General features: G+C 38.6%; 4 protein-coding genes across 4 annotated transcripts in view; 1 reads left to right on the top strand and 3 right to left on the bottom strand.

Annotated features, from left to right (window-relative positions):
* Nucleotides 1–31,147: 31,147 nt before the first annotated feature.
* LOC148804034 (uncharacterized) lies at nucleotides 31,148–39,963 on the bottom strand. Its single transcript, XM_088899086.1, has 7 exons — nucleotides 39,643–39,963; nucleotides 37,099–38,490; nucleotides 36,832–37,032; nucleotides 36,446–36,572; nucleotides 34,554–35,767; nucleotides 31,603–31,785; nucleotides 31,148–31,486 (listed from the first exon to the last, which is right to left on the bottom strand). Exons 1-7 carry the CDS (start codon nucleotides 39,961–39,963, stop codon nucleotides 31,148–31,150), a joined length of 3,777 nt encoding a protein of 1,258 aa, XP_088755212.1.
* Nucleotides 39,964–42,929: 2,966 nt separating this feature from the next.
* Nucleotides 42,930–43,502, bottom strand: LOC148804033 (uncharacterized). Its single transcript, XM_088899083.1, has one exon. It carries the CDS (start codon nucleotides 43,500–43,502, stop codon nucleotides 42,930–42,932), a length of 573 nt encoding a protein of 190 aa, XP_088755209.1.
* Nucleotides 43,503–44,185: 683 nt separating this feature from the next.
* LOC104602777 (uncharacterized) lies at nucleotides 44,186–53,907 on the bottom strand. Its single transcript, XM_088894872.1, has 6 exons — nucleotides 53,778–53,907; nucleotides 53,587–53,682; nucleotides 46,797–47,552; nucleotides 45,860–46,042; nucleotides 45,004–45,129; nucleotides 44,186–44,667 (listed from the first exon to the last, which is right to left on the bottom strand). The coding sequence occupies exons 2-6, from the start codon at nucleotides 53,629–53,631 to the stop codon at nucleotides 44,554–44,556; spliced, it is 1,224 nt and encodes a 407-aa protein (XP_088750998.1). The 5' UTR covers nucleotides 53,632–53,682; nucleotides 53,778–53,907; the 3' UTR covers nucleotides 44,186–44,553.
* Nucleotides 53,908–71,424: 17,517 nt separating this feature from the next.
* LOC148804032 (uncharacterized) overlaps nucleotides 71,425–72,089 on the top strand; it is a 2,769-nt gene continuing 2,104 nt past the window's right edge. Inside the window, exon 1 of the mRNA XM_088899078.1 lies at nucleotides 71,425–72,089. This exon is cut by the window's right edge and continues 57 nt beyond it. Coding sequence (XP_088755204.1) covers nucleotides 71,425–72,089 — 665 coding nt within the window.

Genomic DNA, 72,089 nt, shown 5'->3' with positions numbered 1-72,089 from the left:
AAATAACAAGTGCAACAACCGAGCTAAACAGCTCGGGAAGGGTTTGATCATCATGGGGCACAACTGCCCAACAGGAAGAAACTGGTGAAAGACCGGGTTTACGGCACCCGGAAGCCACAGAAGCCCAGAGAAACGCCACCTCAAGGATCCACCTCCTCATCCTCCGGAGAGTCGGGCTCCTCTTCGTCCACTTGGTTTGCTGTCTCAGGGGACAGACCCTTCATGATAATGCCGTCGAGGTTAAGTTTGGAGAACTTCTTCCGAACCAGCCACCGGCAAAGCTTGAACCCTGAGCGGTACGAACCCGAGCCATAATTCGCCTGGGAGTCTTTAAAATCCCAGACTGCTTTCTCTCGCTCAGCCTCAACCATTTGGTCAAAGTTTCGGGTCCAATTCAGAAGAGTAGACTCCAGTTCCCGCACCTGTTGCCTGAGGAGCTCCCTCTCTCCCGCCATCCTCGATGATTCCTCCCTATAGCGTGCGCTCTCTTCAGTAAGCCGAGCGATTTGAGCCTCCTGGTCATGAACGAGCAACTCCTGAGACTCGCTCCCCTTGCGGGTGTGATGGAGCTCGCCCCGGATCTGGTCGTGCTCGACCTAGAGCTTCTGGTTGGCTGCACGCTGGTCGAGGGCGTCGACGTGATGGATGCGCATCTGGAGAGCCATGTCATGGATGGTAGAGTTTACCTATCAACGAAAACAAAAGATCAGAAGACCGTGGAAAAGGGTAGAACAAGAAAGAAAAAAGGGAAAAAAAGGCCACTTACCACCATGCAGTGAGCAGAGGCGAATGCGGAGAGATCCCCCGGCTCCATATTTCCCCACTGAGCAATTTCATCATTGGTGATTGCCTTCCGACTCCTCCAATGAGCTACCAGATAATCATTTACCCCCTCCCAACTCCCCATTGGGAATCAAGGGTAAGGTCGGGGCTGAAGGGGGTTAAAGGGCACCTCCCTCGGCTGAGAGAGCTCGCTTCCCCCATGGTTGATCCCACTAGTCCCCTCAGGAGGGGGCGTCGGGACCTCGGGTGGAGAAGGCAGGACTGGCTCGGCAGACCCGAACTCAGTGCTTCCCGAAGGAGGAGTCCGGTCGGGGTGCGTCCTCTTCACCTGGCGCCTCTGGCTGCCCGAGAGTAGGCGGCGCGAATTGGCACCAGACATGATAGCTGCCAAAAGACCACAAGATATCAGTCCAACAGGAAACAAAATGCATGTGTACACAAGTCACAAGACACTACGCGACCTAAAAGGCCGACCTACCCGGGCTCAAGCCTGCCTGCACGAGCTTCTCCTCGGCCAAATAGTCCGAGCAGAGGAAGCCTACCGACACCCAAGACAGCATCATTTTTCGAATCTCGGGGTTCAGCTCCGCCCCCGGGTCCTGGATAGCACACCTCCAAGAGGTGGGAAAGGGCCACCCCTCGGGGTTACGAACCACAAAGTAGTCCCACTTCCAGGCGGGAATCTTATTCGGTAGCTCGTATAAGAGCTTGTAGCCGTGACGGGGGGAGAGGTAATAAAAGCGCCTCTCCGGAGGAACCCCAGGAGCAACATTCTTTATACAAAGGATAGAGGCGAAAACATCAAGGTCCAAGGGGAGGCAATCCTCGTGACATAGGGATATAGTCCCAACCATGTTTTGAACAGCGTTAGGGTGAAGCTGGTCAATGGTGACGTTGAAGTGGTTCAGCACCTCCACTATCAAGGGGTGCAGGGGAAGACGCAGGCCAGCCTCAAGCTGTTCCTGGAAAATCACTATGTCATTGGGACCATGCTCCCAAGGAAAGTTGCCAGTAGGGAGGCTGTAAACCAGGTCCCCGGGAAGAAGAAAGTAGCAGATTAGAGACCTGAGTCTCTCCGCTGTCATTAAAGAAGGGCCAAAGGTATCGGGCTCCCTCCCTCTAGAAGTGGACGCCATGTCGCCAGAGGCCTCCCAAGCCTCCGGGATATGCTCCCAGGCTCCCCCCGAGCTCGAGGGAGCATCACCATCTTGGCTATCATCCCTGTGGTAGGTATGGCGTGAGTATCCAGACATGGCTGACGGCGATTGGGACTCACCAAAGTAGACGGAACGAAGCGGATTGACAAATTTGAGTAGACTAAGCGAAGTACGCGACCTCAGAATCCAAAGCAAGATAGCGCGGACGAAGGTAGGGCCGAAGGGGGGGGGGGCTCCCCATTTATAGCCCTCGCCCTCTCAAACCGATGGCCTGGATCAAAGCAAATCCAACGGTCCACAGGCGCCCTGACCGCACTTCTTATAAAAACCGAAGGCGATTGGTGGCACGTCTTCCGCGATTAAGGTAGTCGCAGCAGCACGACATTCAGAATTAAAGGCCACCTCAGCATGTTTTCGGAACCTGAAAAGTCAGAGAAGTCAGAAGATCTCTTGATTCCCGCAAATACATTTATTGAAGACAGTCAATCAAGTTTTGAATTTCGGTCAAATAAGTCCATCGCGCTTCATAAACTCCCCGCGCTAAGACGGCACTCTTAGCCAGAGGAGTGGGGGGCAATTGATGAAGGATGATTTGACCCAACCTATGAAATGGCGACACGTGGACGCCGACTCATCGTAAGCGACCGCTCAGCATCGTGTTCCGATACGGTTAAGTGATTGGCCCATAAAGCAGCCCGCTACATGGTAGCGAGGTAAAGGAGGGGCTCGCCACAATGCGAGCTCCGAGTTCCCCGAGCTACCCCAAGGGATACTCCGAGGACCAATTCTACTAAGGGTACTTCTGAAGTATTCAAAGTTCGTTACAGAGTAGCTCACGAACGGGTCGCACAAGCTTCCCTCAGGAAGCTTCTAGTTAATAAGCTGTACCTGTCAGACTGGGCCACGTCCCTAACTGACGGTGCAGTCCCTATCCTTTCGACAGTCTACGCCCACGTCTCTCAGTAGGCGGAGGCGTGCCTGTCACTCGCCCGAGTAAGGAGTACGTCCCAACGGCCACCTGCGCAGCCCTGGCAAGTAACGGGTGTGGCAGGGACCCAGTGGCGGTTATGCCAGATCTCGCAAGAGCACTCCTATAAGAGCCCCCCAGGGCAGAAGAGAAAGTCTCTCTTGAGACCTCTAATCTCGGGAATATAGTGATAAAGCGCGACCTCCATTCTTAGCTTTTGTTTCTCTCTTTACTCCCCATACACTGTACTAACTTAAGCATCGGAGTATTCCCATCGGGCTAATCCCCGGGAATCCTTCCTTTCATCTTCTTAGGTGCCGGTCGTTGCCAGCGAGGAGCTAGTCAGCCGCTAGCTAGGAGTGCCCGGATCGCGCCACATCAATCATCTATTGTAGCTACTTCTAGATTCCCTTTAAATAACTTCATTTCTTAGTATATCCTTTCTAATTTGTTCATTCATCTATCTCACCATTTGCATTTATGCCACACTTGACTTTTTGGGCATGTTGTTTCTTAACCATCAAATGCTCGACGCCTCCATATAATATGGCTAGCTGCTCTACGCCTCCATACAAAATGGCTAGCTTTACAATCGTTTTTTTGCCCACCTGTTCTAATTCTATGGGCAACATCTTTCGAAATCTCTCTATTATTATGAATTATCGAACCAAGGTGCAAGAAAAGGTAACGAGTTATCTCTTGGTTTTTGATGTGGGGTGACCCAATCCAGTCCATTAGAGGTTGGGAGGCCCAACCCACGAGCGCCAAATTAGGGAATGGGATCCACTACAGCAGGGGTTACCCCGCTCCCTTCTACGGAGCCAACCACAACGCTATTACATGGCCTTTCCAGAACTGCTAACGACCCCCGTACGACTCCCATCTCAGGCATTCATCTCCACCTACCTCTAGGTAGCTCAAGTATAAATAGGAGTGCCCCCCTCCAGGTAAGGGGGTTACAAGCTATGAATCCTACAACTGTTATCATAATTGCTCTAGCCTAGAACTAACCACCAGGATCCTCTCCTGGTGCTCTCTCTTCGTACCCTGTACTAACTTGACCATCGAAGACTCTGCCTCGGGCTCTCACCCGGGGTCCTCTGACGAGCTCCTGTCATCCAAAAGAGAACGGCCATCTACCTTCGGCTTCTACTGTATTCAGAGACCACCCTGCTTCGGCCTAAACACCTCGGCCTCAGTAGCATCCTCTCCGAGCCCTCAAAGCCTTCGACCTACCTTTGGAGTTCAGGGACGAAATTACCTTGTTGTCCTCAGCCATTCTGAGAAGCAACAATTGGTGCCATCGGTGGGAATGAAAGAAAATTAACTAGTCCCCGAGCTCCAACAGTTCAACATGGTATGAAGAACGAGAAATACTCAAAATCTCGTAACCAATGAACAGTTCTAGGCCGTGCTCGACCGCTTGGAATATTTAACACAACGAGTTGAGCAGAACCTTCCCCAGGCAAGAAGTCTCCCCCAAGGTGACTGCCTCGTCGGGGAGTCAACACAATCGGGCCGGCATGGGTCCACCACCTAGTCGGGCCCCTTCCTCGGTCACGCACAATGGGCCAATCCCTTAGAATTTGGCAGCAGTCGCCTGGCCAACCCATGCTCCAGTACTTTCATGCCTTCCCGCCGAAGGGAGGACAATTCCAGACCCCTCAGCTGGAGAGGGGGGAACTCTAGACCTCCTAGCAGAAGGTAGGAAGAACCAGGACAATCGAAGGATAGCCACCAACCCTTCGAACAGCATTACCGATGCTAGAGGGCCGACCCGAGGGACGAAGGTGGGCGCCGAGATCACCCCAATGCCCACTCCAAAGCCGAGGGCTGACGCCGAGCCTCTTCCCCTCACGTCACAGACCTATGAAACGTCCTAAATGACCACCGTGCTAGGCACGCGACCTCAACTCTGAGCACTCTGCATTTGCACCGAACACCATCGCATCTGAAAAGATCGGGACAACGCCCAGGTCAGGCCCGACCCCATGTATGCCGAACTCCGAGCTGAGCATGGTGCAGTCAAGGCCGAACTCAAGCAAGTAAAGGAGGGTCGGATCGACACCTCAGCCGGACAAAGCTCTTGCCAAGGGAGAATGGATGCCTTCTCCCCGGATATCATCGCCGAGCCTCTTCCCCCGAACTTCAAGGCCCCTGCCTTGGAGATGTACGATGGGAACTTTGACCCAGGCGACCACCTGGAGAGCTTCAGGGCACTCATGATCCCACATGGGTACTCCGACGCCTTGACGTGCTGAACTTTCCAGGCAACCTTCAAGGGAGCTGCCCGACGATGGTTTTCAAGCCTCCCACCTCGATCCATCAATTCGTGGGGGCACGACAAGCCTCCCGCCCGGCGATGGTTTTCAAGCCTCTCACAGGAAGGGTCATAGCCTTGGCGGATGCGTTCGGCTCCCCTAGAGGCTACCCTAGCCTAGAGTACATCCACCTCATGCTGAGGGGGCATGAAGACGGAAGGGCTTAAGGGGGAAAGGGGAGAAGGGGTTCGAGTAGAGCTCCCTTCTAATACATTTGGAAGTTCATAGCACTCGGGTCCGAAATCCGAGAAAGACATTGTTGATTACCTAGAAAGGAGGTGGAAGGAAAAAGGAACAAAGACGGAGTGTCAAGAACTGGAAGATCTGGGAGCTAAGTTCACTCAAACAATGAAGACGCTTGGAGGCAAAATGACAAGAATTTTGTCATCGAAGCCACTATTTAAAGAAGGGTGAACGGCCCAAATCTCTCGAGATCCAACGGCTGATAAGCCACAGCCTCCACGATCAAATCATAGCGCATTGCGTGATGGTCATCCTCGGAAGACGAAACGGCATGCTGGCAATGACTCAGATTATTGCAAATCCAACGGACAAGGAGCACCTCCGCACCTGCGGTCCAGCCACGCCGCTCCCCCGAGCGCTCACCCTCAAAAGATGGAACGACACTCAAGGCGGACCAGCGAAGTCCACCCAAAGCAACTCGCCGGTTTGAAAGACCCACTCTCACGGATGCGCACATCGGTTTGACCAAAAAGTCATCTCGCACACGAATCCTTGGGCCCCTTCGATCCCCTCAACTTCACGGGTGTTCGGCCTAAACAACCTTCAGTTCCCTCTAGTCCTCGGCCCATACGATGATGCCCAAACATTCTGCGTCGAACACGTCCTCCGGATCACCCTATCGAAGCAGCAGTGCCACAGATCACTCGCAGCCTCGATCCGACTCGTGAAGACGAACCAGGCAGAGACGCAGAAAAGGATGCCACTGCAGGGAACACCTCGGCTGCTGGGCCCACTGGCGCTCACCATTACTATTCCCTTTGGTCGAAGCTGAATTCTTCTCCTCGGCCTCGGGAGTTGGGGGCAAGTGATGTGGGGTGACCCAATCTAGCCCATTCGAGGCTGGGAGGCTCAGTCCACGAGTGCCAAATTAGGGAACGAGATCCGTTACAGTAGGGGTTACCCCGCTCCCTTCGTATGGAGCCAACCACAACGCTATCACATGGCCCTACTAGAACCACTTATGACCCCTGTACGACTCCCATCTCAGGCGTTCATCTCCACCTACCTCCAGGCAACTCAAGTATAAATAGGGGTGCCCCCTTCAGGTAAGGGGGTTACAAGATGAAAATCCTACAACTATTGTTGTAATTGCTCTAGCCTAGAACTAACCACCAGGATCCTCTCCTGGTGCTCTCTCTTCGTACCCTGTACTAAATTGACCGTTGGAGACTCTGTCTCGGGCTCTCACCCAGGGTCCTGTGACGAGCTCCTGTCTTCCAGCAGAGATCGACCATCTACCTTCGGCTTCTACCATACTCGAAGACCATCCCGCTTCGGCCTATACACCTCAGCCTCAATAGCATCCTCTCCGAGCCCTCAAAGCGAATTACCTTGTTGTCCTCGGCCATTCCGAAAAGCAATAGTTTTCAATCCTAAATGTACTTTAACTTTGACATCTATTATTATTAAATTAGCATAATCATATATTCTATTTTAAGTCTTTTTTATTTTAAAATGACATTTTTTCATAAGATCAATTTTACATTTGATCCCTAGCAAACGATAATGGTAGGACCCTGTAATTAAAGTTTAAAAATAAAGGGAAAGCACATGCCTAGTTTTGAAATCCATAGTTTTCCTCTTAGAAATTGAAGAAATTAAAATTCTTAGTTGTTAGTCCAAACATGTATGTAGTCATAATTAAATCATAATATGTTGTATATAATGTTAAAAATATGGTTGATTTTGACATAGTAAAGGGAACCAAACCCATCTAATCTGAACGATGTCTACATATAAAAAATTGAGATGCATGCATGCATGCATGATAATTTCATCTTTATCCATCTTTCTCGGTGCATGGTGGGACCTATCAAAAGGCAGGTGCTGTGATGGGTCCAACAACTGAAGCTTTTGTTAAGCTTTAATTAATTAATTATTCATGGTGATGAATAAACTAAAGAATAATGTTAATCTATGGAGAGTACTGAATGAATTCTAATCCTAGCTAGCTAACCACAAGAGTAGAGAAGAGATATGTGTTGATATATACATATGATTACCAAAACATACTCTTCAGTCTTCACCCCAAACCCATGTGAAAGCATGTACATATTAAGTTGCTTAACATGGAATGGACTTATGGACACACGTAGAGCAAAGCATGAAGTAGAAAGGGCCAATTTAAGACTGTCGCTAAGCGTAGTCTTGATTCCTGGATGGTAAGAAGAAGATCCATGCCAATTTCAACCTTATTTGCTTTACGTGTCCATATATAATAAATATATGAAACATGCAGAAGAAGGGATAGATGTGCATGTGTTCCAACACATTGAGACCATAATTGAGGTTGAGGACCACAAGAGTAATATTTGCACAGTTAATGGGCTCAGACCAAAACAACAAGTTGAAGTTGTCACCGTAGAAAGCTCATGGCTCATGCTGCTTAATCTTCCTATCCTTCTCGATCTGCAGCCTTTGGCTGCGCATGCAGAAGCTTTCTTCCGATGGTCGGTAGCGCCAACTCCTACTTGCTTACACATGCTTTATATATATCCGTCCTAAACGACTAAACAAGAAATGCCAAAAGCACTTATTGTCGCAGCCAAACATGAATTATGAGAAGTGGACGGATGATGCAATGAAAACTCTTCTCGAGAGGGAATATTTTAGGCCTTCAACACCATGCTTGGGTGATGAATGGACTGGGTGGTCCGAGAGCTCCAGACGACCCGACCCAACCTGGCGGTGTTACTTTTTTCTCTTTGTTTTCTGTGAAAAGAATCAAGAATATAATAAATGCAATTTGGTGGAAGAGTTGTGACAAGAGAGAATAGGACTGCTGCATGTGGACGACAAACATATATATGCAGCCAACCCAATCTAGCTAGGGGGTCTACAATCTACATATACATGTTGGGTTTCAATTTTGAATTTTGAAAATTGCTTTAGTAAAATAATGGCCAAATTTGTTTTACTATTTTGGTTGGCTTACTGTGGTAGTTGAAGCAACCACCAAGCTAGCTAGTTTATACCTAAGCTCTGTGACTATGAACGGGGTTTTGATTTGTTTTTTTTTTTTTTTTTTCTTTTTCTTTTGGTTCTTATGGATTGTAGTTTCCGTTATTTATGGCTTATTTGGTGCTCATTCCAGTAATGCTGGCATTGGTAGCCTTTTTTTTTTTTTTTTGGTATGGCAATTAAGAACCCAGATTTACTATTCGGTACTTTCTCTACCCATATTCTATCCACCTTGAATTGAATTGCAGCCACACATCTGACAATTCAAGACTGCGATTCACGGTAAATCCTGATTTATTTGATTTTGTCTTATTTGTTTGTGAGACGTAAAATATTGTAATTGTTTTATTTGAAAAAGGAAGGGAGGTAGGGCTGTAAAGGGAGGATTATTTGTTTGGGAGTGAGGAAGGAAGGATATGTGGTTTCCATTTTACATGAGAGAGAGAACTGAGGTGGGATGAAGAAGGTTGCAAATTTTGCATTACTTTTTGGCATGCAAAATTTGCACTACCAATGAGTGCATAACTGCATGACACAAAAAACACAGAATTTGTATTAGATGCGAATACGAATCATAATTACAAACAAGAATCAGTTGTTTTTAGCTCAGAGATTAACACAAATTTTATTAGGATAATCTATGCTTAATTAATGACTAGAATCAGATTAATTAACACAAATATTATTAAGGGGAAGCATGCATCAAGCAGTGCAGTTCAGGTCAGGCGATGACAAGAGAATTTGTGTTATTTCTTAAGTAATTGCATTTGTCCAGATAAGTAATTTATCAAAAAGCGAACAAGGCCTAAAACCTGAATTAGAATAAAGTAAAATCCAAAACAAAATTGAATTAAAATTTGCAATTTTCTCATTTGCACTCTCATACATCTGTACTAGTACATATAAAATTATATTACAACCAAATGCAGCTTCGTGAAAAATATGCATGAACCCAAACAAGTGTTCCTCATCAATATGCACATTGGCCTTTTCGCAAAAATCTCATTAAAGTTTCAGAAAAGTTCATAGAAAATGCCACTACCAATGGTTCAAAATGTATGATCTGATCACGCTGATTTTTGGCATTGGCATTGTCAAGGAATAAATCCACTTTAATGGAGATTGGAACAAAAGTCAGTGGGCAAACTGAGAGGATGACAACACATTGCTGGATTATCAAACCCTTGGATCCGAGTCTGATCCAAATCAGATATGTTAAATTTGGATCAGATTTGGATTTAATCTACATCCATTTTATTATATTTAAAATGACAAAAAGTAAAAAAAAAATTAAATATTTTCAACGTATGCATGTATAAAAATGTCTATATATATAAATATAAAATATTAAATTTATCAATTATAAATTTTATATATGCATAATTATAATATATAAATAAATATCTATTCAAATTTGGATTTTAATAAAATTGAATAGGACTAAATATCTATTCAATCTGATTAATAATTTATTAATTGAACGTAAGTTTTAACATCCAAATCGGGAATAATAAACTTTTAAAGTCTGTTGACAATTGTAAGGTAGAGGTGTGGTGCATTTTAAAACACTAGTAATTAACATGGCTAAATACTCATTCATTTTAAATGATGCGGGATCTCCTGCCCACATCTACTTACAATATATTACCCCGTGAATTGGGAACATCTCCCCCTGTATAATACTATGCAGGAGGATGAGATATTCTCCACATGTGACTGTGATGTTATGTGGGCAAACATGGACAGAGTTCTCGTGGGACTCTTTTAAAACATCATGCTGCCAGCTAAAACGAAGGTGTATGTTTCTGCCACGTCACATTCTGAAACCAAATGGAATGAGCTTTCTTTTCTATCTACATTACCGAACGCCCTCTAAAATATCCACTTAACTCTGATGATAGAAAAAAAGGATGTTAAGAAATTACAAAGAAATGCAAAATAAAGAAGAAAACAGAAAATTTAGTAGAGCTCAACAATCCACAGATGAGTCCCTACAAATTTGTCCTTTGGCAATTGGCATCCTAAAGACTGGGTTCAGTATCTCCCCCCTTATAACTTGTGTATGAGTGGAAGGGGTTTATTAAGACCCCATTTCCTTTCGTTACAGTCTGACAGATCATTATGGTTAACCTTTTCGCAATACTTTCTTTAACAAAATGATCCTTTGCGTTGACTGCAGGAGTTTCATTTAAGAGCTCACGCCGTGTGGAGCCCCATTTCTACTGTTGAGATCTTACCCATTCGCTCCAGAATTCAGCAACAATTAATGTCACTCACTCTCTTCCTATGAAACTGAAAGCCCCTCGTTTTGAACCACAGATCGATCAAAACAAAAATCTTTTGAAAGAGGTAAAATCTAAAATGGGCCCATGAATTGAAATTCAAAGACTTTGAAGCACCCAGTTGTGGAAACTCTTACCACAACTCTACTCATTGTTTATATATATCCATAATTCAAAACTCTTACCAGATTGTCCAATCCATCACCAGAGGTCTATAAAAAAGGCCGAAATGTCACTAGTAGTAGGAATATTGTGTAGTGTAGGTAGATTGATTGGCGTTGGGGTGCTGTAAATTCTACCCAGAGATCCGTCAGCCCAACCCATATTTCAAATTTTGAATTCTCCCACCAATCTAGCCTTGATTTGGAATTTTGGACCGCTATTGGCCATATTCATACTTCATACCCTGGTCAACTTTTTAAAATATAACAATCCAAAGGGAAAAAAAACAAAGAATGCAGGACAGTGGAGTTCATTTAGGGGACCTGTTTGGAAATCTTAAATTTAGGCTGTGTAGACTGTGAAACGAATTATAACAAAAAGGAAAGAAAAGGCAAATGGAGCATTATGAGTTATCACTTTCTTGGGATATGGGTCTATGATTTTGGACTCCACAGTTTCTAATTATTTATCAGTACTAGTTATTGGGTAGTGGCACTGCCTTGCTGTGCATAAGTTTGATTTACACTATTTTAAGTTAAGCTTCTGTTGCTCCAAAGTGTATGAAGGCCAAACAGCTCCTATAAAAACTGATTCACGGGTAGGGTTTGATTATGATACCAGAAAAATTTACATCCAATCAATCGGAATCATAAAAGAAGGTGACCAATCAAACGGTATTCATCACAATTTATGGAGAGACTTTGATTGGTCAAAGCTCTTCTGATATCATAGATTTTTTCTAATAAATAATCTTTTTTATGGGTCCACTTTAGATCAAAATGACTCCTTCCCTAGGCAGAGATTACAAACCCAGCCCATGCTTTTGGAAAAGATTAGACATCACACGAGTGACCTTAGGGGTGCTCATGATCCGGTCCAGTCTGGTTTGAAGAAAATCTCAAACTAAACCTGCAAATTATGGTTTAAGAAATTCTCACTACACCAAACCATTTTAGTATAGAAATCAGATCAGATTAGACAGTTTTTTACAGTATATATGGTTTGATTTTTAATATGATTTGGGAGTCTAAGAGAGTTAGAGAAAAAGTTAATCAAGTCTTTCATTTATTTATTTATTTATTTTTATTTTGACTTTGGATTATCGATGTTCAATTGTTTTGTTCGATCAGGTGTTTGATGGTTAATCAGGTTTCAAATCTTATTAGATTTACTTAATCTTATAAAGTAAACAGTCATGCCTTCCCGTGAATTTTAATAAATACCATTGGTTACTACTTTTATGGTACCTGTTGGTTGGTTAAGAGTTTTTCCGATATCATACCTTTCTGGTATCATAATAAACTCCTACATTAATAATTCAGTTTATAGTTAGGTTTAATTTCTGAAATTTAATAAACCAGATTGAACAAAAAAAGAAGCTGATTTGATAAGCTCTTAAATCAGACTGAACCGCTAATTTCAATTTGATTTATTCGATTTGGCAGTCTGGAGCATATAAAGACCACCCCTAAGTGAAGTTGTTCTAATATTCACCTTGAAGAAAAAGATAGGAAAAAGAAAGGAAAGATAGGAAAACCTTTTTTTATTTTCCTTCAAACCAAACACAGCCTGAAAGACTGAAGAGGCAAGAGCCTAGGGTGTTCAAGACTCAACCGCCGGCTTGACTTTTCTCCCGTGAAAGTTCGATCCTTGGTTAGAAGGGAGTAGTGTCATGAGACAGTGATACGATTTTCAGCAAAACATGATTTGACCAAACAAATACCAAAAAGAAAGAGCTCTCCATATTTACTATTTAGAAGTTGGAAACCAATAAAAAGAAAACGACAGAAGATGAGATTCATGAGAATGGCAAAAATATTTTTAGGATTTTAATTATTAATTAGGGTTTGGACACAAATTGTTGAACTATGTGATCGAAGATTTGACATATCACATGTGGAATCAAATAAAACATATAAAAATGTGCAATCTTTAATATCTTCTTTCCAATATTTGCTTGCTAATCCTTGTATTGGGAATATTTTTATGATTATATGTTTTATTTTATGGGGAGATATTTCTAATGCAAAGCTGTTCGAACTGAGTGGAAATATTTCTAATGCAAAGCTGTTCGAACTGTGTGAGTATGGATTTACATCGAGTGAAACCGAATTCATGTCAACCATGGCCATTCCGTAAACAAATGACTCATATATATGAGATGGAAATATGTTTATCAATCAATTATTCAATAGAGACTGCACTACAAAGCCTTTTCTATTTTTTGCCATGTGGAGGGAGTTCGGATCTGCTCCCCACACCATCCTCACAACACATCGCAGCTGTGCATTGGGAACATCTTCCCATGAATGATAACATCATGTATGGGAGATGTTCTCTATGCACACTTGTGATGCGCTGTTGAGGTTGGTGTGAGGCGTACTCTTAGGAGCAAATCCAATCTCATGTTGAGGGTGTTGGGATTTACATGTGAGTGGATCTTGTTCTATATTGAAAAGGGATAAAAGAGTCAAAGAACTTATATATGAGATTTGCCAACATTTAATTGAAGGAAGGGGAAATCCATCACATGGATGGTCGAACCATGTTAGATGGTTGGGCAAAATTTCAATAAATTTTCTTTTACCCTTTCGGGAATTGTATTCCTAGTTTTAGAAAAACTGCATTTTTCAAGGATTGTTCTTGCACTGAACCGGACTAGATCTAAAACCAAAAGGAAGGGAGAAGTATACTTGATACGGAATCCACAAGTGTAGCTCACAAAGTGGTAGTTCACGCCCAAAGAGAATACCAAAACTAGCTTCCACTGAAGATAGCGCAACTTGAATTGAAGCCAGTTCAGCAACACAGTCTTTCAGCAAAAACTGTTATCCAACAGTTTGGATCGAGTAAGGGAGGTGAGCATGAATTGAATCTAATATTTTCTTGCAAAAATAAAAAATCAGAATTGATCTTTATCAGTTCAAGAACTGGAGGTTGAACTAGGGTTTTGGACGGCAAGAGTAGATGTGATCACTGGAGCAGTTCTTCCTCCTCCTTTTATAAGCCTTAAGAATTAGCACTCCTAATCAAATTAGGAGGTTCCTAATCCAAATCTTTATTTAGATTAGTATTCTTTAAGTGGATAAGACTTATCCTCTTATCCTAATTGCTGATCCAAACCCATATCCATACCCATATTCGCCCATGTCACATAATTGCTTAAGTTGTCATGTAACCACTTGATTAATCAAATTAATCATGGGCTTTAAGTTCATTAAACAAATGTCTCACGTCCCTAGGTAGTTACTGGCCCATTTGGTTCTCTTTGTATAGCATGTGACCCCAACAATAACCCTAAATAAGCCTATATGGGTTCGGCTCGGCCTCTATGAAAAGGCCTGGCCGAATTCACTGTCAAGTACAATGAACCTCTGAGTCCATCAATATGGGCACTTAATGAGCCCAACATTTACATTAAATGATCCATGAGTCTAGCCATCCTATGAAGGTCCAAGGACAATGGACTTAAGTAGGATATAGCCCATCAGGTAAACAACCCTAAATGGTTTCTTATACTTAACCTCTTAGCCCATAATGATCAAACACTACCCGACAGGAAAGAACCTCTCCCTTGGCTGCAAGGTGCGGTGTTGCACTCTTTGCTCGGATGAGTCACAGGAATTAAAATCTTTTGCAAATATTTTTCTTTAAAACATAATATATATATATTATCATATAAATATATTTTGCAAAACAAATATCAAACAAGTTTGAAATCGATTGCTGACATTTTTGGTTTCCATCATAGAGAGTGTAGTCCCGATCATTCACTTTGTCCGACAAAGGGGCTGATCCTGTCACTATGATCACCCACTCAAGTGAGTTCTCAGACTGCCCCAACATACCCAAGTTTTGACCCTCAAAGGATCTCAATGATTGGCACATCAAAGGCAACCCAATCCGACACCTAGTGTAGTACCATAATTGAGTGTAGGGGTTAGGTGTAACTTTTCAGTTTTGCCCACCAGTCTCCAAGGTGTAGGGCATAACTAGAAATTGGTTTGGGTTCAGTGCTTCAAACAAACACACACTGCATATGCTTTGGGTCTAACCCTTGCAGTTGAGACAAATTGCCCCAAACTTCTTGACAGCACATCAGTGTTAATCTTGGTAGGATAAACTTCCCCAAGTCTGTCCAACGACTGAGAACATTATAAGCTAACACGAGTCTCATAAGTGTCCAGTTTAAGGGTAACTACACAGAAACACACCAATTATATTACGAATCAATTATGTATATTTATTCATTTACAATAAATGGATATATACATCAATCTGATTGGAGCTAAGGACGTACACTATCTAACACTAATACTTTAAGATGTTGTTGCACAAGAGACACAAAGTATTTATATATAAAATCGGCCCACAACCTAATACTTTAAGCTTATAATTAGAGATGGTGTTTAATTCTCATGTATAAGTTTTATGTGCATGTACTAGTTCTGGAAACTCTCCTTATTTCTCCCAAGAGATTGGTGATGCATAGGCTGTCCATCATAACTTTGATTTAATTTTTAAAATTAAATAAAGAACTCAAAATTAGATAGAGTGGATAAATAATGATCTTAATAAAATAAGTTATTATTTACAAATAAAAGCTGATTTAATCTCTTAAATTAAATGCAAAACCTCTATATATCAAACAAATCAAATAAAAAAGATCTAACATGAATTAATAATGGGTATCAAACAAAATACGTCAGTATAGTGGCTTAATGGGGCTTCCATATGACTTTAAAACTATTTTTCCACGTGGAAAATTCATGGATAGTTTAGGGAAAGCTCGTAGAAACAGCATATATTGAATATATTAGTAAACTCCCAAACTTTCAAAATACATTCAATTCTTATCACTTCAGGGAATAGTGACAATACATCTATATTGACAAATTTCTCTGAAAATGTTAAAAAAATTTAAGCAAAAAATCCCAAAATTTTAATGTCTCTCCCCCCAAAAAGTAAATTTCTTTATCTTTTATACTGTAAAAAGTTTTAAATAAAATTTGTCCTCCTTGAAAAGAATAATATATTTTTTTAGAAGAGATATAACTCTCTCTGTTTCATGCAAACAAGGGTTCTGATGCAAGAAACCACAAGGCTTGAATGCTCTCAGGTACAGCTCCAACCCTCTCTCTCTCTCTCTCCAGGCCAACTATGTACTCCAAGCCAGTCACCACCATTAGTAAAGTCTTCCGAAGGCGTGGGCTTGGTGCAACTGCCTGGGCTTTACCTTCTCAAAGGCAATCGCTTTGTCTTTTGCTACACACACGTACACGTTAATTATGTGCAACATCCTACTGAGATGTTTTCGTTTTTTTCCAGGTGCAGACCACCGTGACGTTTAAGCTACACTCTTCTTTGCTAACGAGACATCCATCCATGTACGACCAATTAATAGACCACACTCACAGAAAACGGCCAATTAGGAAATTGACCATCAACTTCACCATTTACTTGACCAGGATAAGGATCCAGCTGCCTCGTGGAGGAGGATGGACTGCATTGTGTTGTCATCTATAAATGTTCCTGATTTTGACACGTGTCGGGCATGGGACCCACATAGAACATCGGTGCCACTTGGCAATTGTGGCGAGGTTTCTTAAAGCCAGCAAATCAATTGACCAATAATTGATAGGTCTAAATAAAATAATTTTGTTTGCTTTGTCTTTTTGATGCGTCATTTTAATTTCGGTTCGGAGGATGAATGTCACATTGTTTTGTGGTTCTAGTTGTTTCCAGGGGAGTCAAATGTAGTGGTGTTTCTCTTTTTCTTCTGCTTTTTTTTTTTTTTTTTTTTTTTTTTCGGGGGGGTGGGGGGAGTTAAAACAAGAAAATGAAGGAATAGGGTTTATGGAAAAATGGCCTGAGAAGGTTTGGGATTATTATATATTTTTTAAAGAAAAATAAATATAAATATATATTTTTTATTTTGGGAGTTGGAGCCTTGGGTGAGCATTATTCGGTTAAAACCAAAAAATTGAACTGAAAATTTTGATTTTTAAATATTTTGGTTTTGGTTTCGATGTTTAGAATTAAAAATTCAGTTAACTGAAAAACCGAATTAACCGAACTTTGCTATATAGCATGAAATATATAATATACTTATATATATTAATATATAATATAATAAAATTTGATTTCATAATATATATTTATATATTATATGTTATGATATATATAATATATAATATAGTATATATTTTTGAAATTCGGTTTTAACCGAAAACCTAACTGAAAATATCGGTTTCTGTTATTTCGATTTTCCTTTAATTTGTTTTTCATTTTTCTAGTTCGATTTTTAAAATTTCAATTTATTCGATTTGATTTTTAACCTAATAAACCCTAATTAATTAGAGGAACCTTAAAAAGTTATCCTTTACGATTTTAGTTCAAATTTTGGGAGAAGGGTCAAGAACTCTCCACTAATTAACCATGATCTTAACAAAAAGTTTGGGGGCCAAGGAGTAAGGACCCCCCCACTTGGCTCCGCCCCTCGTCAAATGCATACCAACACCAACAGAAAGTACTTCGCTATGTGAAATTCAAGAGCCTTGTGTCTTTGAAATGGGGCCCACAGGCAAAGTTTCCCAATCTACAGCCTACAAGTCTCAAGGCCCAGTTGGGAGGACTAGCTGAAGCTCTCTATGAAAAGAAGCTTTATTGGAAAAAAAAAGCCAGTTTTCTGGCTGAACGACAGTGTATTTGGGCTCTCTGGAATTTTTACTAAACGTAACATACTAACATAGCTGGCTATTCGTCTAGAGCCCACCTTACAAAGTCAGAAGCTGCTGCATAAAATCTCTCCCAAACAGGCACTCAAACGTTCTCATCAGTTATTGATTTGATCACGATAAGGAAAAAAGTAAACTAATAGCTCATTAAGGCACGCAAAGGATAACAAGTTTGGTGCTTTTGGCTGCAGTGACCAGTGAAGAGACTGAGAAGTGATGTTATTTGGGAGAAAGGTTGATTAAGATGCAAAAGTCCATAAGAAAACAGCAATATCATGACTCTTAATCTGTGGGAAATGTTAAAATATTTCAGTTTTGGTGTTCTTAACGAATGCACATTGGGCAAGCTTTTCAAGTCTAAATCGCTTTTGACTTTGACTAATCGACTGGTTAGATGGAGAGAGAGAATTCTATTTTTTTTCCCTTGAGGTAGGTAAGTGTGCAAATGATGTCGATTTGGTAAGAGTTGTTTTTGAAAATATTATAATCCAAAATTCGACTTTTGTCCTCTTGCGATTTAAAAGCATACAACCTATATTAACGATTTGTTAGAGGGGGGGACTCACGGGTGGATTGCCAAATTTTGAATGAGCCCGTGAGGGCCTGAGCCCAATAATGATGCAAATAAGTGTGAATGTAAATATGTAGTGTAAAATGGTTTATATTGTAAAATTAAGTTAATTTTGTCTCGGCAAATTTATCTTCTTACTAAACAGACTTTTAGTTATAATAGATAAAAACATAAATTCCAATAAAAATTATGTTTTTTTTTTTATCAAAAGCCCATTTGAATACAAATTTACTTATTTTTTATTGATGTACTTTTACATCTTATTATCAATATAAATATGCATTGATCTATCATTTGTCAATGCATAAATGTGATATTGCCAAATATATGCAAAAGTGAGCCAGAATGCAAATTTACCCTGAATTGGGATTTACACTCTATTTGCATCGTTTCCAAACACAGTCTTAGGGTTGATCCCATGCTTCCATTTCTAATGTGAGGCTGAATAACCATCTCAACTACTGGATCATTGACTATAACCAGTAGCCCAGTTTGACTTGATTTTTAATTGAGCATAGAAAACTCATTGTAGCCTGCCGTGTTCGGCCCAACCCATATATTGGCTATATATGTAAGGTCAGTGACGTTTCCAATTGGACGCAGTTAAAATCAATTCAGAGCATGATTTTTTTGTGACTTACTTGTATACGATAGTTTTTTATTAATTAATTTTAAACTATAGTTTTTATTAATATAACTAGTGAGACCGGTCTGATGTATGGGAAATCTGAAAGATTTAATAATTTTAATTACTATTAATTATATTAAATTAAGGGTAAATCTCTAAAACTACCTCTACTGTTTATGAAATTGACAAACTGTATTCTTACTGTTTAGATATTGTCTTGTGGTACCCTTAAATTTTCTGACAATTGTCTAACACCTCTCTTCCCGTAATTTTCTGTAACACTTCGTTCACATGTGATATCACATGAGTATTAATTATTTTAAAATTCCTAAAATACCTTTTGATGAGGGGTGATTTGGCCCGACCTAGTAAGTAAAGGACGCGTGGACACGACTTGCCAGCGGGACGACAACTCAGTGCAAAGTGCCATGTTAGCAGATCGGGGAGCTCGGGTGCTTGGTCGCCTTGGAGCCAAAATCACTTCGGTAACCGTATATGCTGAGGCGCCACGTAATCGATTCTAGAAGCTTCTCAGAGGACTCTAAACTACCCGGGATCACGTCACATAACTGTAGGCCTTATCTCCTCCCCGCCTGAACTGGAGGTAAGCGATAAACCTCATTAATTAATGCATTACTCCTCTAAATAATCGGAACCGATCCCAACAACACGGGCCGAAGATTCAGGGAACATTTCGAGAGACCAACGGTATCCTAGCTATATAAGGGCATAAACCCCTAAGACTTAGGTACGCGTGATTATTTGCTCACTAACTTACTAGCACACAAACTTTTAGCTCACAAAACCCAGTACTGACTTAAGCATCAGAGCGACCTCGCTGAATTAGCCACCCTAGGTTCTTTGATCCTCTGTCTTGCAACTTAGTCCAGTTCGCTACGCAACTAAGGACCAGGTCATCTTCCAGCTAGGAGCTTATAGATCGTGTACAATCAATTGGTGTTGTCTATGGGAAACATGTTAGATAGTGTATGCCCTTAGCTCCAATCAAAATGATGTACATTATGACATTTAATGTAAATGAATAAAGTACATATTTGATTCATGTTCTTGTGGTGTGTTTCTGTGTAATACCCTTAAACTGGACACATATGAGACTCGTGTTAGTTTAGAATCTTCACAGCCGTTGGATAGATTTGGGGAGATTTATCTTGCCAAGGTTGACACTGATGTGTCGCCAAGTTGGTTGGGGTGGCTTGTCTCGGCTGCCAGGGTGAGACCTAAGGTACATGCAGTGTGGGTTTTCTTGAAACCCTGACTTGGACCAGAATTCCAGTATTGCCCTAGACCTTGGAGATAGATGGGCAAAATTGAAATGTTACACCTGATCCCTAGACTCGGTTATGATACTACACTAGGTGTCGGATTGGGCTGTCTTTGATATGCCAATCAGTGAGATCCTTAGAGGGGGTCAAAACCTGGGTATGTTGGGACAACCTGAGAATTCATCTGAGTGGGTGATCATAGTGACAGGATCAACCCCTTTGTCAGACAAAGTGAATGATCGGGAATGCACTCTCTCTGATGGAAACCAAAACTGCCGGCAGTCGATTTCAACCATTGAAATTTGTTTTGTAAAATATATTTATATAAAGATATACATATATACATATATATATATATATATATATATATATATATATATATATATATTATGGTTTCAAAATGTTTGCAAAAGGTTTTAATTCCCGGGATCCATGTGAGTAGAGAGTGCAGCACTGTACCTTGCAGTCGAGGGAGAGGTCCTCTGTTGTTGGGTAGTGTTTGATCATTATGGGTTGAGAGGTTAAGTGTAAGAATATTGAGGGTAATACCTGATGGGCTAATCTTGCATCTGCCCACAGTCCTTGGGTTTTTATAAGGTGGCTTGACCCAATGACCATTTAGTGTAAATGTTGGGCCCATTAAGAGCCCATGGTGATGGACTCAGGGGTTCATTGTTTCCTACAGTCAATTCGGCCAGGCCTTGTAACAGAGGCTGGGCTGAACTCATGTAGTTGATGTGTAGATGAATGTTTGGGTCCCACGCCATACAAGGATAGCCAATTAGGCAGTAGTTTGGAGGTTAAGTGAGCATATAGACTTAATGGGCCTAAAGCCCAATTCGAATTGGCTTAATAAGATTAATTAAATAGGGGCGGTTCTATGATTTAGATCAGCAGAGAGGATAAGGGATTATCCCTATACACTCAGAGAGTCTAGATCCAAATAAAGATTTGGATCAGGAAACTCCTAATTTAATTAGGAAGACTGATCTTTATCTGTAGATAAGATAATGGATTATCCTTATCTCTTAAAGAGAGTCTAGATCCAAATACAAGAATTGGATTAGGAAACTCCTAATCGGATTAGGAGATGCTCTCTTTAGAGGCTATAAATAGAGGAGCAGGGCAAACCTCCAAGATACAATTCTTAGTTTACAGATTACAAAGAGAGAAGAATTTACAGTTTCGCTGCTCTTGTCTTCTGCTCTTGCCGCCCCTATCAGTTCGATCTCCACCTGTGGGAGTGATCAAGAAAGGTTCTTGATATTACCTTTTGGTAGAAAAGGTAATCTGAAGTCGTGCTCACCAGCCCTCCATCACATTCTTGCTGAAGAGCCATCCTACTGATTCTGCTCCACCTCACACTGTGTCATCTTCAGTGAGAGCAGTCTTTGGTTTTCTCCTTGGGCGTGAACACCTTCATTGGGAATTACTGTTACTCCGTATCAGGTATATCCCTCTCCTACCTTTTGGTTTCAGTTTGGTTCGGTTTGGTTTCAAGATTGATCCTTGAAAATGCAGTTTTCTAAAATTAGGAATGTGATTCCCACATGGGAGAGAGAGAAATTTTTGAAATTTCGCCCAACCTTCCTATAGGGTTCGACCATCCATATGATGGATCTCTCATCCCTTCAGTAGAATCAGAGCTAGGTTCAAATCTTGAACCAAATTAAACAAGATCTGGATCTGCGCAAATGGGCAGAAGGCGTTCTACCTAATTTGTGCAGTTAGCGTTTTTCTGGGAAATCGGTTCCCAGTTTTTGGGCGATTGATCTGAAATTAAATCTTTATAAATCTGATTTATATTTAGAATTGTTCTACATATTTTTCTTGATTTTTGGGCTGTTCATACGGCGGAGATCGAAATCTTTAAATGGTGCAAGAAATCTGTGCACCTGCTGTTCCTTTTCATTCTTGGTTTGTAATTAATTATTTTTTTTAGACGGAATGTATTGGAATTCAATTCTGATGTAATATTAATAGAAAATAGGTTTTCTATTTTATTCCATTCGAAGTTAAGCAGAATGCACAAGTAAGAGAATTTCGTAGATTAAGGTTCATCCATCTGCGATTTACAGTTTTGGAAACTGCATACTGCAAACTAACCTCTATTTTGCAGGGTAGAAGATTTATGAACAACTCTCCTACTGATTCTTGATTGTCTTGTATCAGTAATTTAATTTTAGATCATGTTCTTGAATTAAAAATCAAACCCTAGACCCATTTGAACCAAATTGGACCAAACTGGTTGGACCGAATCTGTGGTTGAATGGGGGCTATTCTCAGCCCTAATTTTTTACATATGGGTCTAGGAGTTGATGGTTAATTGCAAGATGCAATTCAGCCCACATGGTGGGCTTTAATATGTTAAAGCCTAGTTTTAATATGTTAAAACTGCTTTAGCCCATTTCAGCATAAAAGCTGTATGGGCCGAACTACTCTTTTTAGTTCAGCCCATATACCTAGATAATATTATTTGATAATGTTATATGGACTTTATATATGGGTTTTACAGTTATTTAATTGATTTGATAAATTATGGTTTTCATGCATGTGATGTATGGATGTGTGATGTGCTACGTTCATGGGCCATAAGTACTTGGCCCATGCTGATTCGATAGTGGCTCTTACGCACACCATGGCTGAATGCACATCATTGCCATGGTGTCCTTAAGATTATTGGATGATCTCCTAGCATGGTGGGCCCCACACCAGTTTCCTCCCCAAGAGGAACCGTACGAAACCCTAGTCGTTTAGGGCCCATCTAAATCTGGCTTTATGAAAGCTAGTGGGAGCCAATTTGGTTTGACCTAAATTAAATTAGGGCGTAATCATTCGTTCCCTCCTAAAATACGAGTGCATGTGATAGGGAGATTCATGTGATGAACTTTCTAAAGGACTTCTATCATTAACATGAAGATGGGTCCTTCAGTAATGAGGAAACACGCCATAAAATTGGGTTATCCATTTGCTGCTGGATCTTTTGGAATGTTTCATGAGATGATAGGGGGCGTCATAGACCGATGTGGGAGGGGCTTATCCTAAAATAGAAGACTCTCTTACGGTACCTTGGCGTTCATGAACATGATGGGTGAGCACTCACTGGACAGAAAGGTTTAACCTAAAATGGCAATGAACCTTGTTTGATAGAGGCCAAAGGGAAAGCTCATAAGATGAGTGGATGTGATCCTTCACAGAAAGGTGGTGGGGTTATGCAACTAAAATAGTTGGCTCCATGCACCCTATGTGATTTCCCACATTTCCAAAGACATAATATGCAGTCTCCGTCACTGAGATAGGAGGGAAATCTCAGAGATGAATAAATGAAAATAGAACATAGATTAAAAGGCATATCTATGTAGATAACATGAATCAAATAAGGTTGTGGACTAATATTACTTTGCCCTTTATCAGAAATGGCAAACAATCAGTTCGCTAAAATTTTGGATGACAACAAGCTTAAGGGCTCAAATTATGCTGACTAGTTCCATAACCTTATGCTGGTCCTAACGTCCGAGAAATTGGACAAAATTGCTAAAAACCCTACTCCGGATCGTCCGGGGAACAGGGTTTATGAGACCAGACGAAGAGAGTATCAAGAGTGGGAGGAGAAAAATTCTCTTGCCCGGTGTTATATTATAGCCTCTTTGGATAATCCGATACAACGACAATTTAATAAGATCGTTTGGGGAACAGGGCTTCTAAAGACTATGTATGAGGAGCAGAACCGTTCTACTCGTCAGAAGGTCTTAAAGTTGTTTATGACTGCACAGATGACCGAGAACCAATAGGTTCATGACCATTGTCTGAAGATGATGGGTTATATTAATGAACTTGAGGCTCTTGGGTCAGGGCTAGACCATGACACTAAATTTGATGCTATCCTCAATTCCTTGCCTCCCTCATTCAATCAGTTTACCATGAATTATAATATGAATAAGCTAAACATTAGCTTTTAGGAATGCAGCAATATGTTGTAGAGGGCTGAAGAACTAATTAAGAAGGATAAACCGACATCCATGCTTATTGAAGGTGGCAAATCAGGCAAAAGAAAGCGGAAGGCTAAAGGGAAGGCTTAGAAGAAAAATAGCAAAGCTAAAAAGTAGAAAAAGGATAAGGCATCGGATGCTTGTCACTTCTGCAAACGGGCCGACCACTGGAAGAGGAATTGTCCTCAATATCTGGAGAATAAGAAGAAAGGTAATTTCGAATCTTTTATCATAGAGACCAATTTGTTGGTCACTTCTGCTTCCTGGTGTATTGCTTATAGGGCTTCAACTCATGCGTGTAACTCACTGCAGGGGTTCAAGATAAGTAGATGACTGAGTGATGGAGAAGTGACGCTCTACTTGGGGACTTCTGCAACAGTTGCAGCTACAACCATAGGAACTATAGAATTAATTTTTAGAGAATGAATTATTGTACTGAAAGATTGTCTTTTCGTACCAAATTTAAGAAGAAATTTGATTTTTGTCTCAAAATTGTGCATGAATGGTTATTCTATCTTATAGGGCTGTTCACAGGTCGGGTTGGGTTGGTTTACTGGGGTTTTTCCAACTGACCCGACCTAGTCGGGTTACCTGAGATGGAAACCGAAACCGACCCAGTCTAAGCAAAATTGACCTGGTCGGTTTGAGTTGGTTTGGGTCAGTTTCGGCTCTAAGTTCATCCATGCCCCCCATGGCCCATGTGCCTGTGTGGTGCAAGTTTGGGTTATCAGTTTGAGAATTTATTCTCGCTAGAAGTGAAGATGGAAAAAAGAAGACAAATTGATAAATGATAATCATCTGGGATTAGAGATTAGTTTCACCACGAAAACTGAAATCATGAATTTCAAACATTATATCAACTTGTATGCACTGCACAAAGGATTATGAACAACTAAACAAAGTATACAATATAATAACATGCTTCTTTAGCTTAGCGAGTAAGATCAGTTTCTGCACTTAATACAATTTGAATTCAGTATCTACCAAATTCATAGGAATCCTATAGTTTGCTCTTACTCGCCATAAACAACAGCGCCTGAGTTCCCATTCTTGGGCCCCTATTCGGTACAAGCAGAGGACGAGTAGATTGGGTGTATGGATAAGATCTGCTCCAAGCCTCCACGAAGAGTGAAAAATGGATGTCAGACAAGCTCAGTTGTTAGCTAGACCAGGACAACATTAAGATCCCAAGCACACTATTATATCACTAGCAGTACTGGAAAATTCAAGTGGGAAGAAGTCAAAGTGAGAACCATAGAAAGACAACTTCATTGTAGCAAAACCCACCATTATAAACATCAATGGGAAGTAGTTGCCTATCCAAGAATTCCTAAGTACTGAAAGTAGTAAAACTTTTCAACAGGAAATTCTGACAAGCTCTATGATCAGTTTTGCTCCTGTACAAAAAGGACATACAAGTCTAGAAGGAAATTTATTTGACCTCCCCATAGAGTTAGTGGTGACTTAGTTGCTATTCAAGAGTCCAAGATAAATTTGAATTCAATTCAGGTAAAGAATAAATTCTTCATGTAAAAACAAGTGTCAAGTAAGATTTAAAAACAGTCATAAATTGAACATCATTTCAGCCATCTCCTATGATAAAATTTAAATGAAAAGTTAATCGCAAAAGTTGTTCATTAATCATTAATCTAAAGTTGTTTGCAACCATTCAAAAACTAGGTGGCCTATTAGGCTTTGGAACTTCACATTTGAAGAAGAAATGCTGCCATGCTAATGATTCAACTATCAAGAAACAAACAAGAAAAGTTTGTTTTAGATTGTCACATTACTTGGAAAATGAAATTTTAAATTGTAGAAAAAATAATTACACTTGTAAAAATTATTAAGTCTTACCAAAACACCAATTATCATCACTTAATTACACTTGTTCCGTTGTTCTTGAGAATTCTAAAACAAAGAAACAAATATTAGTATGTAACCCAAAAAATTATATAAGTTATAAATAATATCATGAAATAAAGTTTATTCACAAGATAACAAATATTACCTAATGCAATTTCTTCATATTTTTCCACTTCATCCATAGTTTCTCGAACATCAATTGGGATTGGTTTGGATCGTAACCAATCTTGGCCACATATAAGAGCCTCCACCATTTTTGGAGATAGTGAACTCCTAAATGGATCAAGTAAACGCCCACTTGTGTTGAATGCCGATTCAGAAGCAACTGTAGAAATTGGCATGGCCAATACATCTCTTGCTATTTGAGAAAGTATATGATACTTTTGAAAATTCATTTTCCACCAAATCAAAATGTCAAATGAATCACTTGGCTTTTCACAACTCTCTAACAAATACCTTGCAACCTCATATTTACTTTCTACACTTTCTTCACTTTCTAAGTGTTTTGCAAGTTGAGATGCTAAGAATCTCCATGTATCTTTTTCATTATCATCGAAATCCATTTCATTAGAACTTTACTTGAACTTGATGTTTCATGTTCAACATTAAAATTTGAATTGCATTCATGATCATGATAATGGTAATATAAACGATTAAGAGTTTCCTCTACTCTCTCAGTCATCTCTCTAGCCCTCAAACTAACATATATTTGATCAAAACAAAATTTCACATATTTTAATTTGTAATAAAGGATCCAAAACAATGGCAATATATAACAAGAAATTCAAATTTTCAAGGTTCTCCCAATATTTATCAAACTTCCGTTTCATGCGCTCTGCCAAAGAACTCAAGAGATTGTCTCCACTTCTAAATAAACGAACCAACCTATTTTGCAATGCCACAAGTTCATGAAAATATGCATTTGATGTGACATAAAGAGATCCCGAAAACCGTAATGTTACATTATACAAAAGCTTTAGAAACTTCACAAAACATCTGGCATTGTCCCAATCATCATAATTAGGAGGCCCGACATGCTTATTCCCTCTCCCTTTTCCTTTCTTATTTCCACCTCCACTCTCCTCATTTTCATCCTCATCACTGCCTTCAAAGTATAAGAGATATCTTGGGTCATCCTCACCTAGCCGGTTAAAAGCTCTTTCAAAATTTTTAAGAACTTCCAACATCAAATAGGTATAATTCCACCTAGTCTCAACATCAAGGCATACAAGATTCTTATTTTCTATTTTCTCCTTCTCAACACACCTTTTGAAAGTTTGAAACCTAGATGGAGATGATCTCACATACTTACAATATTTCGGATTTTGAGAATAGACTCGTGTAAGTCTTCCAATCCTTCTTTACTATCAAATTCACAATATGAGTAGAACATCTTAAATGCATGAATTCATGTTCTAAGATGGTGCATTTCCAATCCCTAGTTCTTCTCTTTAAATATCTAATTGCACCATCATTAGAACTTGCATTATCAATAGTAATTGTAAAAATTCCATAAATGCCCCATTCTAGCAAGCAATCCTCAATAGTCTTATCGATTGTTTCTCCCTTGTGATTAGGAACTTGACAAAAGTTTAAAATTTTTTGTTCAAATTCCATTCACTATCAATCCAATGTGCTATCAAGCACATATAATTTAAATTTTGGATTGATGACCAAGTATCAGTGGTAAGACATATACGTTGATTTTTCATCACTTTTTGCAGTTTCATCTTCTCCTCAAAAAAAATTTTAATGCAATCTATAGAAACTGTGATACAGAATGGGACTGTAAACTTAGGTTGCAAAGTTTGAGAGTAGTTCTTAAATCCTTCCCCCTCCACAATCCTAAAAGGCAATTCATCAATTATAACCATTTTAGCAAAATCATTTCTAACTTCCTCAACACTAAAAGTCATTGCTTTTAGCTTACCAGTAGTGAGGCCATCTTCTCCTCCTTCATTTTTAGGCTCAAAAGACAATATCTTTTGCCTTTAATCAACCCTATAGGTATATTTTATGCATTGTTGTTGCAAATGACTCCACATGTTACTAGTGCCATGATTTTTTGTGTTACATGCATAGTCTTTGCCACAATAGTTACATGCAGCCCTAGATTCATCCTTATCCTTCATTCTAGTGAAATGGTCCCAAATTTCTGATTTTAATCTAGAACCTTGCCTTTTGTTTTGCTTAGTGAGATGTGTCGTAGTAATTTTACGAGCAAGGGGATTTTTTACTGGATTCGCAGCCTCAAAATCTTGTTGCTTTGAGCCCATTGCTACTGGATCTTCAACTTCATCAATCCCATGCACATTTTCATTTATTTTAAGATCCATCTGAAAACAAAATACCATTAAAAATTTATAATTATTATTGAGTTTCTCAAGATGAACATTCCAAATGTAACAAATTAAGAAAAAAAGCAACTAATTGGTTATAATAAAAAAATATATGTTATTTTTTTATCTAACATCAATAAAACTGAAATATATAAAATAATAAAAACATGTTTCAGAATATATAATATATTTTTGAAAATATATATCTGATATATTTCAGTAAAAATATATAGTTTTTGTGCAAATTATGAAATTACTATATTACTATATTTCAAATATATATATTAAAAATATATATTCCGAAATATATCAGATATATATTTATTGAAATATATATATATATATATATATATATATTATATTTCAGATATATATTACTATATTTCGGTTTTAATATATTACTATATTTCAGCTTTATATATATAATATTTATTTATTTATTTCAGAAGTATACATATTATATATAAAATTTCAGAATATATTTTCTGGAATATATTTAAAATTGAAATATATAATAATATAAAAATATATAGTTTTTGTGAAAATGCAAATTATGAAATTACTATAAATATCTATTACTATATTTCAAATATATATATGAAAAATATATATTCCGAGATTGATAGGCAAGAGCATGGATCGCGGGGTTCACCTGCCAAGGAAGAAAGAAAATCTAGGTACCAAGAAAAAGCAATAGAGAGTACAATCCAAAGATCAATTACGTACCACCATGAAGTGAGTCGCTACTCTGGCCTTGAGTTGAGCCATCGACACATCGACCTAATGCGCGACCTCCTCGGTGAAGACTGCGTCCTTACTCTTGAGGAGACCGAACTTCAGAGTCAAAATGCTCCGAGCTGCCCAGGATGTGTCATCTCTCAAAGGGGTGGCTGCCTGAGTGGGCTTGGGCTCGGGCACCGGGCCTCCTTGGGTAGGTGAGACGAAGAGGCCCTACCTTGGTCTTTCTCGACCAAGTCAATAATCGAAGGGTGCTCATCAACTAGAGGATGCACGTGGGGGGGGGGGGGGGGGGGGGGGGGGGGGGGCATTGTCAACACTAGAGGTGGTGGCGCCTCATGGAGACGGGCCTTCTTGGAGGCCTTCCTCTTCTTCCCCCTCTTCATGCTACCAAAGAGATCCGTAGCAGGGATGTTAGCCATGGCTCCTACAAAAAGTAACGAACAAATTAATTCTCAAGATCAAGATAAACTGTGAAGAAGAAAACAAGTATGACAATCAAGGTGGCGACCTACTAGGAAGACTCAGCTGGGCTTGTATAAGCTTTTCTTCGGTCATGAAGTTTTTGAACTTCAACCGAGCTTCACCCAACAACATTACGAATTATGAAGTAGCACCTCTTCCAGGCCGAGACTTTATTAGGAAGGTCATGCAAAATTTTGTAACCATGACAAGGAGACATGTAGTAGCTTCACCTTTGGTCGGGGAGAACACAAGCAGAGTTTTTTTTTATAGAACAGATCAATGAGAAAATGTCAAGGTTCAAAGACTGGTTATAGTTGTGGAAAAGGGAGATGGTACCTACGATATTGCAGATCGAGTTGGGGTGGAGCTGATCTATGGCGATGTCGGAAAATTTGACGACATCGATTATGAAAGGGTGAAGTGGGAATTGCAGCCCAGCTACGAGTTGCTCCTCGAACACCACGATCTCGTCATGATTGAGGTTCAACGGTCGAGATCTGTACAATCCAACGACTCCCAAGAAAATCGACTGCACACTACCTGAGGTCGAAACCGGTTGAGTGCGCATTTTGATGTTTGCAGAGTTTATAAATGGTGTGACATCCGCGCATACCCAGTACGCAATCTAGGTCATTTCTGGTTGAGCCAAGTGGCTGTGCAGGTCTGACCAAAGAGCCACCCTCCTTTCCATTTGGAAGTCTTGCCAAATCCACTTGGGTTCGTCATAAACTCCCCGCACCAGGTCGGGACCCCTAGCACGGGGTGTAGGGGCAATTGATGAGGGGTGATTTGGCCCGACCTAGTAAGTAAAAGACACGTGGATGCGACCTGCCAGCAGGACAACAACTCAACGCGAAGTGCCATGTCAGCAGATCGGGGAGCTTGAGTGCTTGGTCGCCTTGGAGCCAAAATCACTTCAGTACCCGTATATGCTGAGGTGCCACGTAATCGATTCTAGAAGCATCTCAGCAGACTCCAAACTACCTAGGATCATGTCGCGTAACCGTAGGCCTTATCTCCTCCCCAGCCTAATCGAAGGGAAACGATAAACCTCATTAATTGATGTGTTACTCCCCTAACTAAGCGGAACGGATCCCAACATCACGGGCTGAAGGTTCAAGGAACGTTTTGAGAGATCTTCAGCATCCCAGCTAGATAAGGGCATCAAGCCCCAAGACTCTGGTACGCGCGATTATTTGCTCACTAGCTTACTAGCATACAAACTTTTAGCTCGTACAATCCAGTGCTGACTTAATCATCGGATCGACCTCACCGGATTAACCACCCTGGGTTCTTTGATCTTTTGTCTTGTAGTTTAGTCCTGTTCACTATGCAACTAAGGTCCAGGTCATCTTCCAGGTAGGAGCTTATAGATCGTGCAGAATCACCTTTGTTGTTCACCGCCGCTGTTGAAACACCGTCACCAATGGCAATTACCAAAGAAGTGAAGAATGAAGAACAATTTAATTCTACGTCAGTAGGTTTACGAGTTTCAACCACACACATGACACATCGACAATGAACACATACAGACTAACAGAGTAAGAAACAAAATACAATACTAGGTCCAGGATCTAGCTAGAAAGTCAAACCAGAACCCCAAAACTTTTGATCTGTGATCCGATTGAACTCCTCTACCATCTCAGGCGTCAGATAGTTCACCCAATCTCCGACCACGCCTCGCCTGAAGAACGTCCTATATTCCTCTTCTGACTCCATATCTTTCCGTTCTTGTTCACATCCAAATTACTCGAAGTATCAAAACTGCACAACCTTAATATCTCCTCCACTGTTCCTTCCTTCTCTTCCTCTGGAGAGAATGGGTAACCCAAAAACTCAGCCAACCTTCTGATGTGAACAGCGGGTTTCTCCTTCATCTCTTCATACTTGAAGAAACATACCCTACTAGGCCCTTCTTGGCTTTCATTCCAATACCCCAAAACATGGTCCCAGAAAGGCCCATACGTGCCGGTTCTTGACCACTGGTTCTCAGCTTGCTTGTGAAGTGCCAGAGTGAAATGAAGGTGTCTTTAGGATCCCTACAGAGGAAAACCACGTTGGAGTCAACCTCAACGGTATGAACACCTCCGATTTCCCACATCAGCAATAATACTTTGATACTCAGAAGTATTGGTGTCAACCAATATCCCTTGGAGTCAACCTCTACAGCCTGAACACCTCCGATACTCAATGGTGAGAACATACGTGCTTGGATCGATTTCGACGGGACCGAGTGACCGATCCCGAGATCAAGGTCACAATTGCTCCTGCAAGCGTGTCTCGACCTTTTAGGACTCTGTTCAATTATTATGCCAATGAAACAGGTGTGTACATATCTAATGAGAGGACACTTCAGGAGAAGCGCAGATTGATTTAGATTCCCACCAACGACAAAGCAGATGCCTTTGGTTCAAGACAAAAAAATTAGGCCTCTCCCCGCTCTTGTGTTTCAGACTTTTTGAGAGATTGCTTTTCCTTTTCTAACTTCGATTCAAGAAGGCACTCCGTTAGAACCCGGAAAGGCAGCATCGTCACTGGTGGCAATTAGAGTGATGACGGAAACACCTGCATCCTCTCCCACCCTCTCCCACGAAGAGTAATGAACTAGTCTACACAGTCAGTTGGGTTTTATTTTGAAATTTTGATAAATAGTGAAGGGAAAATTTGATATTTTATTTTTTTCTATTAGTGTTTAATGGTGTGTCAATTGTCAAAAAACTTAAGGGTACCGCAAGACAATATCTAAACAGTAAGGGTACAATTTGTTAATTTCGTGAATAATAGAGGTAGTTTAAGAGATTTACCTTTAAATTAATAATCAAAATTTGTTGTTAATTAACTAAAAGTATTCAAAGTTATTGTTAATATTTAAAATTTTAATAATTGTATTTTTCATTTAATGTTGATTTATAGAAAATAATTATTATTAATTTAATATGAATTAATATTTTTAATAAATTTAGTTTTATTAATAATTTATAGTAATTTTAATAATTGTTATTGATGGTGCGCGATCTGGATACTCCTAGTTGGAGGGCAGCTTGGACGTCAGTTGCTTAGTTGGCTAGTCGAACTGCAAGGAAGCAGAGCTTAGAGGACGGGTGGCTAACCTGGTGTGGGTGCTTCGATGCTTAAGTTAGTATACTCGGTGTGCGAGCTGAAGGTTTGATAGCAAGAAAGTTAGAATGCAATAAATTGCATGTACCTTGTTCAACTGGGGTAGATGCCCTTATATAGGTGAGCTGCCATAGGTCTCACGATTCGAGATCCTTCGCCTGCACTGTTAGGAGTTCATTCCGCACTAGGAGGTGGACTTCGTGCAAGGCTTATCGTGTCTGTCCGATCCGAGCGGGATGAGGATAAGACCTATAGTCGTGCAGCGTGATCCCGAAGAGCTCAGGGACAACTGGCTTGCTTCTAGAAGTCCGCTATGTGTCACCTCGGTAGGTTGAGCCATCCCGAGCGACTCGGACATCGGTCCGAGCTAAGGTGCCCGAGGTACACGAGGTAACATGGCCTATTGAAGTAGCGGGAAATGTCGAGTCACTATCCAGTCAGCAGGTCACATCAACATGTCAACTTTTTAGTAGGTTGGGCCAAATCACCCCTCACCAATTGCCCTCCACTCCCCGTGCTAGGAGTCCTGACCCAGTGCGGGGAGTTCATGACGAGCTCAGGTGGGTTTGGCCCGGTCTTCTCCTAGGTCGAGGTCTGGTCCGACGATCAATTTGGTTAATTGTCGATTTTTTGTAGGTTAACCAAAAAAACCGAATTGATCCTTCAGTTTTTCAAAAATACCAAATCGAAACTAAACCGATTGGTTCCGTTAACCGCATTTTCCGGTTTGGTTTTCTCAATTCGGTTCGATTTTTTGGTTTTTCATGGACACCCCTAGATAAATCCATCATTGGATTCCAAAAGTTTGATAATCAATTAGACTTACGAATCTGATTATCCCTGATAATGTGTGGTCATGGTGCATATCCCAACTAGACCTAACTCAAAAGAAAATAGTTGTTTGAGCCTACAAATTTATAGATCTAATAGTTGCTTAAGTTATAAATGATTTGTTACTTTTTATTAATTATTAAAACATTGTAATTATTAAATTAATGTATTTATTTAAAACACAATGATTTTTGGAAATTATCGTATTTTCATAAATATTGCTAATTTCGTGGTTAAAACCAACTAAATGTAATTTTTTGGTAATTAAATATAATTTTTTGGTAACTAAATGTGATTTTCTACTAATTATAATTACTATTAATTACGGTTTAGAAATAATTATTGTTAATTATATTACTATTAATAATTAAAATGCATTATCTTCTTCATTATTATTCAGTATTTTTACAATAAAATACAATCAACATAAATTTTTAATTATTCTTAGTATTTTAATTAACCTTTAGGTTTTTTAGAATTTTTGGTGTTTTTTCATTATTATTTAGTAATTTTTGCATGAGTATTTTTCAATAATCTTTTGTATTTTCAGCATTCTTTTTTGCATATCAGTTACTACAAAATTAATTTGCATTTGCTTTCAGTAAAATTAAATTAAATAACTAAATAAATACTGATGATGCGTATGAAATGCTGGTGACCGTAGAGGCTTTGTAAATATATCAGCTATCTGACTTCCAGTGTGCACATAGGCCGTCTGAATCTCTCCCTTTTGAATTCTTTCACGGACGGTAGGGCAATCCAACTCAATGTGCTTTGTTCTCTCATGATACACTGGGTTTGCAGCAATGTGCAAGGCTGTCTGATTGTCACAAAACAACCTTGCCGGCTCAGGATGTGATACATGTAGGTCTTTTAATAAATATCTCAACCAGGAGAGTTCAAAAGCAGTTGTTGCCATAGATCAATACTCTGCTGATGACCTTGAAACTGTAGCCTGCTTTTTACTCTTCCACGATACAAGAGATTTGCCAAGGAAAATGCAATAACCTGTAACAGATCATCGTGTGAGTGGACATCTTGCCCAATCAGCATCACAATATTCGATCAAGTGAGTGGACTATTAGATGGGAATAACAACCCTTGCCCTAGTAATGCCTTCAAATATTGAAGTAGACGATGAGCAGCTTTGAGATGATGTATTTTGGGCTCTTGCATGAGTTGGCTGAGTGTGTTCACAACATATGTGATCTCTGGCTTGCTGATCGTGAGATAGATTAACTTGCCAATTAACCTTCGGTATTTAGTTGGATCTTTGAGAGTTTCACTCCCCGTTCCGGTCAAAGTCAAGTCAGGCTCCATGGGAACATTTGCTGGTTTGACTCCAAGTAAACTGACTTCTTCCAATATGTCCAGTGTGTATTTGCATTGACAAATTGTAATCCCTGCCTTGGAACGTGCAACTTCAATCCCAAGAAAATATTTTAGTGGTCCAAGATCTTTAATTTTGAAACAATTAATGAGGAATTTCTTGAGATTACTTATGGCCTTCTCATCATTTCCTATAATGACCATATCATCAACATAAAGTAACACAATGGTAATTGAATCCCTACCGAGCTGAGTAAACAGAGAGTAATCAGCCTTTGATTGTTGAAACCCAATTTCTTGAATCGCACATGAAAAACGTTGAAACCAACTGCATGAGGCCTGTTTGAGTCCATAAAGTGACTTATGGAGTCGACAAACTACATTCTCCCCCTGTCGACGATAACTCGGCAGAGGCAACATGTATACTTCCTTAGTTAACTCACCATGAAGAAAAGCATTTTGCACATCCATCTGGTATAAAGGCCAATTCCGAACAGAAGCAACTGCTAATAAACAACGGACTGTAATTAATTTGGCAACCGGGGCAAAGGTATCCTTGTAATCGATGCCTTCGCGTTGGGCGAACCCTTTGGCAACAAGTCGAGCTTTGTAATGCTCGATGGTTCCATCAGCATGATACTTGATCTTAAAAACCCATTTGCAGCCTATAGGTCGTTGACCGGGAGGCAAGGGAACTAAAGACCAAGTTTTATTATCTTCAAGTGCTTTAATCTCAGAATTCATCACTGCAACCCACTGAGGATCATGGCGGGCCTGTTCATAAGTGGCTGGCTCAACAAGTCGAGATATATTATGCACAAATGATCGATACTTCGCCGATAACCCAGAGTAGGAGACATACCTTTGCAACGGATAACGAGTACCAGACGAGGAAGAGAAGGTGTCATGGCGTAGGACAGCAACATGGTACGTTTGAAAATCTCGTAGGTGAGGTAGGGGCCGATGGATGCGGGAGGAACGGCGAAGGTTAATGTTGGAATCTGCTTCCAGTATAGGAGATGGGTTTGGTGAAGTTGTAGGAGGTGGGATTTAGTTGTGTTATGGGTCTGAAGAGATAGAAGAAGGGTTCAATTCTGGTGACGGTGAAGGTGGTTCTGGTAGAGGTTCATGATCTGGTGCTGATGACGTCGTTGGAGACGACGGGATGGTGGGGGCATCTGTGGTCTTAGAAGTAGATGGATCGTTGTCCGAAGGCTCAGAAGATTGCATCGGGTTGCTAAAGTGTGTTGAGCCATTAGGTAGGGGTAAGACTGGGACATCATCTTCTTTTTCTGGTGAATGGTTATGGAAAGGAAAGATATGTTCATGAAAAACAACATCCCGAGAAGTGAAGAATTTCTTTCCTTCGATATCATAAACTCGGTAACCCTTTTGTCCAAGAGGGTATCCAATGAAAATGCATCGATGTGCACGATAATCAAATTTATTGTTGGGAGTGAGGTTGGTGGCAAAACATAAGCATCCAAAGACACGAAGATGGGAATAAGTAGGTGGAGTTTTGTGTAAAAGTTCATAAGGGGATTTATAGGACAGAAGAGGTGTGGGTAAACGGTTAATGAGGTAACATGCGGTTTGAACGCTTTCTCCCCAAAAGTGCAAAGGTAAGTTGGCTTGAAATATTAGGGCACGGTCAACATTTAAAAGATGGCGGTGTTTACGTTTGACTACTCCATTTTGTTGAGGAATATGAACACAACTATGTTGAAAGATGGTGCCATGCTCATCAAGGAAAGGGCGCATTGAAGTGAACTCACCCCCATTGTCAGCTCGTAAAATCTTAATATCCTGAGCAAATTGAGTTTTCACCCAAAAGAAAAAGGACTTCAATATAGACTGAGTCGGATTTAAAGTTCATAAGGTGCACCCATGTATAACGGGTCAAATCATCAATAATGGTTAGAAAATAACGAGACTCAAAATGAGTATGAGTTTTGTGTGGTCCCCAAATATCACAATGAATCAAATCAAACAGTGCATATGTTTTTATTGAACTTGAAATGAAAGACAAACGAGTTTGTTTTGCTAAGGGACAAATCTCACAAACATGCTTAGAGTCAAAGATAATTTCTGGAAAAGATTGAGATAGGTTGTGAAGAGGAGCAGTAGATGGATGTCCGAGACGTCGGTGCCAAAGATCAGATGAACGGGTAATATGATTGATAAGATGAGGATTTTGGCTCGGTGTGAGATAGTAAAGACCATTAAAATGCTTGCCCAGGCCAATCGTCCTCCTCGTATCCTCGTCCTGCACAACACAAAAATCCGAGTAAAATATTACTATGCATCTCAAGGCTCGTGTCAATTTACTCACAGATATCAAATTCACATGAAATTTGGGCACATGTAAAACTCCATCAAGAGGTAAATCTGGTGATAATTTAATAGATCCAACATTCTCAATAGCAACTTGTTCACCATTTGGTAGTCCAATGAAATCATGAGATGCCTTATTTATATTGTGAGTAGGGGAGACATGTGATACGTGATCTGTTGCTCCACTATCAACAATCCAATATAATGTTGAGTGTGCACCATGTTCAATATTATTACAATTAGGTGTGAATATACCTGTCACGTTGGCAAGTGGTTGATCATTACCATTTCTATTATGAAGTAGAGCCATGATCTGTTTGTATTCCTCAGCAGTGAATGTTGGACTCTCATTATTGGCCTCCTTTTTAACTTCCACATTATGAGCTGCAGCCCTTCTATTTTTGGGCTTTATATTCCTTCCATGCCACTTATGACCTACTGGAAAACTGATCAGATAGTAGCAACGGTCCACCAAGTGTCCTATTTGATCACAATATGTGCAATGCTTATCCTTGCGATTTGAGGAGGAGGATCTTGCCGTCTGCGTCGCTGCACCTCTTGTGACTTGCATGGCATGGAAGGTTGGTGAGATCTCCTGGCGAGTTGCAACCTCCATCTGCCTCTCTTGTTGCAGTATTAGTCCATGAACTTTTCGTGTGTCCGGGAGGGGATTCATCAATAGAATTGATCCACGAACCTGGGAGAAAGTTGCGTTGAGCCCCATAAAAAATTGCGTAGCCCTCTCTTTTTCTTCTCTATCTACTATCTTCTTCACCATGCCACATGAACAAGCGATAGGCTCCTGATAAGATTTCAATTCATCCCAAAGTCCCTTTAATTTGGTGTAATAAGCAGAAACTGAGAGAGACCCTTGTCGGCATTCCGCAATTTCTTGCCGGATTTGATAGATTCTTGATTCATCTCCTTGAGAGAACCTGTCATAGAGATCATTCCATATTGTTGTTGCTGTGTCAGAGAAGATTACACTCCGCGCAATGTCCAATTGTATAGAGTGAAGTATCCAAGAAATTACCAAATCATTGCAGCATTGCCACAATGGGTATCTCGGGTCAGTTGTTGGTGGAGCTTTCACAGATCCATTGATGAACCCAAGTTTGTTTTTGGCACTATGACTGAGACGCATTGATTGGCTCCATTCTCCGTAGTTGCATCCGTCCAGTAGCGTATTAACCAGAACAAGTCCTGGTGTGTCTGAAGGGTGTAAGGTCAAAGGATCATGTAAGTTAGTCCTTTTCTCCTCTGCACCATATGATGCAGATTTTGGAAGTTCTGGATTTTCGACCGTGTCAGTCATCTTGGTCGATGTGATGATGTTCTGGGTTGTGTTTGTGGCGAAAGGTGTTGGACTAAAAGTATCAGAATCGTTGCTCTGATACCATGAACGAATGGAAGAAAACTGAACAAATTGGTGAAAGAGAATTGTGTTTGTTGTACTACAAAGGTCTGTACAAGCTAGGTATATATAGACATGTTGCAGAGCTATTCTAGGAATACAAATATTCACATAATTATGATCCTACAATCATTCTATTTCAATATTCAAAATTTGAATATTGATTATTTGACCCATGATTTTCTCCCACAATTTTCTCCTTCATGGAATTAAATATGAATGCTCTTGATTTTCTTTCCTTTAATAGTTCTATGTGGCGCCTACTTGTTTGAAACAATAATAAAATATTATACTCCAAGTTTTTTTTCTGTCAAATACATCTCTCTTTAAATCATTTCACTTGTGTTTCATTAGTAGTTTAAAGAATAAAGTCATCTAAAATGGATTTATATATGAGAAGTGCTTATGTTAAAAATAAGTGTATAAAAACAAGTGCTTATTTGATAAGTACTTATTTGCATTTGGCATCTAATTTTCTCAAGTGTTTATTTTAAAAAATAAGCATTTACTTTATATTGAGCATTTGATGGTCTTTTTCTCCAATAAGCACTTATATAAGCATGTGTTACTCTTTTATCTTTCATTTTCTTTTAAATTTTCAAAATATACCATGAGTTCTCCAACAGTTGTCTGATATCAACAACTTCAACAGGCGAAAAAGAGGAGAAATGCAGTTGGAGAAGAAAGAGAGGTCGGGCTCATTAATGGCAAATCGAACTTGCCAATCACTCAATTGCCGCTTTCAATATCTCAATTCTTAGAAACCTGAATCTTTAACTAGTAATAATGATACTTATAATAATTCAAGAACCCACTAATTAAAACTGCCAAAAAAAACACATAACTGAAGCTACCACAGATCTTTGCACAATCATTACTAACAGAAAACCAACGCGTAACTGAAAATGGAACTGACTCGTTGAAGAAAACTTAACGTGTATTCATATAGAAGAGATAGAAATATATATACAATGTCAGAGAACATTCCAGATGTGAAGAAGTGAGTCCATGTGGGTAAGCTAATTCGAACCATCTGGAATTTTGGGACTATAAGTTACAGTCTTGTATGTCCTTCTAATACCCCCCTTAAGTTGGAGCAGGGGTAGGTTGGATGCCCAACTTGCTTACTAGTGTAGAAAGTGGAAGAGGCCCCAGAGGTTTTGTGAGGAGGTCTGTCGGATGATCTTTGCTGGAAATATGATGAGTAGCAATTGTGTTGTTTGCAATGTGTTGGCGAATGAAGCGACAGTCGATTTCGATGTGCTTGGTTCGTTCATGATGTACAGGATTGTTGGCGATGTGGAGAGCCACTTGACTATCAAAATATAGATGCATGGGACCTTTGATGGTGATTCCAAGATCATGGAGGAGATGTTTGAGGCACAACAACTCTGAAGTAGCTACAGCCATTGCACGATACTCTACCTCTGCTGATAACCGAGACACCATGCTCTACTTTTTACTTTTCCAAGATATGAGAGATCCTCCTAGCATGGTAATATAGCCCGTGGTTGATCGTCGGGTAATGGAGCATGAGGCCCAGTTAGAATCACAAAAAGTTTTAAGGGTGAGGTTAGAAGTAGATGGTAGAAATAACCCATGAGATGCTGTGGCTTGCAAGTACCGTAGGACTCGTAAAGCTGCATCCATATGCATCTGCCGAGGTTTGTGAAGGAATTGGCTCAAAGTATTGACTGCAAAGCTCAGTTCTGGTCTAGTGACTTGTAAATCGACAAGTCAGCCAACTAGTCTTCTATATTGTCTAGGATCTTGAAGTAATGGGTTGGAATCATCAGGGAGTGGTGGTAATTGCTCCATGGGTATTTTAGTAGCCCTACAGTTAAGCATGTTTGTTTCTTGTAGAATATCGTGAATGTACTTTTGCTAACTCAAGAAAATTCCTGATGTAGATCTTTGAACCTCAATACCCAAAAAATAAGAGAGAGAGCCCAAATCTTTGAGAAGGAAGCATGAGTGTAGATAATCCTTCAGCTCTTGAATGCATGACTCATGAGTACCAGTGATTATAAGATCATCAACATACACCAAGATTGCTGTGAAGGTATCTGATTTCTGTAGTGTGAATAGTGAATAGTCAACTTTGGACGGTGAGAAGCCATATTCTTGTGGGGCAAGAGTGAATTTTTCAAACCACATTCTTGACGCTTGATTGAGCCTGTATAGGAACTTTTGTAGGCGACAAACTTTGTGTGGCTTATTGTTATCAAATCCTTGTGGGATGCGCACATAGACTTCCTCATGAAGATCACCATTTAAGAAAGCATTATTGACGTCAAATTGGTGAATAGACCAACCTTGAGCTGCCGCAACTGCTAACAGGCAACACATGGTTACCAATTTGGCAACGGGGGGCAAAAGTGTCATGATATTCTAACCCTTCAATTTGAGTATATCCATGGGCCACTATGCGGGCTTTGTAGTGATCAACAGTACCATCAGGTTTTAGTTTGATTTTGTAGATCCATTTTGAACCAATGGCTCTTTTTCCTGGTGGGAGATCAACAATGGACCAAGTGTTGTTTCGCTCAAGAGCTTCAATTTCTTTGCCCATGGCCTGTTGCTACTTTGGATCTTGAGATGCTTCTGTATAATTCTTGGGTTCAATCAATGCTGATGTGAGGACATGGGATTGTTGTTGTAAAGATGGGGGTATGTAGCAAATGTAGTCCTTTAAATGGGAGTGTTGTGAAATGACAGTGGATTCAACATCCTCTTGGGGTAAAGGAATGACAGGTGAGGGAACGAGCTGAATTGGATTTGGGTGGCAGTCCTTAAAAGGGAATTGGGTTTCATAAAAAAACACATGTCTAGATACAAATATGGTTTTGGACTCTAGATCATATAGGCGATGTCCTTTTTGGGTATATGGATATCCCACAAATATGCACTTTCGGGCTTGTGTGGTAAATTTGTTATGAATTGGTGGAGCTACCCGAGCAAAACATAAACACCCAAAAACCTTAAAGTGGGAATAAGAAGGAGATCTGTTGAGCAACACTTCAACTGGAGATTTTCCTTGAAATTTGGATGTCGGGGTGTAATTTATGTTGTAAGCTGCTATAAGTATACACTCACCCCAAAAAGTGATTGGAAGATTGGCTTGAAATCTGAGTGCACGAGCTACCTCCAACAAGTGTCGGTGTTTGCGTTCCGCAACACCATTCTGTTGGGGCGTGTCAACACATGATCATTGATGTATTATCCCTGCTTGTGAATAAAATTGTTGCATGGCTCCAAACAAAAATTCAGTCCCATTATCTGATCTGATGTACTTTACAGTAGCATTATGTTGTGTCTTAACCATGTGGCAAAATGAGACCAAGAAAACCAGAGTATCTGCTTTATGCTTCATCAGGTAAACCCATGTGCTGTGAATGTAATCATCCATTATAGTGAGAAAATAATGTAACTATTCAAAAGGTACTGTAGATTGAGTAGTACTAATTGGAAATTAAAGTCTAGTAAGTTTCGCCTTGTGGCAAATTTCACAACTCCGGTCTGCATCATTGGGAGAATGACCAGAAACGGTGATGACCCGAGGAGAGGATGCATGCCCTAAGCGTTGATGCCATAGCATGTATGTCGACGATGGGGTAATGTCGGTGGTGGATGGTGGGTGAAGGTAGTATATTCCATTCCACATCTTACCCCTCTCAATCTCCTTCTTCAAGACTAGGTCCTGTAAAATACAGAAATCAGGGTAGAAAGTAACTGCACAATTCAATTGGGAGGTTAATTTGCTGATTGAAAGTAGTTTAAAGTGGAAATCAAGAACACAAAGAATGTGATCTACAGTGAGCTGAGGTGTGATCGTGCAAGAACCTTGATGTGTTACAAGTAATGTGGATTCATCAGGCAAACTAACATATTTTGGAGAATTTATGGAGTAGCATGCAGTGAGATTAATATTGAAGGGTGACATGTGGTTTGATGCTCCACTATCAAGTATCAAGTGCATGGAATTTAAAGATGATGAGGTATGAGTGACAGTACCCGCAAGATTAGTAGTATTAGCTTGCAGCTTACCTTGACCAATGAGCGACAACATCTGATTATACTGATCCAGTGTAAAGACAGGAGCAAAATTGTCTGCGGTTGTGGAAACATGCGCCAGTGATCCCAATAGAGTTTGCAGTGATCACCATCGGTCCCTAGTGTGACCTTTCTTTCTGCAGTGATCACAATAGAGTTTGCTGCAAGACTGAGAATTAGGATCTTGCATGTGATATCCTGATTTGTACTAGATGGCAATGGCTGCAGCCTCATGATTTTGAACAGCACGATGCAAAACTGCCGATTGATGTCGTTCTTCTTGGATGATCAGCGCATAAGCACGATTGATTCCAGGAACTGGTTCGGTAGCCAATATGTTGGATCGAATAGAATTGAAGTTGTCATTCAATCCCATGAGAAAACTGGTGCAATTTTTCTCGTTCTCTTTCTGCCACATATTCTTTGGTCGCGCCACAAATGCAGACAGGTGCAGGAATGAGGGCATACATCTCATCCCACAAGCGCTTCAGTTTTGCAAAATATGCAGCTACATTCATTGAACCTTGGTTCAAGAGCACGATGTCACGTTTCAGTTGGTGGATTCTTGGAATGTTGCCCTGTGAATACCGATCCTCAAGGTCTATCCATATTTCTTGAGCCGTGTCCATATATGCTAAACTTTCATGAAGATCTCTGCTTACAGAATTGAACAGCCAGCCAATCACCATGGAATTGCACTTTACCCAAGCCAGACGATCACTGGAGGTCAAATCTGGACATGACAGACTTCCATCTACAAAGGAGAATTTGCTTTTCGCTTGAAGAGTGTTCTTCATTATGCGCCTACAAGTCGAGTAGTTGTCGCCGATGAGTTGCGCTGAAACAAGCACCGCCCTTGGATTGTCCGACGGATGAAGAAAGTAAGGAGATCTTGGATCGCTCTCGGCCATGGTGGTTACGTTGGCATTCGCCATTAAAGATTGCAAGAACGCAGAAGAAGAAAAGAAAACAGGGAGACAGGCGGGATGGATCTACCGCTCTGATACCATAACAGAAAACCAACGTGTAACTGAAAAAGGAACTGACTTGTTGAAGAAAACTTCATGTGTATTCATATAGAAGAGATAGAAATATATATACAGTGTCAGAGAACATTCCAGATGTCAAGAAGTGAGTCCACGTGGGTAAACTAATTCAAACTATATGGAATTTTGGGACTATGAGTTACAGTCTTGTATGACCTTCTAATAATTACGAATGCCTAGAAATGTCTGGAAAGAAGAATCAGAGGAATCAACGGCATCAGAGGAAGAGTTGGTAACTGGTGGAGGAGTGAATCGGAGGAAGACTTGGTAACTGGTGGAGGAGCGAGGAAGGATGCCACAATCCATAGCTGTTGGCCAATGGTTTTTGCCAAGCTCTGATAAGTCCTCTTTCACTCCCCCGGAGCTCTCTTCCTTCTTCTCCTGCAACCTTTTCTTCTTTATTTACTGAATCCTCTTCATCCAATTCCTACTATTTGAAGGTATTTGGGAGTGAAATCAAAAGCCAAGACATCCTCAAGGCTACCGAGATTCAGAGAGAGAGAGATTTTATCTTCCAAGGGCATAATTGGAGACAATTTTGGCATAGAAAATTCAAATAAGTGCTTATTGTTTAAACACTTAAAAATGTTAAAAATTTGGACTTATTATTTAAACACTTATTTGGGACTTATTCCCCAAATATCAATAAGTGCTTAATGGTGTGATCCCAAACTTGATCTTAATCATTTTAGATGATGTGTGCACGTGTGCATTAAAATACCAAGGCAAATGAAGATTGAAATGAGTTTGTTGGAATTGGCTTCCAAATGCCCACTTGATACATTATTATCTCCTTCGTATATAGATAAAAACAATAATGACTCCATCTTTTATTCGAACTGGATGCGTGCAAACATGGCCTGATCAGTTGAAATGTCGAGGAGAGGAGTCTATCAAAATTGTAGAAATGCATATATCTCGACGTGAAGTTGTTCACAATTCACATCCAGGACTGGGACTGGAGAGCATAGTTGCATTTGAAGGAATTCACCCCACTAATATGCGCATAAATATCTGAAGCATCAATCATCTCCTCATCGTCTTTCACTGTTATCTGTAGGAAAAGAAAAGAAGAAAGATTATTAGTTGTAAGCAAATGTTTGGTGTTTGTTAGTTCTGACAACTTCACTTGAGTGGCCTGTCCTGAATGGCTTACTGCTTCCCAATTTTATATGCAAAATTAGAGAGTGTTTGGATGACCCAACATGTTGTCGAACACCCCCTTAGGATGTATTTGTTAATGTGAATGGTTTTTTTTTGTTTTTTAACAAAAACAATTATCATATAAAAAAATACATTTTTGCTGATGTTGCAGGTTTTTTTTTTCTTTTTTAATCTATTCACATTGACAAACACCCCCTTAATTAACATTGCATAAAGAAAATCTTACTTCCTCTTCATCCTCGACTTCATGATTACTGCAATTGGGCCTCACGGCTTCTCCCAATTCATCATTCTTTGCAAATCTTCCTCTGACCCGAGGTCTGCTATCAGCCAAAGTTTTACGGCATGCATACTGCACATTATGTGATAAAACATGAAAAAAAATCATTAGAAAATATATTGGGCTTCAAACAATATCTATTTGTTTGAGTTTGGATTTGGATTTGATCTGCTTATAATTTGATGGAATATGAAACCACTCTGATCTGATCGTTATGTGTGTAATTGATTAGGATGTTGTATACTGCTATTTGAACCTGATTATTTTTAGTTTATACTGTTATGTGTGTAATTAAAGAGTCATAGTTTATACTGTTATTTGAACCTGATTATTTTTAGTTTAATTCATTAATGGTACTTGATATTCAAATCTAATCTGAGTTCAATGTAAAGACTCGATTCAAATACCAAAATCAATAAATTGAATTTAGATTTTGATATATCTGATTTGATCTGATCTGTTTGCGACCCCATTACAAAATAATTAATTTAGGCTATGTTTGGTTTGAAAGAAAAGGTAGGGAAAGGAAGAAAAATGTAGGGAAACTATACGAGGTTCGTAAAGATTTCTCTATCTTTTCCTACTTTTTCGCTCAAACCAAACACAACCTTACTGAAAACATCCTATTGACATGAAATATTTACACAAGGCATCCGAAATTTAACACCCAATAAAACCTTTTACTAGTCAGCATTCCTCAACTTAATGTTATGAACAATGCAGATCCAACTCTACAATAATCCCCCATTAATTTTACAGTGCAGAAGAAAGAATTATGAGAGGGAGAGGGAGAGAGAGATACCTTGATTTTCTTACTGAAATTCCTCTCATTTCTCTTCTTCATGTACCTATGTATCTTCTCTTTCCTTTCCTCAACAGAGAGCCGTCCAACCTTGTAGGTGGATTCTTCAAAGGCGGAGATTTCAGATGTTAGAGAGGCGCCCCCACCACCATTCACCAAATGTGTAGAATCATTATTAATGTTCTTGCAAAAGTGAATACACAGACAGATTAGAAACGATAATTATACGTTTGTGGCTACTATTCTTTCTTCCATGATTATTAAGAGTTAAAAGATCTGATTACTGAAGAATTAAATTAAGGCTCTGCTTGTTTGTAGTGCAATTTTATTTGTTTTAGTACAAATGCATAGGGGTGCAAATAAGAAGAATGTAAATTCTGTTTCACTTTCAATTTGGAATTTACTTTCCTCTACTCTACCTGTTATTTTACTTCATATGCACTGCAATGAAACAAAATAAGGTGAAAGATGAAAACTAAAATAAATTAGAATTTGCAATCAAAATCATTTGCATTCCTATATTTTTACATCAGTGAAAATGAAATTACACTGCAAATTTTTTAGCGTCATCTTCTTAACAAAAAAACACTGCAGATAATCAAATCATGCAATGTGTATTAGCAACTGTTTGGACACCATGTAAATGGAATCATTTCATTTCAGTATTACAAAACATGTCATGTCGAACTGTGGTCACCAGAAACAGACTCATTTCAGTTCAGTTCATATTCAAGAAATCCTGTACTCACCATCTCTGGCAACGTATTCCAGTTCATACGGTAAACTTTTGTGCTCCAAAATGTAAAGCAAAAGAACAACGAAATCATTCATTTCAAAAGGTCTCCAAACAGAGCCTACATGATTTCATGTACTCAGAAAGTGATTTTAATATATAAAATACGTTATTCTAACATGGTTGTTCTGGTAGTAATAATACCTGCATCTCTCCCGAGCTGTAAACTCGTTGCAGTGAAGTTGAAGCATAAAGCCCACAGTTGTCTCCTTGAAACTCCAATTCTTGTGGTTGCAGATCAGCACCCATTAGAATACTTCCTCCAAACAGCCCCGAAACATCAGCAGATAGTGCTGTACTCAAATTCCCAGGCAGGAAAGATCCCATAGTGGGATCAAGGATAGAACAAGTAGTCGGATCAAGGACAGAACAAGAAGGAGAAGATGGGTCCAGACGCACGTAAGAAGGCAACGAGGATAAGCCATCTTCTTCGAAAACAGCCTGTAATGGAGGTTCAGTAAGTGGGACAGAGGGGTCGGGAGAGTATGTTGAGATCCCATTAGCAGAGTCAGCTACTGGGATTTGCACTTGCAGCGATGGGAGATCGAACTGGTCCTGTTGAGCTTCCAGTAATGGAAGTACTGAGAATGTGGATATCGGCGAGAAGCTTATGGAGGCAAAGATGTCGTTATCATTCTCATCTTGAGAGTCGAAGATGATTGAGAAGTTATTGTTTGTGTTGGTGGTGGGGTTGGTGGGAGTGTTGATGTTGTTGATATTCAACTTTCCTACATCTAAAGGGATGGAAGAGAATGAAGAGCATAAATTGGTGGGATAAGAATTATCTTCGTAACAACAGTTCGAACAAGAAGAGACGTCAGAGTTCTGTAGAGTTTCTGGGAATAATTCTTGTTCGCAAAATTCGAAAATTTGAGAGGAAACCGGGCTGCATATATCCTCCTGTAACACATTCAAAGCAAACTTCATATAAATATACAAACTCTCTCCTATCTAATACACTAGTACTAATAACACTTGGGAGCCATAAATGATTTTAGTCTGGTTCACCATCTAAAGTGGAATTAATATTACAACTTACAGTTACTTTGATGGGCATTTTTTTTTTCATTTGTTTTTTAGGAAAGCTACAATTTATCTCATTTCTTGCTTCAAACACTGGTACCTACTTTCATCACTGTGGACTGTTCAAGTAAATGCTATCTAGTGGAACCATACTTGTATCATCCATGACTTAGGCTTCCAGTTTAAGAGCTATCCTACCGGAAGCCCCTAATTTATTTTTAGAAGGTTTTGTTTCTACACCATTTCCCCTCACTAGGAATGGCAATGGGGCCAGTTCAGGCCAGGGCACCCTTCCCCCACTAGGGATAGGGAATTCCTAAATTTTCCTCACCCCGAGTAAACCACCTAAAAATATATCAAATCTTAAGGGTATTTTAGAAATAGGATTATGAGAATTTAGGGATATTTTGGAAATGTGATTATGGGATCCTAGTTTTTCTTTTGAATTTGAGGGAAATCAAGAATATTTTAAAAATTAATATTAAATCCATCTCCATTTAAGGTCGGGGAAAACCCGCTCCATTTGGGGTTGGATAGGGGGGAGGGGGGATAAGTATGGATGGGCCTATAGGGGACAGCCATCATTAGGGTGGGGAGTTGGGGAGGGGGAAAATTTACATGGAAGACCATAGAATTCCGGATCATAGGGGGCATGGCTACCCTGGGTCCCCGTGGCTCCGCCCCTCACCTAAGCAAATAAAAGGCTTTTATTTCAATACAGGATAAGACCCTAGCCTGTAGTGCTAGAACAAAAATTCATGTGAGCCAGATCCAAATGGACAAAGATGAACATATTAGGGTAATGAACATGAACATGAACATGAACATGAACATGAAAGGCTTTTAAATCATCCCTTCTTTTTCCTTACCATATTGATCATCTAGAATGAATGCATGGTAGTAACATTGAACATAAAAGGAACCACTTTAGAATCACATGCACACACGTTGAACATGGTAGTAACATTCAACATCCTGATTGCCCAAACCTGCCTATTTCCATCTTTTAACATCCGATCAACATAAGGCTCGGGTTTGGTTCCCATAATCTTTTTACCCGATTGATAAACAGGTTGAGTTTCACTCCCACCCCTATTAAGAACTATTGAAATATTTTATTTTATTTTTTTGTGAATATCATACCAGAAATTGGAAAATGACTATATTCACAGGAATGGTAACAGGACGGGTTTGGGGCGGGGATCATGTTCCCCGTCTTCGCCCCCGATTCTGAAATTAACCCCATACCCGTCCTCAATCCCCAACGGGGATGGGTTCCCCGTAGGGATCCAAATCCCCGAAATTTTTTAGATAATAGTATTTTCTTGAAAAATAATTTACTTAAAATAAATAAAAATTTTAAATTATAAATAATGTTTTAAATATGTTTTGATATAAATAATATATGTTTAATATAAATATCATATATATGTTTAATATAAATAATGTTCTGAAATTAACCCCCATCCTCGTCCCTGCTTTGCCAAAACAATCCCCATCTCTGACCCTATCGGGTCAGGGGAATTGGATCCTTATCGGGGATGGGGGAAATTGCCATCCCTATACATTCATAACGCGGCTGTTAGTTATTGGTTCTTCGAAACCGACTAGTGGATACAAGTTGATAGGGGTGACAAATGGGTGGGTTGAGTATCAACGCACCCATATTGAACCTCCAACCCATTTGCCACCCATATTTATTGATGTTAGTGGGTCAAAACCCACCTTGACCCTGACCCACCCATATGACCCACCTATATGACCCATCCTAACCCAAACTGTGACATATTTTCTAATTTTCTCTATTTAAAATGCATTAAACATAGAAATGCCAACTAGAAAACATAAAAATGAATAAAAAGTTCAAAAAATAATTTTCAAATAAAAACAAAAATGCACAAAAATACTGAATATGATAAATATATTTCATGTAAAACATAAAAAAATTATAGGAAAAATTTAAATGAAAGTATCATTTCACATAAAAAACAGAAAATTGTAAAAAACATAGAAAATGAAGAAAAAATGAAAAGATATAAAAAATAAGAAATTTAGGAAAATATAAAATATGAAAAAATAGAAATTGCATAAAACTGAAGCAATTATAAAAAATTATAGAAAACACAAATGTTGCAAATAAATAACAAAAAATATAGGAAAATGTATAAACTACAAAAACAGAAAGTATGAAGCATTTAGAAAAATGATGTAACGAAAAGAAAATACAAAAATTATTGGAAACACAAAAAATTGCAACAAAAATAACAAAAATTGTAGTAAAACAAAAGGATGCAAATAAATAACAAAATTACAAGAAAACCAAACGTAAAAAATGTAGGAAAATTATAAAAATTGATAGATATTTTTTGAATTTTTTAATACAAGAAATTAAAATGTAAAAATGTTGGTAAATGTTTTGATATAAGTTTTCATCATTTTTTAAAATAATAGAAATTTTAAAAAATGTAGGAAAATATAAGAAATTTTGAGAAAATATATCTGATTCCATCTTCTTTACAGGTGGCGAACCCAGACCTGTCTTCATAGAGGAAGAAGATGAAAACAAATTTAGGTTTTATCTACATCTATTGCGATCTCTATGGTGGATATGTTTTGCGAACAGATTTGTCTTCACAGAGGAAGACGATGAAGGTTTGAACCAGATGTAGTGTGACCTCTATTGTGGATCTATTTTATGAACCAAAATCTGTCTCCACAGGGGAGGACGATGAAGGTTTGAGCCAGATGTAGTGCGACCTTTGCCGTGGATCTATTTTGTGAACCCAATTTGTCTTCATAGAGGAAGACATTGAAGGTTTGAACCAGATCTAGTGTGACCTCAATTGTGGATCTATTTTGCAAACCCAAATTTGTCTTCAGAGAGGAAGACAATGAAGGTTTCAACCCTATCTAGAGCGACCTCTTCAGTAAATCTGTGTTTGTGAACCCAGATCTATCTTTACCCTATCTTAAATAGAGGAAGACGATGAACACAGATCTGGGTTTGAACTAGATCTAATGAACCTACCACTTGTTCTGCCATGGCAGAAAAGAGCATACAAAGATATATTATTAGGGATACAGATGGATCGGATCATGATTCGATCCGATCCGGACTCTGATCCTATTTTGTTGGATTTGGATATCCCTATTTCATATTTTTGGATTGGATTAGATCGGATGATTGGATCTGATTAAAAATCTGTCTGGATTTGATATATATGTTATTTATTTATTTATATATAATATATATGTTATTTATAAATATATTATTTTTATTGTATTTTCTTTTCCTTTTAATAATTTATTAATTTTGTTAAAAATTAAATTGGATCGAATGAGATTCATATATTGGACATCTTGACCGGAGTCGAATTCGAATCAATATTTATGAGATTCGATCGAATCTTCGGTGTATTGGATTGGATTCAAATATACCCTAATTCAAATCCGATCTAGTCTGTTTGCATCCCTATTTGCTATACAAACCTAGGAAGAAGAAGAAGAAGAAGAAGAAGAAGAAGAAGAAGAAGAAGAAGAAGGAAAGAGAGAGAGAGAGAGAGAGAGAGAGAGAGAGAGAGAGAGAGAGAGAGGAGAAGGGAGAAGGGAGAAAATCACCAATGGTTTTGATCACTATCATTGAGAACAATGGCCAAACTTTCTCCCCTCAGCCTGGCAATTGGCAGAATAGAGACTCCACCTTGACCTTTTTGACCCTTCCCTCGACCCAACCCCACCCTGACCCTCTTCACCTGTCCCAAATGGGTGACTTGACCCATAATGACCTGCATCTTAATGGGTAGCTATTGGTAGGTTTTTAAGCAGGTGGGTTGGGTGGGTCAGATGGGTTGGGGTCAACATCGCCACCCCTACAAGTTATGGCCATCGCCAACAGAAGAGAAGGAACAGAACCTAAGTTAAGTACATGGTGGGTTAGTCCAAAAAAAAGTTGGGATAAATACACTGCAACCCAATGCAGAATTATGAATTACATCCCCAATAGTCTACTAGTAGCCCCTCCCCCAATAAACCGCATCCTGCCTGTGAATTTGACATCAATTCATGGTCAGGATTCATCCCCCTATACGGTGGTGCTAAAAAATTCTGACTTGGACTGATCAGTCATTCTCTGAAAAAGGTTACATTACATGGATCAAACCTACAGAACTGCTCTGTCCCCAGCCCTAAGTCCCCTCTAAAATGTGTACTACGTAATACCAGTAAAAAAAGTATGGTGTGATTGATCTTTTACAACATTTTGGCTATGGGAAAAAAAAAAAAAAAAAAACCGTATGAGCCTCTAGTGTTTGTCATTCATTCGCTCAAAATTTGCAAAATATTAAAAAATTATTAAGCATTTTTAATTTCAGTTGAGCATTTGTTAAAATTTAAAGGGCCCAGGTCCAATGCAGTGCAAATTGTTCAAATTGAGTGCCCCAATTGCACCCATAACATGAAGGATTCATACCTCTAGACATGCATTTCATACATAGATACATACATAACACACACACACACACATATATATATATATATATATATATATATATATATATATATATATATCCAAAATACTGAAATAGTATTAAAAAAGATAGCTTGTAGGAAACGGTTGAAATAATATATAAGATGAAAACATATATGGGAACCATAAGTGGGCTTGCCAACTTCTGTGTTTGTGTATGCAATGATTTATAAGCACCAAGCTTTTTTGAGATTACATACAAGCAAAAGGCACAAATTCTCTGAAGTAGGATGGTTTCTTCATAGATGTTTTTTGTCAAATACGTGCAAGTGAAAAAATAAAGAATATGGGGTGGTACTGCGCACCATGTGACATGTTGGGAGTTAGGAACCTACTAAATAGAAATTACAATATCAACATCAAGGAAAAGAGACTCACAATGTGCTGTTCTTGTTTAAGGAAAACAATCCAAAATCGCTAAAAGAAAAGTTGCGGAAAATCAATGGGAATTTAACGTCATTTCACCCTTTATACTATACCCTGTTGAGTGCTTTTAGAGATATCTTTATTGAAATCTAGTCGAATTAAGGATCAAAGTTGGAAAGCTTAGGCTATAAGTTTGAGAGGAAGAGCCATGGTCTATGAAATTAAACCAGAGTCTGAAAGTTTCTTCTTCAGGGTTCAATCAAAGAATTCATAACAGTCGAGGAAAAATGAAGCATCATATTACTTTTGAAAAATGACCAAGCAACTGTACTTTTAATGGGTAAACTTTGAACTTGGGATTGAAAAAGAACATTAATTCAACCTGATACTTGCATGACTGGAGAGCCTCAGGTTTGAATTCATTAGTTCCTTGCATGAAATGATATGGAAGCCAAGAAGCATAAAAATTGTGGATCTATATGTTCTAACAGAACATTGCATAATTATTTGTATGAAAAGATGGGTCAATCAGAAGGGCTTGGATTTGCTTGAAATTTTAAGTTATTGATGTCAAACTTACTGTTACCCAGAATGTTCATTTTTCAAGCTCAAATAATGGAAGGAAAACATAGATTTCTATCAAGCTTATTATTAGGCCAGCAACTGTGAAAATGCATGCAAATTGGCTTTCATCAGAAAGAAAAAACAAGTTTTAATAACAAAACCCGCAAAATGTTCAGAGACATGAAATAGGTTGAGTGTGAAAGGGAGAAGCTTCGGAAAACAAACATTTTGGAATTGTAAAGAAACAGACTAAAACCAGAAAGATGAAATTGTTTCCGTTCAGAAAAATAATAAGAAACCCAAATAGATGAATATAAGAAATGAGAAAACAGACCAAATAAATTAAAAAAAAAGAAAAAAAAAGACTTAACTCTCTCAAACTCAAAGCATTACATGGATAATTGCACCCCAAAATCTACAGAAAGATGAAAAAGTTTCAGGGATTAGAAAGCTTACGATTGGAAGCTGTTGCTCCGGTGGATGAATCATGTCCTGTAGCATCGTTTCTTTTCGAGAGTACGCAAAACTCCAGCCCTTTATTCTCTAACAGAACTAGAGGAAATAGTAGTTCAGGAACATTCATGTTTTCATTCTAGCACGAATTCTTTATACTGAAACAAGAATAAGCAAGATAAAACGAACGACACCTTTAGTTAAACAAACAAAAGGATCACATAGACGTGTATCAGACAGGTCGGAATAGATAAACTTTTTCCTTTTCTCTCGTTCTTTTGTCTGTTTTCTCATCTCTGTGGACGTTAACGAGGAAGATGCATGGAGGGGGTTTAATTAGTTATATAAGATTTTGGGTTCAGAACTCCATGTCATCACCCTGCAACTCAAGGGGCGGATTCCGATGAGCAAGGGGAGCCGCGAGTTCCCTTTAGTTAGGACAGCATGACCTGACCTATGACAACCAAAGAACTTTGACACCTGTACTAGTATTTGCTGAGATGGCATATTTTACTGACTTGTCACCAAGCATCTCGATAGAGGATTTCATCGGTTAACCGGCAAGCTGAAATATGAATTGACCAAGCTTCTCGGCATTAGGTTTGCTGACTTGTCACCAATCATCTCGATGGGGGGTTTCATTGGTTAAAGGACCAGCTGAAATTGAATTGACCTAGCTTCTCGGCATATTTGCTTACTTGTCACCAAGCATTTATTTCCATAGGGGGTTTCATTGGTTAATAACAGACCAGCTGAAACCCTGATAATTGAATTGATCAACCCACAAACCATTTGCTCGCCGATTTATTTGTACATGTGCGTTTATTTTTACTAGTAATTAAACATGTGCATTTATTTGTATTAGTAATTAAACATGTGCGTTGTATATATGATTTTTTTTCATATTAATTACTTGAATTTTAGATATATCATAATTAATATATAAATTAAAAATTAATAAAAGTAACAATATGACTAAAAATAAACTTAAATACTTGTACTAAATGTACACGTACAAAAATTTTAAAATTTTAAATTGCAATTATTATTAATTTTTATTTAATATGATGGTTATATAACATTAGAAATGCTCCGAAGTGTCTTTGACAATATTCTATACTTTTTATTTTTTGTGCTCACTCTTTTTTCAAATATTTATTATTCAATTATTACATCATGAATTTCTTTGAAAAGTTAGATCATTGACCCATCATTTAAATAAGAAAATAGCTTTGTTTTTTTATCAGCTTTAAATTACATATTTCATCTACATTATATAAATAATTTTTACTTATCACACTTAATTTTTGTTTGACATAATTAATATATAATTTTTTATATATTCTTTTGATTACTTGTACTTTTTTATTAGTTTTTAAATATTTATTATTTAACTATAGTAGTCGATCAAGACTACAGTCAGTCTTGAATTCAAAAGAAAAAGAATGAAGAAATTTCAGAAGAGAAGAAGAAGAGAAGGAGCACACGAAGAGATTTTGGAAAAGAGAGAGGGTTGGTCTTGACATCAGCTGACCTACTCTTAATATTTATATATGTTGACTAATTGTAAAAGGGCTGAATTGCCCTTATTGCTTACATGGCAAATAAACAAATAATAAATCTGAAATAATAAACTGAAATAACTACCAACTAGCACTGACATAACTAACAGAAATATGCTGCCATACGAACACAGTGGGGACCACATCAGTGTTCTCTACACTCCCCATCAAGTTGAGAATGGATATTTGTCATTCCTAACTTGCATAGGTTTGCCTCTAACTTCTTCCTTGGAACAACCTTGGTGAGAAGATCTGCGAACTACATGTTAGAGGTATATGGAAGACACTTCTTGAGATGAAACCCTTTCTCTGACAAAATATCGGTCTACTTCAATATGTTTAATTCTGTCATGTTGTACCAGATTATGAGCTATATTAATAGCAGCCTAATTATCACAATACAACATTAAAGGCTTCTCATAAGCAATACTCAATTCCTCAAATAATGACTTCAGCCATAGAATTTCATCCACACCATTAGCCAGAGATCTATATCCAACTTCAGCACTAGAACGAGAAACAACACATTGTTTCTTACTCCTCCAGGAGATAAGGTTACCTCTTACAGAAAAGCATCTGTATAAACCTCTATCTTCATGTGATCATTATTCTCTCAACTGCAAGGAAGTGAGTACTTCTAGGAGAGTGCATATATTGACTGACAACATTGACTGCATAATTGATATCCAGTCATGTGAAACAAAGGTAGAGGAGTTTCCCAACTAACCGTTGGAACATAGCTTTATCTTCAAGTGGCTCTCCACCCTCTGCACTGATCTTGTGATTCTGTTCAATAGGTGCATCTTCAGGTTTAACACCCAAATTTCTAGTTTCTTCTAATAGATCTAGAACATACTTTCTTTAAAAAACAAAAATCCCATGTTTTGATCTATCTACCTCAATACCCAAGAAGTATCATATCTCTCCCAAATCTTTCACCTCAAACTCTTGATGAAGGAGTTGTTTAAGAGACTCAATCACATTGTTATCATTCCCTGTCACTACAATATCATCCATATATATAGTAAGCAAAGTCAAGGAAGAGTCCACTCTCTTAATGAATAATGTATGGTCTAACTGGGCCTGTACATAGCCAAATTTTTCAAGGGCTTGTCTGAATCTATCAAACCAAGCTCTAGGGGATTGCTTTAGTCCATATAAGGCTTTATTCAACTGAAAAACCTTCTTTCCTGTCTTTGCATCATAAAATCCAAGAGGTAACTACATGTAGACTTCTTCCTGTAAGTCTCCATTGAGGAAGGCATTTTTAACATCCATCTGGAACAAGGGTCAAGAGTAACTGGTTGCAAGAGATAACAAAACTCTAATAGTGGTCATCTTTGCTATTGGAGCAAAAGTCTCCCAAGTAGTCTATACCATAACTCTGAGTAAATCCCTTTAAAACTAACTGGGCCTTATACCTTCCAATGGAACCATCAGCATTATGATTCACAGTAAATACCCATCAACATCCAACCGGTTTCTTCCCTTTAGACTGGTCAACTAGCTCCCAAGTATTATTCCTTAGAAGAGTATCCATTCCAACCTTCATTGCATCTTTCCACTCAGGAACTGGCAAGGCTTCCTGCACCATTCTGGGATAGGAATATCAGCAATGGATGTGATAAAGGACCCGTAAGAGGGGGATAGGCGATCATAGGATAGGAATTGGAAAATGCAGTGAGCTATGGATGTGGTGCAATGTCGTTTGCCTTTACGGACTACAATGGGAAGGTCAAGGTCATCCAAAGGACCTAGGGCTGGCCTTTACGGACTGCAACAGTGGAAGGTATCTTAGTGGGACTTGGATCTTATAAAGGGACTATGGTACCTGGATCTGGATCCGCATAAGGAACTAGGATTGGCCTAGACTTCTGATGACCGAAATCAACTTGCCTCCACCGCCTGTGATAGACTTTTAAATCCTAACACCTCTAACAACCCTCCCCATTACATCCCTCATCGCTCAATGGAACAGGTAAAGGAACTTCTAATGAGTTAACCCCACTCTCACTACTCTCCCCCTGAGGAGAAACCCTAGGATAATAGGGTACCTCCTCAAAGAAAGTAACATCCATTAAGACAAATCTCCTCCTAGAAGTAGGTTCATAGAAGTAATAACCCTTTTGAGTTTGTGCATAACCAAGAAAAATACATTCGAATGCCTTATAATCAAATTTGGAACGATGAGGTGCAAGAATCTGAATAAAGCAAGTGCAACTAAAGGTTTTAAGGGGAACAGTAAACAATTCTTTATCAGGGTATAGAAGGGTAAATGGAGGTTTCATGTCAAGAACCCGTGAAAGAACTCGATTAATGAGATACACTGCTATAAGAATAGCATCTCCCTAGAAACGACTAGGTGCATTGGAATTAAACATAATGCTTCTAGCCACCTCCAATATGTGCCTATTCTTCCTCTCAGCAACCCCATTCTGTTGTGGTGTATAAGGACAAGTACTCTGGTGAATGATCCCATGATCAAGCAAATAAGAGGCTAACGAGTTGGTAAAGTATTCTTTTGCATTATCAGATCTGAAGATTTAGATTTTTACCCCAAACTGGGTTAAAATCATCTGATGAAAGATCTAGGTCAAAGCAGGAATCTCATTTCGAGAACACATAAGATAAACCCAAGAAAAATGGGTATAGTCATCAACAAACAACAAAAAATATATGTATCCCCCCATAACAGTGATGTGATACGGGCCCCAAACATCGATGTGCACAATATCAAAAGAATTACTACTTCTTTTATTACTCAATGAATAAGATATTATGCAATGCTTTGCAAGCTCACAACTCTTATATCTCAAATTGGACATCTGAACAGACTTAAATAAATTTGGAAACAAACTCTTCAAAGACCAAAAGGATAAATGACCCAACTGATTATGCCAAAGCATAACTTGACTAATAGACTGAGAAACAAAAGACTTCATATCTTCATTATCTTCCCAATGAGAACTCTCTCCAAGCAAATAGATCTCATTCATCTCACGACCAGTTCCAATCACCTTCCTTATCTCCAAGTCCTGGAAAACACATCAGTCAGGGAAAAAAACTACTGAACAATTCTAATGTTTTGTAATGCTACTGACTGAGAGCAAGTTAGACTTAATCTTAAGAACATGCAGAACTGAAGATAAGGAAATGGTATTAGACAACTTGATGTCTCCCTTGCTAGAAATGGGAACAAGGGAACCATCAGCAATGGACACTTTATCTCTGCCAGAAGATAAGTGATAAGTAGTGAATAGAGATGGCAAGCCAGCCATATGGTCAGATGCACCTAAGTCTATTACCCAACAATGTTCAGTGTTACCTGGAGCTGAAGCATGATAAACTGAGACCCGAGTACCTGAATGAGCAAAGGATGATGTGGGAGGAGTTGATGGTGGCTGAGATGATTGAGCTGAATTCCCAACTTCATTTTCTAACTGAGTCAAGGCAGCTCGGACAACATCTAGGGTGTCTAGAGGCATGCCTTTTGTGCCTGATGCGGATGCACAATCAATATTAACAATCATATTAGCATTACTCCTTTTGTTCCTGAGTTTTGTTGGAACTAGATGAGGGTGCAGCTTCCAACATGTGTCTTTAGTATGCTTAGGTTTCTTGCAATGTTCACACACTAGATCCCACTTATCTTCCTTCTTTAAATCCTTTTCCGTATCACCCCCAAACTTAGGTTTAACTACTGCCAAGGCTGGTGGGAAGGGTTGATGTTGCATCATAACCTTTCTCCTAGTCTCTTCACTATGCACTAAGGAGTAGGCTTGAGATAAGGCCACACTGTCCCTTGTTAGTAGTTGTTGTCTCATAATATTATAGTCAAGATTCAGACCAGCTAGGAATTCAAAAACCCTATTAGTTTCAACTTACTTTCTATAAGTCTGTGCATCCTTTTGACTTTCCCACTCAAGTGTTTCTAGGTGGTCAATTTCATGCCACAGAGATTTCAAGGTAGAGAAGTAAACTGAGACTGGTTTCTCTCCTTACTTAAGGTTGTTAACCTCACACTTCAATTCATAAGCCCTAGCAATATTAAGGGGTTGGGAGTAAGTCTCTTTCATAACATCCTAGATTTCCTTGATTGTTTATGCCCACAAATAATTCCAGCTGATATGTGGCAGCATAACCAAATAGTTCTCCTGAACCCATTTGGTATAAATTAGGTCCTCCTTAGGTGGTTCTTTCACATCTCCCAACAAGTAGTTGAGTTTTCCTCTACCCCCAATGGCCATCATGGCCGATTGAGCCTATTCTAAGTAGTTTGATCCATCAAACTTCACAATTGTAATCTGAAAGGCATTCCCAGACATATTACCAGAATTGCTAGTCCCAAAAACACCTTCCCCCTAATTCTTGAACTCCATTCTTGGTCAAGAATTAATAAAAAAAAAAAAAACTTTTTAAACTACTACAATAGAAAAAACAAAACCCAAACAACTGATAATAGCCGGCCTAGGTCTTCCAAAGAACAAAGAAAACAAAATTCTTTATGAAACCAGATCAAAATCTGATCTGAAACCAACATTAGTTTTGAATTTTAGGGTTTTCTCTCAAAACCCTAAAGGAAAAAAACACAAATTTTCTAGCCGCCACCTTCTGTCTTATGCAAAACCCTAATCTTGAGGATCCGAAGCCATTTCTGATTCTTTCTGACTACTAGAAATCTCCCAGCCTTCTACAATCTTCTTAGTAGTAGTCGCACACTACCAGTAACCTCCAAGAATCAGTCGATCCTCCTTCTTTGTTGAAAAACTTCTAAACCTAGGATATTCTCATATAGTCAATCTAATTAGACTAACATAAGAGCTCCTAGGTTGGCTCTGATAGCAAGTAGTCGATCAAGACTACAATCAGTCTTGAATTCAAAAGAAAAAGAACAAAGAAATTTTAGAAGAGAAGAAGAAGAGAACGAGAGAAGAGAAGAAGCACACAAAGAGATTTTGGAAAAGAGAGAGGGTTGGTCTTGACATCAGCCGACCCACTCTTAATATTTATATATGTTGACTAATTGTAAAAGGGCTGAATTGCCCTTATTGCTTACATGGCAAATAAACTATTAATAAAGCTGAAATAACTACCAACTAACACTGACATAACTAACAGAAATATGCTGCCATACAAACACAGTGGGGTCCACATCAGTGTTCTCTACAACTATCATATCATCAATTAATCCATTCGACCTAAACCACTAACCCACGACCCAAAAAAAGTTTGATTTCTAGGTTGACATTAAATTTTGTATTACATTTCCATTATTGATAAAATTATATCTTATGTATAATATTTATTTTTGTTCAATATAATAAATGTATAATATTATAGATGTGCCCAATATTTTATTTTTATAAATATAAAACATTATATCTTAGGTATAACATTTATTTTTGCGATTCTTTGTATTTTCTATTTTTAAAAGTTTTATTATTTGACTAAGACATCATTTCATTTCTAGGTTGATTTTAATTTTGGCGATCCATTTTCATCATTTATAAAAATACCTTTTTACATTTCATACTTATTTTTGTTCAGTATAATGAATATACAATATTAATGATATGCCCAATTCTTTTTTTGTATTATATATTTAATTATGGCATTATTTATTAACGCATTTGACCCCAAATGGTTGAATTGCTTACCCACCACCGAAAGGGAAGAAAATGGTTTTGTTTTCAAAATATTTATTTTATGTTATTAAAATTAATGTTATAGATTTTATTAGTAAAATTTAATAATGAGAAAAATATATCTTAAATAGAGGATTTAATAAAAGAATATACCTTAGATATGAGATTTAATGAGAGATAATAGGAAAATAGTTTTACTTCCAATGGGTTTTAAATTTTACATTCTATTTCCATTTAAAAAAAAAACATTTCTTATTTATCATCAACGTTTTCAACCTGTTGTCAACTTAGCCGATTGAACCGTTCAAACTATCACTTGACCTTGATCTTGGGTTTGATTCTATTGAAACTCTCCCTTTCAGTTAAAAACAGTCTAACCCAAGCAGTTCAACCATTGCCCTGTTCGACCCAGTAACCAAGTTGCAGGTTGCACACTTAATTATATGCAAACTTTTGGAAGCCATAACTTTGCACTCCAATGTCTGATTGGGGTTATCTTTTTTTTTATTATTTTGAGTAACTTTTCAAGATCTATACGTCCCAAGGGCCTTAGGCGCTTTGTCTTGCTATTTTCACAAAAAAAAACTTTTTTGGCTCCAAATTGCAATTTTAATATTTTGTATAAATAAAAAATTAAAATCTGAATTAAAAAAATAAATAAATGTAACATAATACATATATTATATGTTATATATGTAAAACATAATTATAAAATATATAGAAAACATAACTATAATACATATAAAACATAATTATACTATGTATTCATAAAATATGTATTTTTACACACACACACATAGTGTTGACGTAGAGTGGTTTGACTCATTTTACCTTGATAGTCAAATCGGTGACCTATGACCAAAGACAAAAGCGGGTCGACCTCCGGATCGGTTTTTATAACATTGTTTATCATACATATTATTGTTTAATATGTCAAATATATGATGTTAAAACATTTCCATTTTTTAATTTCTATATTTTTTATTATATATATTTTTGAATTTTATTATTTAATTGTGGCAACATGGATTAGCCCATTTGACCAAAATGGTTTAATTTCTTACCACCACCTACATGAAAACGCTATTTTTTTCCAAATAGATATTAAAAGTATAAGTTTTTATTTTATTAAAATTATTAATTTATTGTGCATGGATTTAATTATAGAATTTAATGATGAGAATAAACAAAAAAGCCTTAAATATATGATTCAATGAAGGTGAATGCAAATTAATACCTTAAACGTTGGATTTAATGAAAGAGAATTGAATGCATTGAAAATCTTAAAATTACCTCTTTTCAACTCATTTAATATCAATAACCAACTACCCTATTCCCTCATTTTTTATCAATAAATTTAAATATAGAAGGGTAAGTTTTGTCTTTAGAAAATTATAGAAATATTCTTGAGGCTATTTGTACTTTTTAAAGTAATATAGATATATACTTATTCACTCAAATGTGGTTGCACCATTTTTTACAATGTTGCACTTAATTGATTCAACTCAAATCAAACTATATTTTGTTCCAGTTAGTGCTACAACTTGGGCAGGCCTAACCTCACCCAATCCTAATTTTTGCATGGGTCGAGGCTGAATTTTTGGGCTGCAGGTCGTATCTAGGCCAGAAAACTTGGGTTTGACCTAAATTTGGGTTGGACTTTGTGCATATTTTTAATCAATTCAATTCTTAAATTGAACTATAAAGCTCAACAAAAGATGGATATACAAAAATATATTCATAATTTTTTTTTTATAAACTTAACCAATCTGTTTAAGCTCAACTAAGTCCAACTCAACCCAATTCTAACTTCGAAGTCACAGATGGTAGATAGGCACTCAAGCACAAGAAGTTTTGGGCTCTGATGTCTGTTCATAGTACAAATCCAGACCATTTTTGAACAGCCACACTAAGTTGTGTAGATCCCCAGTCATTGACCAGTGATCACTTAGATCATTAGTAGTAGATTAATGAGACAAGTAGTGGTTACTTAAGAAATGAAAGAAGATAGGAATCAAATTGGAAATGATGGATAAAAACGCATACGGAATGAATGAAATTGTCATTTTCAATATAGGTATAGGTATGTTGATAAGTATATGGATATAGATTATGGAAGAATGAATTTATGGGGGTAAAGAGTGGAAAGGTAAAATTTGATCATTAAGGAAACGTAAAGAGTAAAACTGTCATTTTTAATATAGGTGATAAGCATTAAATGAGAAAGAATAATCATTTCCTAATAAGCATTAAATGAAAAAGCAAACTTACATTTTTACCATTGATCCTTCTCCAATTCAAACCTTAGAGATGGGGTATTTAAGTCTAGTGAAAATTCCAGAAGCCAACCACATCTATTCATACTTTTATAGATATTATAGATTAACACTAGACATCACAATTTCACCCATCCTTGCGGGGGGCTACACCGATCCACATGTCATCCAACAAGTTGTGGACCTAGTAATAATGCTCCACTCCAGTCATAAAATACATGGGACCACACAATCATTCAACCCCTCACTATGGGCCCCATGTATTTTATTACCAGATATCATTAATTAAATGAATAAATAGACAAAAATTAACATTAATTTTCTCAAAAATATAAAAAATAACATTAATAAATTCAATAATTTTCTTAAAAATAATCATTCCTTCCTCTTTTGCTTATTTTAAAATCCCATTTCTATAAATAGAAAGCCATAAAAATTCTATCTCAAATTTGTAAAAATCATAAAAATGAAGTTAAAATTATTTTAAGTAAGGTTGTTAGTATAATATTAAAAATACAAAAAATAATGAAAAAGTATAAGCACAAAAATAATAAAATTGTTGAACTAATTACATTAAAGAATATTATAAAAATATTAATTAATTAATTAATTGATCTAAATTCATCATATAACTATGTCAAGAGTAGACCTGTTCATGGGTCGGGTAGCCCAACGGGCTGGCCCAATCCGACCCGTAATACTAAATATATAATAAAAATATAATATATATGTTAGTAATACAGAATATATATTATATAATAATAAAATTAATAGCAAAAAAGTATTACATATATTAAATGTGTAAAATATTATATATTATATAATACATTATTAATAATATATAATTAATATGTTATAAAATACCTATCAAAGTCGGGCTTCGGGCTCGGGCCAAGTAAGTTTTTGTTTATAAAATACCCAACACGACTTGGGTCATGCTAGGCCTAGCGCAGCATGACTCAGGTTGTGTTAGACTTGGGTTTTGAGGCCTGTGGGCTGGCACGATTAGGAATGGCAATGGGATGGGTTCAGGGCTAAGCACCTTTCCCTAGTTGGGGATAGAGAATCCCAAATTTTTCCTGTCCCAAAGAAACAACCTAAAAATACATCAAATTATTATGGGAATTTAGAGGTATTTTAGAAATATGATTATGTGATCCTTGGTTTTTAAATATGGGGGAAATACAAAGGTATTTAAAAAATGAATACAAATCCTAAGAATATTTTAATAATTTACCACTGGACTCAAGGTGGGATAGGGAACATGCAAACTTCATCTCCACCTTGTTCCTAATTCAGGGCAAAAATAATTTCCACATCCTTTTGTTTTATTCTTTTGCTAATAATATCATTTTGATTAAGATTCACTATTTATTTGGTAATTATATCTAATTTGAGTTTTTTATTTAATTTAAATAATTAAATCAGGTTTAATTTGTAATTTAAAAGTCTTTATAATGACTCTTTTATTTGAATTAGGAAATTTAGCTACAAAGATTAATATGAGCCCCACATCCTTTCCGGTGGATACTTTTTTTTTTCATAAATAGCCATGTGCCTAAAGTTAGATTGAAGTGAATCTTTTTTTTATGGGTATTCATGTGTTAACTACTTCGCTAACATGTTTGAGGAAGAAAGCTTTTGTTTGAGAGTATCCATTTCTTAGACACTATTTCTTCAAAAAAAAAAAAATAGAATACCATGTGCTCGAAGGAAAAGCTTTCTAGCCTAAGGAGTTTCGTTAACAGTTTGTTTGGTTCGTGCTACCAGGATGAGAAAATAGGAATATTTGCCCAAGATTCCTATTTTTTCATGTTTGTTTTGAGTGAAAGAATGGGATTCGACAAGAAGTAACTTCTCAAACTCGATGCAGGGCCTCACCAAATAGGTGTGACCCCATTGAGAAAATGAAAGCAATGCGATGAGAGTGAGAAAAATCTATCGAGGGCATATTGGAACTTTCATCTCCCACCCTATAAATGTTTTTTTTTTTTTTTGTATTTTCTTCGCCTGAAAAGCTCATTCTCTTTCTCCCTCCAGTCGAGTTCAGATCCCCAAATGGTAAGGAGCCAGATCACTGCCTTCTTCTCCGACGAAGGTAACATTGTAGATGCATTCCATTTGTCTTGTTCATTTTTTTTTTTTGTTTTTTTATCAAGACATCTTTTTTTTTTCTTTCCATGTGTTTCAGTCACCTAAGGGCCAAGGAGTCTAAAGTTGTCTTCTAGCTTCATCCTCTGCAAAGGTTAGATCCATTGTCTTCGAAGTTGTCTTCTACCAATGTCTTCTTCATCTCCTAACCCCCTGCTATTGTCGTTGTAGATAAACCCCTGTTATTATGTTTTGCTCTATAACCCTTGTTTATTGTCTAAATCTGCTAAAATGAAAGTGGTTTGTTGCAAGTCTGACAAGTATTTAAATTTTTTCATGAGGTATTGGTCCTAATGACATAAATTTCTTTTCCATATCTATTCTTGAATCAAGCAGCTCTTAGGTATGAAGTAAATTTTGTTCCTATTCCTATGTTTGTTTTGGTAAAAAAATAAATCAGATTTCGCCCATTATGATTAATAGCCATTTGAATGCCCATTTTACTTGTCATGTGAAATTGAATAATCATGCAAAATTTTCTCAGCAACCAAACACTGGGAAACAAATTTAATAGGATAACTGGTCTTAGCAACCAAACATAGAGTGATCCTGCAAAATTTTCCTTTCTCATCCCATCCTTTCTCGACAATCAAACGACAATCAAACGAACCATATATTCTTGAGGATTTTGTTAGCACGACAGTCCTCGTAGCTAATATTATTCTCTTTTGCTTTTTGTTTTGAAAAAACCTCTATATAATTTCATTAAAATTCAAGGGTTTGCATGAAAAAGCTCTTCTTCACACAGTTGAGAAATAGAGTCCCTTTAGGAATTCATTAAGGCTGCGATTTGTGTGGACTTGGGGTTGTGTGTCAAAATATGAGTGGGCCCCATCTAAGGGCCAAGGTCCGATGCAGTGTAAAATTCTTCAAGTCGTTGGATGCTTGACTTAAACCCTAGAATCCATATCGGTCTATGTGACTGCACCCCAGCCGGAGAGAAGCGCATTTATCAAAAAAGGTAACAAAAGCAAAAGGGTTGAGAAAAGATGGAGAGATCAATGGAACAAAGCTCCAAAGCCTAAAAGAGACGCACCTTTGTTGATCAACACCAATTCCTTACTCAATAATATTCATTCCTGGTGTTGTCTAAATGTCATCCCCAGGCTAGCTACCTCTTCAGTCTTCATTGAGATTGAGCTACTAGAAGCTATAGATTTTCTTTTCTTATTTCCGACATGGGTTTGGTTGCTGTGAGTCATTTGCTTGCCCTATTATGATCAAATTCTCTCAGACTCAGACTCAGACTCAGTGAAGTCATCCTTTTCTAGCTCAATTAATTGATCATGTAGTCCCTTCTAGGGGGTTATAATTTTGCCCAACTTGGAAAAACTCCACCCTAGTGCTGCGAATCGCCATCAAAACATATTATTCCAAGTAATGAGGAGACTGAAAGAGAATGAGGATTTCTGGTTCAATCTTCTCCAACTTGGTGGCGAGAATATATACCAAATTGAGAACCTGCGTATCTATCACCAAAGAACGATGGTTTGGTGTTAAGGTCAGTGGACTTGATGTGCACCCTAATCTGTCTCCATCCCTTAGCAACTCTGATGCACAAAGATCGAAAGCCATGTAAAAGGGTCATCACTTCACCTCATCATCTCCCTCCTAACAAGAAAGTTTTTGCTCGATTAACACCATCAATGTCATCTTTTATTTGAGGAAAGAGTCTAACGGCTAGAGGTGATCCGTGATCGTGAGCCAGACTTGCATCAAAATATCTATTACTATATTATATAGCGATTAAGTCCAGGCCAGCAGCTCTCTATCCTTTTCCCATTACTTTTTCTTTTATCTCATATTAAACTTGTTTTATTTCTCTCTTATCCCTGTCTAGCTCTCTCATTAACTCTTTTTCTCTTTCTCCCTTTTATTACTGAAGCCTCTCTATACGCCACACAGCAAGAGAGGTCTTGCTATTCAATTTGAAAACCAACCCATCCTATATTGTATTCTATTAGGAAAGCATTTCATAAGAATCCTACTTCCGTAGAAACTTGCCATATTACTATTTTCCTCCCATCTTTTCTTTCCTAAATTCGATATTCATCTTCTTTTTTTTGAAAGAATGGTAGGATCCATCTAATGGACGCCATGAAGGTTGCGGAATGGGTGGGGCGAATTTCAAAAATTTCCTACCTTCTCCCAACTGGGAATCATATTCCCTGAATTTAGAATACAATATTCAAGGATCTACTTGAACCCTAATCAAACCAGATCTGTACCAAAAGATAAATGGGAGGATTATACCTGATCCGGAGAAGCAGTATCTCCCAAAGTTGGTGTTCACGCCCAAAGAATGCTCCAAGATCTGTCCCCGCTGAAGATGACACAGCTGTGGATGGAACAGAACCAGCAGGGTGCGTCCTACACACTGGATCCTTCACAAGAATCCCCTGGATGTACTAAACACTGAATTCTTTCAGTCTTTCTTGCAAGACTGATGTCAAGAACTGGTTTCTTGACTTTCTTTTCTGCAAAGATCGAATCTTGCAACAATGCAGATGGCGGCGGCAGGAGGAGATCTCCAGAAACGAAAAGGCTGAACTGTTTTCTTTTCTGGAGAGTATGAGATCTAATCTCAATTCGCAGGAACTTTTCTTGCTTACCAGAACCTCTTGGATCGAAATCTTATTTCTCTCTCTTTTGGTTCATTCGAAATCTCCTCTCTTTTCTTCTAGATTAAGAAATCTCCTAATTAGGAGTTATCCCAATCCAAATCAGTATTTGGATAGGGGATAATCTTAATCCCTTTCCCAGATAGAGTTAGCTTACTCCTGATCTTATCAGGAGGTTACCTGATTCAAATCTGATTTGAATTTGGTCTCTAAGAGTGGATAAGGCTAAGAGCCCAATCCTTTTTGCTAACTTCAATCTCAAATTCGCCCCATTGATGGGTGATCATATCAGCCCACTTCGAAATGGGCTTTTGGCCCATTAAGCATTCAGTGTTTAATTAGTTTCCAATCTGCTGCCCAGTTGGGCTTCTTTGTATGGCGTGGGACCCAAGCATTGATCTACACACCAGCCACATGGGTTCGGCCCAGCCTTTAATAGAAGGCCCAGCCAAATTCACTGAAAATCTCAATGAACCCCTTGAGTCCATCGTATAAACCCTATGGGCCCAACACTTACATTAAGTGGTCCCTGGGCCAAGCCATCTTATAAAAACCCAGGGACTGTGGGCAGGTGCAAGATTAGCCCATCAGGTATTATCCTAAATGGTCTTACACTTAACCTCTCAGCCCTTAATGATCAAGCACTGCCCGACAAGAGAGGACCTCTCCCTCGGCTGCAAGGAACAGTGCCGCACTCTCCTCTCACATGGATCCCGGGAATTAAAACCATTTGCAAACATTTTGAAACCGTACATATATATGTAAATATATTAATTTTGCAAAAACAAAATTCCAACGATTGAAATCAACTGCCGGCAGTTTGGTTTCCATCAGAGAGAGTGCATTCCCGATCATTACCCTTTGTCCGACAAAGTGGCTGATTCTGTCACTATGACCACCCACTCAGATGAATTCTCAAACTGCCCCAACATACCCAGGTTTTGATCCCCACTAAGGATCTCACTGATTGGCATATCAAAGGCAGCCTGATCCAGCACCTAGTGAAGTGTCATAATCGAGTCTAGGGGTCAGGTGTAACTTTCCAGTTTTGCCCATCTATCTCCAAGGTCCAGGGCTAGACTGGAAATCTGGTCCGGTTCAAGGATTCAAGTAATCCCATGCTGTATGTGCCTCGGGTCTTACCCTGATGGCTGAGACAGGCCATCCCAACACTTGGTGGCACACCAGTATCAGCCTTGGCAGGATAAATCTCCCCAGACTTATCCAACGGCTGTGAACTTTTAAAACTAACATGAGTCTCTATAAATGTCCAGTTTTAGGGTTTTACACAGAATTAAACCAAACAACATGAATCAAACATGCACTTTATTTATTTCCACTAAACAACAAAAGTACATCAAAATGATTGAAGCTAAGGGCATACAAAACTGTCTAACATTTTTCCCCTAAGGCTTCGTTTGATTTTGGTGAGAAAATCATGGAAGCAAAAGTCAGTCAATGGACCATTGGAGTTTTTTACGTGATAATCGATCTAAATGTACATTGATAAAATGGATGTATTATTTACATCAACTATTGATAGAAAAGTCAACCAATTAAATGATTTATATTGATTTTCAATGTAAAATTTACATTTGAAACAAACACATGAAAATACAGATCGAGTGTAGAGGTTTATACCATGGTTTTTAAAACTGAAACAGACCGGGTGGTTGGACCGGAAAAACTGCAGGTGACCAGTTCTATTTTATCCCAAAATCATTATTTTGCCAAAAACCATAAATTTGGTCAGTAAACAGCTGATCCGGGCAGTAGAATCGTTTGAACCGTTTAATGGTTTGGCCTTTTTTTTTATTTTTAATTTTTTGTTAAAACGGGCTATCCATTCAATTCGAATGATCAGACCATTTGACTCGGGAACCGGACCCTTGACCGGTTCGTTGTCTGGTTTGGTTTCTAAAACCTTAGTTTATACTAGTTTGTATTTACATCCAAAAATAAGGTTTGTATTTATATTGAAAACAAATGTGTGTAAATGCGAACCACGGTCTAGTTTTACGTCGCAACATACTTACACCAAAAACAAACGCAACCTAAAGTCACTGCTCAACACCCCTATTTTGAGAATTCCTCAGTTTTCTTTCACATAATGAACTTCCAATATGTAAGTGAGCTTTTATCACTATGAATTTCATTAATTGCGTCTTTTCTAAACAGGTAAGTGATTGCTTCAAAGAACGTGTTCATCTTCAATGTTTTTATCAATCTTTGAACCTCATTAAGGTGGTGTTCGGTAGTGTGCGGTCCTGTCCACGATAAGATATGGAATTTTGCTATGTGTGGGCGATCCCCACCCACAAAATAGAGTGGATAGGGACTAGCCACACCCCAATTTATTATCCATAGTATTTTCTCGTTGATGGTCCATACTATAGTGTGGACAATTTGTAGGAAGGTTTTAATGTAATGCACCTGCGTTACATTGGTCTAACTACTCTCATTTTATTTAATCTTTTAATAATTTTTTATATTTTATTAATAAAATAATAATTTTTAATGTTAATTCTAGCACAAGTTCGACACTTCTCCTTTCCAACTCTTTTTTCATTATTTAAATATTAATCTTTTAATATTTTTATCTGATGGAGGGCCAGCTCACCAATCGACGACAGCACTCTCTAGAGTCCTTACGTGATCCAACACCCATAGGATAATGGCGACAGATCCATGCATTGGACAAGCATTGGAGGGCGGTGGCTATCGGACGGCGGATATCAAGGCAGCATCAAGAAGGACTTCGATCCTAGCTAGAAGACTAGGTGTTTTAGTTGTTTCAGATCTTTACAACTTTTCTTTCCTAGTTACTCTATGAGTTTCCAGATGAATTATAAATATCATTATTTCCAAGCGAATAGACACACAAGAATTCACCAACTTCTCTCTCTATTCCAAAGGCTCACGCCTAGTTACAACCGGCTTCACGACGAAGCCTCGTGTTCGCCCGGTGCTTGCATAGCCAGCCCGATTTATTGCTCCCACGTTGCGTCAGGTGGTATCAGAGCGGGAGTTCGCCCAGTCAGATGGCCAACCAAGATGGTAGCAGTCGCAACCAACCGGTGACGGAGATCAGGGGTTACAAACTGTTTGGAGAGCAATCGAAGAGCAGTGCACAGCCACACGTAACATTGAGCAGCAGTTGGCAGAGATCGCTGGACAACTGCGGACCTTGTTGCGGGAGGATGTTCCAAGGAACCGGGATAACCCGTACCCAACCGGAGGAGACGACCATGGTAGACCACTCATCAAGCCCATACCCCGGAATCATGTTCTTGATGATGATAGCGATGACGAACTAGAGCTCGGCGTTGCTCCAGTTATTCCCGGCGACAACAGAAACGGTAGGAATTGGCGCAACCCCGGCAATTTTAAACCTCGTCAGAATCATGATGAGTTTAAACTCAAGGTAGATATTCCTACTTTTAGTGGGGATCTGGATATAGAGGGCCTTCTGGATTGGATCACAGAGGTCGACCGTTTCTTCGACTACATGGAGGTCCCGGAAGAAAGAAGGGTGAAATTAGTAGCTTTTCGACTGAAGGGAGGAGCATCTGTCTAGCGGGAACGAATGAGGGAGACACGGATCAGAGAAGGAAGAGGTCCAGTTCGAACATGGAGGCGCATGAAGCAGCTAATAAGAGGTAGATTTTTACCCCCTGATTATGAGCAGTATATGTTTGAATCATATCAACGATATGCACAGGGAACAAGAAGAGTAAATGAATACACATCAGAATTTCTGAGATTGGCTGAACGAAATCATCTATCTGAAAGTGATAACCAGCAAGCAGTTCGTTATTTGAGTGGTTTGAGACCTGCTATCAGAGACAAGATTGGCGTCCAAATGGTTCTCAGTGTGCAAGAAGCAAGGAACTTAGCTTTGAAAGCTGAGTTAATGTTCCAAGAAAGGACACGAGCCGATAGCTATCGACGGTACAATGGGAGCGACAACAGACCGGCAGTAGTCGACAAGAGCAAACCAGCCCCGGGAGTACAACCCTCCCACCCGCCAAATACAGCTAACGCCAGTAAGGCCACCACGGAAGGTAACACTTCAAACCCTCCTAAACCCAATAACCCCTATGCAAAACCTGCTCTTTTTAAGTGCTTCAAGTGCAATGAAGTTGGGCATAGATCTAGTGACTATCCTAGAAGAAAGGCAGTTACCATGGTAGAGAGGGAGGAGGAAGAAGATGTTGATGATGAAGTATATTGTGGACTTGATGGAGAGGA

The sequence above is a fragment of the Nelumbo nucifera genome, chromosome 1 (assembly GCF_055504915.1).
Source record: "Nelumbo nucifera cultivar China Antique chromosome 1, China Antique-T2T, whole genome shotgun sequence".
Taxonomy (NCBI): domain Eukaryota; kingdom Viridiplantae; phylum Streptophyta; class Magnoliopsida; order Proteales; family Nelumbonaceae; genus Nelumbo; species Nelumbo nucifera.
This window is presented reverse-complemented; position numbering and strand designations above follow the sequence as displayed.

Excerpts from the sequence above, each read along its gene's own strand:
- LOC148804034 (XM_088899086.1), bottom strand. The coding sequence starts at position 39,963 with ATGGTGTCTCGGTTATCAGCAGAGGTAGAGTATCGTGCAATGGCTGTA. Across the intron at positions 38,491-39,642 it reads CTCTTCCACTTTCTACACTA|AGCAACGATTCTGATACTTT; the intron begins GTAAGCAAGTTG and ends TCATGGTATCAG. Across the intron at positions 36,573-36,831 it reads TTATCTTTGACTCTAAGCAT|GATATTAAGATTTTACGAGC; the intron begins GTTTGTGAGATT and ends CAATTTGCTCAG.
- LOC148804033 (XM_088899083.1), bottom strand. The coding sequence starts at position 43,502 with ATGGCGAATGCCAACGTAACCACCATGGCCGAGAGCGATCCAAGATCT.
- LOC104602777 (XM_088894872.1), bottom strand. The coding sequence starts at position 53,631 with ATGCTACAGGACATGATTCATCCACCGGAGCAACAGCTTCCAATC. Across the intron at positions 47,553-53,586 it reads CGGAGCAACAGCTTCCAATC|GAGGATATATGCAGCCCGGT; the intron begins GTAAGCTTTCTA and ends AATGTGTTACAG. Across the intron at positions 44,668-45,003 it reads AAGTCGAGGATGAAGAGGAA|ATAACAGTGAAAGACGATGA; the intron begins GTAAGATTTTCT and ends CTTTTCCTACAG.